Below are 72089 nucleotides of genomic sequence, written 5' to 3'. Positions count from 1 at the left end.
AGTGAAAGGAGTGAAACATACATTATATTTGCTACTGGCACAACTGGTGCAGAAAGAAATTGCAGAAATCTTGCAGATCTTAGACTACAGCTGCACTAGACATGTACAGTTTTAAAGCACCTGACATAGATCAAAACTTGTGGGCACTGAACCCAAAGCATTGAAGCCTTAAAAACCCATTAGAAGAGAAAGTTTGGGGATGTAGCTGTCATTGCTAAATCAGTTCTTGTTTTCAGTTTTGTTTCAGATATCATTTGTTATTCTCCTGTATAAAGGCACATTAAAACAAACAAAATACAGCAACAAAACCTATATGGACTGGTCTACACTTAACAGAATCCTAGGACCATCTCGGTTGGAAAAGACCTTCAAGATCATCAAGTCCAGCCATGAACCTGGTGTACCGAGTCCCTTCACTAAACCATGTCCCTTTGTGCCATGTCCACATGTCTCTTAAATACCTCTAGGGATGGGAACTCCGCCACTTCCCAGCACAGCCACGCATTTATGCCGCACAGCCATGGCATGAGGCATGTGAGCCCATTCGGCATTTCAAGCAGGACCACCATGCCCTGTGGAAAGGGGTGGAAAGTAAAGATTGGCAAAGCTGGAAAGTAAATTGTGTCCGTGTCTGCATGCAGAAACATAAACCAAGTGCAATACTGAGCACTGATTACAAAAATCCTTACAACTGGCCTGGGTATGGCCAACCTTCTTGACCTTCTCAGACACTATACTAAAATCTTGAATTACTGCTGGGTTGGGTGGATTAAAACCGATAAAACATGTGTAGTGGGTTTACGTGGCAAGGTTTTGGTAGCAGGGAGCCATAGGGGTGGTTTCTGTGAGAAAGATCTAGAAGCTGCCCCATGTTTCGGAAGGGCCCCATTGTTTTCCAGATCTGAGCCGATAAGCGATGTTGTTTTGCGCCTCTGTGAGAGCATATTTAAGACAGGGAAAAAACGCTGCGCCACACGGCAGCCGGGAGAGTCAAGGGAGTGAGAGAACAGCCTTGCACCAAGGTCAGTGTAGAAGGAGGGGGAGAGGTGCTCCAGGCGCCGGAGCAGAAGTCCCCTGTGGCCTGTGGTGAGGACCATGGTGAAGCAGGATGTCCCCCTGCAACCCATGGAGTACCACGGTGGAGCAGGGTTCCACGCTGCAGCCCGTGGAGGAGACCACGGTGGAGCAGGTGGCCCTGCACTGACGGAGGCTGCCGCCTGTGGAAGACCCCTGCCGGAGCAGATTCCGGGCCGGACCTGTAGCCCGTGGAGAGGAGCCCACACAGGAGCAGGTGATCTGGCAGGAGCTGCTGCCCGTAGGGGAGCCAGGTTGGAGCAGTTTTCTCCTGAGGGATGGACCCCGTGGTACGGACCCATATCTGGAGCAGTTCTGAAAGAGCTGCTGCCTGTGGGAAGCCCACGCCGGATCAGTTCATCAAGGACTGCATCCCGTGGGTGGGACCCCACAGCACAGGGGACGAGAGTGATCGAGAAGGAGCGGCAGAGAAGAAGTGCTGTAGACTGACCGTAACCCTCATTCCCCTGTTCCCCTGCGCCGCTCGGGGGGAGGAGATGGAAGAGGGTGGATGGGGGGAAGGTGCTTTTGTTTTTTTTTCCCTTTGTTTTCTCACTTCTCTCGCTTGTTAGTTGTAGGCAATAAATCTTACTATCTCCTTATGCCGAGTCTGTTTTGCCCGTTACAATAATTATTGCGTGATTTTCTCGTCCTTATCTCAATCCTTGAGCCCTTTTCACATATTTTCTCCCCATTCCTCTTTGAGGAGGGGGAATGAGAGAGCGGCTGTGGTGGAGCTCGGCTGCCCACTCGAGCGGAACCACGACAACATGTTACCAAAGACATTTTCCTCTGTTGCTTTTTTTTTTTTTTCTTTCAGGGCAAAGTTTCTGCCTCTCATTTTCCACCTTTCCCAAAGATCATACACCCCAAGTGTTCTGGTAGAGCCATACTCTTAAAGAGGAGCTGCCAGTTTTAACATCATATGTCACCTTTGTGAGCCCTTTGAGACCTTCAGAAAACCCACGGAGATTCAGATGTCCTCCAGGAAAATATCAGTCATTTAAATTGTTCAGAGGTTAAAACAGTATTTTAGCACACTGTGATGCTGACTTTTTTTTAGTACTGAAAACACTTGCTTGAATAAACAAATAGTGAAAGCAGTGAACTGTGCAGATGAGTGAAAACTTAAGAAAAGAGAAATTATTAATATTCTAAAATACAGCAACAGAGCACATCAAGTAGTTTAAATGTCTGTCAATGTTAACAGATGATAAACAAGATGCAAATACATGGATTTATATTTATTTCTTTAGAAACAGAAGCAATAAATCTAGACCTGTGTGACAACACAAAGGGGAAAACAGAACAAGCTACTGCCTGCAAATCTGCCTTCTCTTCTCTTCCTAGTGCTAAAAGGATTTACCCATGCAGACACATACACACAGACGTGTATGGTGGCATGTTTACAGTGCCTGTGTGTTTAAGAAGTTAAGACCTTATTAGCTGAGTCATGATACCTGTGCATGCCTCTAAGCCATTGCAATAAAACGGAATGGGACTGAAGTATCACGGGATATAGCAGGATCCCCTCATTAACAGCTTAAAAGAGTCCTGTGATATTTGTGAATAGATTGCATTAACCTCTGCTGGGGGGTTGGACTGAGCAAGTCTTGTTGCAATGTATTTTGCCTACAGCGTGTGTAACAGAGAATATTGGAAGCAATGACTTCTACACAAGCATGTTCACCCCAAAAAAATATGACCCACAGCTACCTCTCCGCTGGACTCAGCTGTGTCCTCCGCCACCCCCTGGGTGTGACTCAGGAGGACTCACCTCCAAGTCCCTTAGCACGGCCCGGGCAGATTGTGCCAGAGCCATGGGTAGAGCAGGGAGGCTCCTGGTTGCTAGTCTGATCTTGCTTATGCCCAGACCCAGTCTGCCCTGCCAAAGTGCCCTGCGATACACAACAGGGAAGCTCAGAAGGTTCCAGCATCATCTTGCTGTGACACAGGTAAGGGCCTGGAGCACCACGAGCACTTCTTAATTCCTTTGTTAAGAGACCGGTATTTGCTCTGCACAACATTCCACAAGGGCCAACGTCAGTGTGCATTATAAACCTCGAGTGTTTCCCCTCCAGCAATTACAGCAATCCTCCTGTGGGCAAACAGAAGCCAGCAGGCCAAAGGTTCCTCACTCTGGCTACCCGGAGCTGAAGTGTCACGGTGTAAGCAATGCAGCCTCATTTCTGAGCTCACTTGGCTGTGCTTTCTAAATGCCAATCCAATTTTGTCAAACACCCAACTTTGACAAAAACCAGTTGTCTTTTATAAACTTTAAGCCTTCTCCAAAAGCAAGTCATTAGCTCATCAGCAGAGTGGATATTTTTCTTTGAGCTGGGGACAAGATCGTCAGCAGACAACAGTGGTGAACACAAATGGCACGCTGGTTTAAACTCACTGCTGTACTTTGTTTAACTCAGAAAATAAATTATAAAATTGAGGCTGAAGTTTAGAAGGAGTTTGTGGTGGAAATGACGACACTAGTCCTTTTTCAGTAAGTATACATAGGAAGCTCCAGTAAGTCAGTCGACTTTAATGTGTGTGCTTAACACATGCATAAATACCAGGAATATGGAGCCCTTCATCCTAATGTGGTGACAACCAGAGCCCTTTGCCGCTGCTGATACATCTTTATATCTATGTGATTGGGAAGAGAGAACAACATCATTTCAGAGACCAATATTTAAGACTATATTGCTATTTATAGTGCTATAACTAAACCTAAAAGTGCCCTGTTAGCTTTCAAACTCCTTTGCTCCAATAAAGAAAGCATTGTTAAATGTTGAGAGAGACCCTTTTTTTTTTTTTTTTTTTTTTTTTTTTTAACAAGCACTTGGCAGGTCATAAATAAAGTATGAGAACAACAAAGGAAGTAAAATTGTGCCAGCCCCCAACACACCTTAAGGTTCATTTAATTGTCGGAAGGATTTTCCCAGTGAAGGGATCTTGCTTGCATAAAGCAGGAGGCAGAGCAATTGATATTGGCAACATTTGATTTTCCAATGTATCTTATTCATTTTGTTTTATTCTGCTGTTTCACTTTTTTTTTTTTTTTTTTTTTTTTTTTTATATATATAATGCTAGCAGCTGCATACTGGTTAAATTCATATTAGGTTAGTAATGAACACATCCTCAGATATCCTACATTTTTTCCAGATGGAGGGACAAAAATGCATTATGACTGTAGATGTATTGGATAACTAAGCACTTCTAATAAAAAAATACTAAAAAAATAGATGTTGCATAACATCCTTGGAGTTTGAAGTTAGGGAAACATACTTTTTTTTTGTGAGAGGGACTTACTGCTGCAATAAGAACTATTAAGAAACAGTGCTTCCCCAAGAGGAAAAAAATAGAATAAAACAAAACAAAACAAAGTTAAATTAAAATAAAACAAAATAAAACAAAAACAACTCTGAGAAACATTTCATAACAGACAATTAAGCCATTTCTGCATCTGTTAAATGTCTGGGTTTTTTATTCATTTTAATTTTACATAAATTCATCTGTTTAGTTTATTCAACCTTAAAGGGAAATAATAAAAAAGATGCTTGTAATAGCCCATCTGTTATATATCACAGAATAATCCAGACTGGAAAAGACCTTCAGGATCATGAGGTCCAACCACCAACCTGATCTACTGAGTCCAACCACTAAACCATGTCCCTTAGTGCCACGTCCACACGTCTCATAAATACCTCCAGGGATGGGGACTCCAGCACTTCCCTGGGCAGCCTGTTCCAATGCCTGACCACCCTCTTCATGAAGAAATTCTTCCAAACATCCAGTCTAAACCTCCCCTGGTTAAGACTTTTCCCACATCCTGCCACATCCTGTTCAGCCTCCTCTTCTCCAGGCTAAGCAACCCCAATGCCCCCAGTTGCCCCCCATAAGTCTTGTTTTCTAGTGCTTTCATCAGGTTTGTTGCCCTTCTCTGCACATCCTTCAGCACCTTGATGTCCTTCTTGTAGTGAGGGGCCCAAAACTGAGCACAGTTCTTGAGGTGCAGCCTTCACCCAGTGAACCATGAACCATGATCAGCCAGTTTTTCTGGGAGAATGCTGTAGGAAATAGGAGTAGTGTCAAACACCTCACTAAAAAACAGGTAAACAACATCCACAGCCTTTCCTACATCTAGTAAGCAGGTCAGCCTGTTGTAGGAGATAACATTAGTCAGGCAGACCTGCATTTCAAAATGATCTGCTTCACAGCCTTCCCTGGTACCAAGGTTATAACAGGCCTGTAACTGCCTGGAGCCTCCCTTACTGAAGGCTGAAATCACATTCACTTACCTCCAGCCAACTGAGGCCTTCCCAGTTAGCTGGGACCGCTGGTAAACTATGCCTTGTAAAGCCCAGTTTGGCAAAAATACCAACCTATTGAAAGCAGGCAAAGAACCCTCCATCATTAGTCCCTGAAACAATGCAAAATGCTTTTGGAGAGTTAGTTTGCACATTTATTAATTTTACAGATTTATGACCCTGGATCCTCTGGACAAAGAATTGGAAATTCAGTTATATAGAACTAAAATCTATCCTCAGGCTACAGATACAAAATTTAGTGGATTTCAAGTGCAATTGAGAGTCAAACTAAAGACCCTAGCTTTAAGTCTGTTCTGTAGACTTGTCTTCTGGACATCTTTCTTACTGTGATGTTGGTGTGCCTTCATTCACCATCGGCTGCTCCACGTCTGCTGTGAGGTATCTGTGTGCTGTGTGCCATATCTACTTGTGCAAGATCCAAACCAAAAAACGTGGTGGGACTTGATACCTGCTAATATATATTTTCCCTGTGAAGCCCTGAGATTTGTTTTTCCGACAGTGGAACAGAAATTAAATTAGAAAGAAATCTGAATCCCCGTAACCAACAGTTTTAGTTTCCAGTCTAGATCTCCTGCACACAAAACCTGACATTTTTGCACAGTCTTGGCAAAATCAGTGGGATTAGCTTAATAGGCCTTAAGTGCCTTCCTGCCTTTGAAAGACTGAAAGCGTAATAACAATTTCATTTTGAAAAGGAATGAAGAAAAAAAATCGTATGTATTTTTACAGTTGTAATTTGTTTTTATGACTGCACTGTTACAGACTGCAGTTTCTAGAAGAAATGTATGAGACTGTACATGTATAAGCTTCTTCATTAAGTGTTTTATGAGCAGGTATGACAGACTTGACAAGAAATTAATGGCTAAATATAATTTTATAGCTACATGTATTTTTATAGTTTCCTGAAAGTTAAGGTTTGTACGGACTTGCTTTAATTACATGATTATAAGACAATTCATAATGCCAGCCAGCTATCAGTTGACATTATCTGTGTATGTCAGCATCAGTTTGTTTTGCTGAGCTTTTGCTTAACTCATGACTCCCTTTAATTATTATACTCTGCGAATCTATCAAAGGTGAGTACAGCTTCTCACACTTGATAGATATTCTGATACTTTCTGCACATTATGATGTTAAGAATATAATTATAAGAAGCAGCCACTTCTAAAGAAATTCTTATCTAAAGAATTGGATTCCAATCTTAGGATTTCCTTGGCAGATTTAAGATCGCCCGGCTTTCCGTGGCTCTGTTTGCCATGGCTGACTCATACACTTGATACCTGAAAGTTGCCATACCACTTTGCTTTGTGAAATGGAGAATAAAGGACAGCGAGTCTTACCCTCTGACCCAATTAACGAACAAAAACCTGGAGTCCTTTGGATTGCTGAGATGACCGTCAACTGTCTTCTCTATGCATCCCTGTGCACTTGACAAATCCCATTTCCCTCAACAGAGAACCAGAGGAAGCATCGCAGTACATGCCAACGTTTAGCTGACAAAACACTATTTCCAGGCCATTTTCATGTTCACACACCCAGTGTTGCTCTAGGTTTTGACCAGGTTTCTCTTTTAGCTTTCAGCCTCTCTGCTGTTCCGCCTCATGAATTTTCAGAAAGGAATAGACATGTCAAATGGAAGTGTTGCCTGTTCGAATAAAAGGTAGGCATTTGCTCCAGATCAAGACACATAAATACATGCATCTACCCATCTAAATGGGGTCAGTAAGCCTATAGAGTGATTCTGTTTACCCTAAAAGAGACTCAATAATGTGTCAGCTAGATGGTTTCTAGCCTACATCTCAGCCTGAGCTTCCAATGCAGTGGGGGTAGTGACTAGCTCTGTACTGAGTCTAATGGACAGATACCTCACATATAGATACCTGCATTTTGTTCCTTGATGTCAAACCAAACTACAGCCTATGGTATCAATTCAGTATTTAGGGTCTCCAAAACATCCATGTAGGACTGGCAAATACAATGCAGGATCTTTGAGTCACACATGCTTCTTGACCAGAATTTGAAGGTCAGGTCAGATACCCTAAAACATCTGAAATACCCGTTTGGACAGCTGAACTGAGCAGTAACTCCACTTGAAAGGGTTTTCTTTTGTAGTCATTAAACAAAGTCCAAGTGCTTCCTGAGCTAAGTTCATCTTGTTCTACAGTAGGTGTATGGAACAGAAGAGATGAACGTAGACAACCAAGGTGAGGTGAGTCTCTGATGCTACCATAAATCCTGCACGTGCCTTTGTTTAGGTGGGAAAGCATGCCTGTGTTAAGGCTCGAGATTATTTATGAATGTTTCATATACGTCATCATAAATTAAGACTAGGAGCTGCATTCCCCAGTTCTGATTAAACTTCACTGTTTTAGTGAAGAGCATACGACAGCATGCAATTAGGTTTCTCTTCTTTTAATTAAACATGTTGCCTGCCTGCATACTTTTGCTTTGTTCAATTCACTTAAGCTGTTAAGAAGCTTGGTGTCCTCCCAGAAGTAAGTTTTGATGCCTCTTCTGACTGCACAAGTCAGAGAAAAACACAGCATTTTTATTCCTCTTTTTTATTTTATTTTATTTTTTTTAGCAGCAGGCAGAAATAAATAACATCCAGCTGAAACTTGGAAAGGGTGACAGCCATGCTAAGGTTTTAGGTACAGAAAATCAAACTGTCAAGTATTTAAATATAATCCTGCAGATAGCACCTACCTTTGACTGTCACAAAGGCATTTTAAAGGCATTTTTTAAGGATAAGTTTTGTTGTTAAGCTGTGAATATTAAGATCATTAAGTACAGAGAGGTGAAACTGTTTGAAAATAGCCTATCACAAGACAAAATATCAGAAGGCACTCAAAATTCTCTGGGTACTGTAAGACTAAGGCATGCCCTACTGGCTCAGATTGAAGCTGTATTCCTTAGTGTCGTGCTCCCCAATGGTGACCAAAGGCAGTTGCATAGATAGGAGTGCTAGAGCAGTACAGCGTGCACCATAAAACCCTGAAATCAAATAGCATCTTGGGGACTGGAGAATCAGAGACGACACTGAACATGAGGACCACAACAGCGTGATTCAACAATACAGTTTGTTTAAAATCAATACTGGCACTTGGTGATTAAAGGTAAATGCAATCTTGCCAAGGTTTTTTATTTAGGAAAAAAAAAAAAAAAAAAAGTGAAGGACAAAGTATTGGGTCTTGCTGCTACTTGACTTTGGTCAAGATTCCAGGCAAATCAAATCAAATGTGCTTACATCACCTCTTGACAAGGATAAAAAAAAATCTGAGGCAACACTTGAAAGGAAATGGTGGGCCTACAGGGAGATATTTCCTCTCTAAGAAAGAACTAATTGTTCAGTGAAAACTCACTCTTAAGAGTGACTTAAAAAGAAGGCTAACATTCTTTGACACATTCTAATTTAACTACAAACTCCATTGTGTTTTTACTCCTCTCCCTCTGATTTTCCAAAATGTTACTCAATATATAAATTAAAAAAGAGAATACTTCGTGCCAACCTAAAGAAAGCAGATTAAAATCTATGCAGCAGCTATCTGGATGATTGACTATTTTACACAATTGCAAATGGTAGGAAAGTTGTTGTTAATGGAAGATGTTACAAGGGTGGTGGTGGCTGATATTTCCATCCAAGACATTTCACAAAGAAAACAAATACCAGAGGCCCTGCAAGGACTACACAAAATCACTGACATCTTTTGGAAAAAGAAGCTAAGTGATATAAGCTCTGTACCAGAATGTAATTCCTAACTTTGACTTTCATAGCGTTTTATGAGTTGGAAATAGGATGCTCAGTTTGAGGTTTACCAGCCAACCTAATTAGAAAGCACATGGAGAGCAATGGCTTTCACTGCTGTGCTAGGTCTGGCTGGGATGGAGTCACCTTTCCCTGCAGCAGCCCACACAGTGCTGTGCTCTGCACGTGTAGCTAGAGCAGCGCTGGTATCACTCCAGGGTTGTGTCTGCTGCTGAGCAGTGCTGGCACCGCATCAGGGCTCCCTCTAAGACCCCCAGAGCCAGCAGGCTGGGGGTGGGAAGAGGTGGGGAGGGGACATCATCAGGGCAGCTGACCTAAAACAACCGAAGGGATATTCCTTAACACCTGATGTCACACTCAGCAATAAAAGTTGGAAAAGGGGAAGGCCAAGGGGTGCTCTTGTTATGAAGACATCTGTCCTTCCAAACAAACGTTACACGCACTGAGGCCCTGCTTCCCAGGATGTGGCTGAACACTGCTTGTTGATGGGAAGTAGAGATTTTTTTTTTTCTCTCTGTGCTTCCACATAGTCTTTTCTTTTTTTCCTTCTCCTTTTAATCAAATTATCCTTATCTCAACCCATGAACCATTTTTTTGTCTCTCCAGCATGTTTTCTTCTTCTCCTCTTCTCTTGAGGAGGGGGAGTGAGAGCAGTGGTGGAGCTCAGCTACCCAACAAGGTAAAACCACCACAACTGCCCCCTTTGACTGATTTCTTTAGCTACTTTTTTCCCCCACTAGATTTGTTGTTGTTGTGCATTTGCTTTGTATTATGGCCATTGCAAACTCTTAAGACTGTCAAGAAACACCCAAAGCTCCAGATGACTTGAAGTAATAAGTGTTTAATTAGGAGTTCAGTATTTAAGTTTATACAGTCAATTTCTTTTGAATTAGCCAGTATTTTAGCATATTTAGAGTGATGAGTAGGAATGCATCAGACCCCAAATATTTACATAAATTAAGACCTAGATTTGTGAAAGAGCTCAAGATAAACATTCTGAAATAGTTAGGGCCTAAATGAATTGGGGTCTATAAACTGAACTCAAAATTCAGAAAGCAGTTGATTATGCTTCTTCAAATGAAAGAAGTAGCATTTTAAGAGGTTAAAATGAATGAACCAGAATTAAATATTTGTTTTGGACAGTTTGTTTTGAAATTTCCAACTGTGAAGTGTAATTGCTAAGAGCAGTAGGTCTGTGTAAGAGTGTACATGGCCAAACAAAACAACAATGGCACGTAATGAAGGGCTACCTGGTCAGAGGCCAAGCCATATCTAATTACATTAATTTGGAGTGAACTGTTGCAAAATCTTACAGGTCTATTAAAAAGCACTTAGACTTAAGTGTTAGAAAGCCACTACTAAGTGAAAGAGCTCAAGATCAGGGTTGCTTTTTCAGAACATCTCTTTGTAGGCCCTGTGCCTGGCCCTCACTACTTTAAGGTGATAGCTGCCTTTCACAGGCTTACAAGGGAATCACAAATTAAATTCTGTATGTTAAAAAAAAAAAAAAAGTTAATGGCACAAGCTGAAGCTGGGACTGAAATTCATCTCCTGCATTCATAGCAGGGGCCATTGCCAAGAAACAAAAGTACTGGTTGCCCCATTCAAGCAGAGCTCAGTCTCAGCCCCGTGTCTTTGGGAGGGCAGAGGCTGGTGAAGAGCTGTGAGGGGCACTCCCACAGTTACTTTCTGCTTGCACTTTCAGTCAAACCTGACAGATGGTGCACATCAGCTGGGGGGAAGACACCTCACAAATACACCAACCGAAGTGTTTTGTGTCATGTCACGCATGGCTATTAAAGTCTTGACCTACAGCTCTTGGTTTTTCTTTAAATTACACCAGCTGATGCTGTGCAGGTAGGAATAAACTCCGAACTTGGTCTGTTTTGAATGTTATGCCCCTAAAAATTGCCTCTTCCCCCCTCCTTCTCCCACCCTGACTAAAGGTGGCAGCCTGGCCAAAGGCACTGACTCGCTTCCTGCAGCTGGAGGCCTTCTGCCCTTGGTGAGAGGGGTGCGATCGCTCCCTGCTTTGCATTGTCACAGCACAATCAGCATCAGCCCCGGAAGGTGGCTGGGTTGTTGCCACACATTTAGAATATGTTTATAAAACTTGGTTGCACGCTTTGCATGATCACGCTTTGATTTATGAATATGGGAGTCATTATGACTGGTTTCCAAGCTAACCCTAGCCACGAGCACGTACAATTGTATTGTAAGACATTGTGTGCAAGAAAAACCAAGTATAGCTAGGTTTTTCATATTTGTTTTCCACTCTGAATAGGCTTCATAAATTTTGTCAGGCTCTCATTAATGTTTAACTTTTACAAACTTGATGAAGATTTGATCAGACTGAAGTAAGATTGCATTCAATGTTACTATGAACGCAACGTGATAGAAAGATGGACAGGAGAATGTTTCTGAACAAGCTTTACCGTATATAAACATACTTTTTATGCCAGGTGACAATTTATCAGAATAGCTACCATTGTTTATTTGTTCTAGGGCACCACCTTGCACCTCCCAGAACAGTAAGGAAAGCGTCCTCACTAGAGCAATGGTACTTTTCCCAGGGGAAAGAATATAAAAGCCAATGGCAACCTTGACTTTCTTCAAAAGAAAATAAATAAAATTGATTCTGTGCAGGTTCAAATTCAGGGGCCTGAAAAGCTGCTGAGTTTCGGCACAGAGCTAAAGCAATGAGATTTACCATGCCAATGTTTCTGCCCACCTGCCCCAAACTGGTCTGTGACAAAGTAGGCACTTGAGTCACGTCTGACAGCTCACGTGTGTGCAAATCTCACCTGGGCGTTTCTTGCACAGCCAACAGAAGGAAAAAACAAAGCTGTGGTTTGCACCAAAATTAGGATAGCAGAGTGTAAGGAATTTGGTCCAATGTTCAGTCAGCACAATTTCAAGAAGTATTTAACACACAGTAGCAGACAATGGCTAAATAAGTATTTCCAGCATGGTGATAGCTGTTTCCTACTTGTCAGCCTTCTTCAGCAAGATGCTCAAACTGAACATTCATCAGTAGACAGGTTTGTGCCTCAAGATTTTCAGAGGAATATTGGGAGTCCCTAAGAGAGCAGAAGCATCACAATACCCTATGCATAGGAATGAATCTGGAAAGCTCTAAGGCAGTGGCTGTCAGTTTTCCTCCTCTGTGATGTTAGAAAGAAGTCACATTAATCACATCCACAATTTCAGAGAGATAACGCTGAGATAACCATTGCCACTTGCTTCCCCCCCCCCCCCCCCCCCCCCCCCCCCCAATCCTCTCCTTTCCTCCATTGTCTGTCTCCACTCCTGGAATAACTAAAAAAAAAATCTTAAAAAAAGAATCTTAAAAAAAAATCTTAAAAAAAAAAAAGCAACATCAGGATATTGAAGCAAAACAAAGAAAATAGGTGAGAATGCAGGAGACTGCAGGGAGGAGAAATACCCTGCTCATTCACAGCCTGGGCAACGTCTCTTTGCTCATCTTTTACAGCCTTAAGCACTGCCAGCCAGGAGGAAGCTCAGAGTTCTCTTTTAAAGCACGTTCATTCAGACAAAGCTGAGAAAAAAAAAAAAAAGGACTAAAAAAAAAAAAATGGGTTAGGATTGTTTTATGGTTTGCTGAGTCACAGCTATGTGAGAAAATGGGCATGGGTAGATTTTCAGAAAATTGTTGTTATTCTGAAAATAATGTCTGAGTACAGTAAGTTATAAACAAGCTAGAGCTGGGAGTAAAAGCAGACTTGTCCTTTTCACAGCATACATGCTGATTCTCTCATTATTTCTTTTAAACCATGATGACCTAAGAAGGTTGATTTGTACTTCACTTAGATTTAACAACAGTAGTAGCAAACTGATAAAGCTTAAGAGTAAAGTAGCTTATTAGCACTGGGAGCTTAGCAGGCAAACATCATAAAAAGGATTTAAATCAGAAATTTAATCCCCGACCCTTGCTCTTTAGCTGATAACAGCAGAAGATATGGGGTGTCAATAAATCTATCATATCAGTCACCAACTCCTCTAATAGCGATGAGAAGCAATGGTAGTACAGGCTTGACATAAAATCTGTAAAGTTGTAATCTGTCATCCGTATCACCTACATGACGTGATCTCTATTAAAGAGAAAGCTTGGTATCAAGCATAGAGAGCTGAGCATGCAGCACCTCTCATGACGCAGAGCTTACTGAGTGACTGAAGTCTCAACACTGTCGTGCTCTTCCCAACTTTATTTCAGGAAGGGAGCGAATTAAGGAACACAAAGCTCCAAGGAACAACTCTCCCTGAGAGGAAGCAAGAGACCTGATGTACATGAGGGTTTGCTCCTCAGAGGGAATACTACAGCTCTACAGGAGGGGTGCGTTGCTGCCTCCTGGCAAAGAGCAGGCACCACCAGGCTGTTGGAAGAGCCCTTCATGCCACAAGGCCATTTGACAGTGCTTCCCATCTCGGTACCTCGATTTCCTCCACTTCACCTGCCCAAAAGATCTGCTGCACTTCTGTCAGACGAGTACACTGTGTCGTGTTTTATTCATAATTGCAGTTGTGCCTAAAGGCACGCATTTTGGCACAGAACCACCGGAGATTGCTTTCAGGCAGGGCTGATATTACATTAATATTAAACGCATTAATAAGCTATTGCTGGGGCCATCCTGAACACTGAGAGGTCAAATGTCCAGCAACAACCTTTTAGCACCTGAAAACCAGCGTGGCTTTCTTTTTTTCCCTAAGAAATTATTTACAGCATAAAATTCACCAAATGCAGTATGAGGAGACTGATGGTTGATTTGGGACAGAAAAGTCAGCTGAGAGGTGGAAAGCAGCTGCATTTCAAAGAGAGTTTCTGAGCTAGCCTCTGGACAGGAACAAAGGACAGCAACTTGAGGTTAAGCTTGCTTATCTGAAGAAACAACTGCGGGATGAAAGCCCCTGTTGCATGTGAAAAGGTACCGCGTATTTTATCTTTTTAATACCAATTGCATTAAACATAGGCTTCACCCAGGGTGTCTTCCATTTGAGTGGACTCTCAAAAGCAGAGTGGAAGCAGGTTTTTGTTTGGCTGTCTTTTCGTTCATTTGCTTTTAAAGTTTCAGATCTGGAATTTAAGTCGGGCGGTTTAAAAACAAAATCTGCCCCTCATTGCAACACCAGGTTGCAGGCAGAGCTACAGCGCAGCAACAAAGCTCTCGTGTACTGTTCGAAGAGAAGTGGGGTAAGCTCAGACTTGAAATATCTAAGCGCCCTAGCACAAAAGTTCAAATTCCAGCAGGGCTGACTCAGTCCTTCCGCCTTCCAAAATACATAAATCTAATTCCATGCAGTTTTACTCTGAAAGGAATTCTTAAAAGCAGGGGTTCTCCTCCCTGCTGTGTAGAAGCGAAGGATTCCCTCTCCTCTGATATTTGCAGTTGCTTCCTGCCGTTCTCAGGCGAGCTGACTGGCAGGCTCTGGGTCAGGTCTGGCAATCACGTGCTTACTTGCTGTCATTAAACACGTTGCTCCGAGAGCTCAGTATCAAGTTATAGAAACACAAACGGCTTGCAGAAATTCACAATTAGTGCAATATGGTTCCAAATGCTGGCTACGTAAAACCCCCAAACTATATTTTAAGATACTTCCCCTAAAATGTTTTAAGAGTTGCTCAAGAAACCCAGCATCAAACCTAAAATGAAAAGGGATCATTTCCTCCCGAGTTATTTATTAAGAACTGCAGCACGTTAGCCATCTTCAGCATTCAAAAGATCTGCGGATGATTTTCAGTGAGAGTTGTTTGGCCAGTGTTCAAGACCACTATAAATATTTACTCTAACTTGTACTTCTGGTAGATATGGGGAAAGCAAATCATATTCATTAATGTGAGCAAAAGTGAGGCAGCATCACACACACACAAAAAAAAACACCCCAAAACAAAACCAAGAAAAACACCCATCTAGCCCAGTGGGAGATAACATATGTTACAGAATATTATAATTCTATTCTTTAATTCTTCCTTGATGCAATCATATTATTTAAAGCAATGAAGTTTTGCAGCTATCAGCTCACATCAAGCATTACAGACCCAGTTCTCCCTAATTCCACTTCAGGTTCATCCTACAGAACTGCTTTCCAGAGCATTTGTCTCCATCTCCAGAGAGAAAGGAAGTACGTGGATCTAAATGGGCAATCGTTTTAGAGATAGCTAACAGAACGAGATAAAAAGAGATGGCTAGGAGCAAAACGGAAGAATTCCAACCTGTTAGCAGAAATAAAAGTCTTCAGTGCAAGATAAACACGTAGAAGTGTTTCTTAGAGAACAGTTGGTTGAGATTTTAGCCTGCGATGATAAAGAAATGAGTCATCATCCATCACAATGATGAGACTCTACAGTTAAACCATTTGATGTGGTAACATAAAACCACATTTAGTTTTAGATTCTTTTCAAAGTGTACATCAAAGAGAAGGAGCCACCAATAATTCTCATTAGACGCCACAGATTTGCACTGGTGCTCCAATATTTAGGTTGTTAAGCAGTGTTATTCTCAGTACTCGAGAGCTTTATGAACAGAGACGACTGAGACACCGACAGCGCTGCAGAAAGACGTACGCAGGAGTGAAATAACTTCCCCAGGACTACCCAGCAGGCTACAGCACAAATGGACAATAAATGGGCTTTTAAGAAGCCCTGTCAAATACTGTAATCAGATCATACCATTTAGACAGCTAATATTATTAAGGCAGTGCAAACAATGATAACTGCAGTTAAGTCCTGCATAGCGCTGCAATGAGATCCTATTTTTACTTACTGAAGTGGCGTACAAGCACCAAAACCAGCGTATCAGCTCGGACTAGTGGTTTCTTTATACTACTATTTAGGGTCCAAAACTAAAATGCTTCAGAGGAATGTACAAAACCAATTCCAGGGGGAAAGTCTGTTTCTAGTCTGAACACATGCCTTTCCTACAAGCTAACAATTTTTTCCCCATGCACGCATACAACATGTACCATATCCTTTCCACGTCTTCCAGAAAGGGAAAAACAGCATTCCAGGAAGAACCCGGGGCAGAACAACAACACCTTCCAATGGAAAAAAAAAAAAAGTTATTCCCAGCTGCTTTGTGAACTTTATATATTTGTACCATGCTGTTTCTAAAATGTGAGTAGATGCTACGAAGTTGCAAATTATGTTAGAGGAATGAAGGTAAAAATGACCTGGGGGTTAAAACTCCAGTAGATTTGGAAGAAATAAGAGTTAAATATGGCAATGGTAACTTTTGCAAGCTTCTTCATTAATGTTACATATTCCATGCAGTTTATAAATATCTTGGCATAACGAATCTAATTAAGTTTTAAAAGCAAGTGTCTCCCTAAATTACAGTTACTCAGAAATTAAAGATAAACCTTCCACCCCCTTTTCCAATTACCTGCATTTCTGGGCAAAGAGATGACATCTGCTGTCTGCACAGACATATTAATATTAGATCCTACGACCTCAATAGTCTCATTTTTCAGGTGGATGCAGAGAATAACTTACAGAGCAGAGTTATGGCAACACTCAAAGAGCACATGCAGATCACTCATCAAATTAGCATTTCATAACAAAATAGATACTTAAAGTAAAAAAATCTTTCAATTCAAGTAGTACTTCAGAAACATTCTTCCTAAATTTCAGCAATCAGAAACAAGAAAAAACATCCCCAGGTAGGATTCCTTTCATGACACATTTCTTCACTGATAATATTTTCCGATCTATTCCCAGAAGGAGGAACTCGAGGCTTGTTCAAATGCTCTGGCATCTCAGGAGACAGTATCTTGGGAGGATGCAGCGCACACTGCCTGGTGACAAGCAAGCCTTCTAAGCTGCAGGCATTTTAAGGATAAGAAACGTTAATCACATCTCGCTCCTCTTACGAGGTTTTCTGGTTCTAACAAATCACTGAAATGACAAAGTGCTTCTTGCATCTGAACATGAAAATTACACATTTTCCATTTCATTCTGTGCATATAAAGACGAAGTTGTCTGAAATAAGTTTTCTCTGTACAAATAGTACCTTGAAGCAAATGCAGCTCCAATATTTATGTTACAACCTCTCTTTGAAAAACATGAGATTTAGAAGTTGACAGTTTTGGCATTCTTTATCGATAAAAACCTTGGAGTGAATCTTTGGATGAACAGTACTGTGCCTCTGCTGTATGAACTTGGAAAATAAAGACTTTACGATGACATAATCACTCACATTCTCAAAGAAACCTCTTAGTTTGATTTGAAAATAAGTTGGGCTGTTTCTCAGCACAAGTTTTAGTACCACCTAACAGCCTGTCCTTTAGGTGTTTCCAAGGCAGAGGGCTAAAACAAGGTTGACTGCTTAAAAATTTCATGTAAAAATCTATCCTTTTCAGAAGGTCAGCATTTAACAAGTGAAGAGTTTTACAGCAACATTAATCCAACCGTGCTGCAGATCTTTTCCTGTCCTTGATGAATGCAGCTAGAGTTTATGTCCATTAAGAAAGCTGCTAGAGACCATTTCACTTAGCACCAGCTCTTTCCATGATCTTATTGCAAACTTTGCAGTTCGTCTTCTACTGATGCTTGCTATCCTGATATTAATTCCTATAAAATGTGAGTGAATTTGCTGCATTTTCAATTTATTTTTTTTCCTTTTACTCCTTTCTAGCTAGAACTACAAAGTTAATGCTATTGTGTTGAACCTGAAGCTCTTTTCACACAATCACAGGATGCCTGGGGTTGGAAGGAACCTCTGGAGATCATCTGGTCCAAGCCCCCTGCCAGGCAGGGTCACCTAGTACACAAGGGTCACCCAGTATATTTTCCTAACATACTTATGCAAAACAACAGTTTACATAAATTTAACAAGAAAACTTCACATTATTACACAGCACTTAATTCAGAAGTTGAAAACATATTAAAAGCTTAAAGCAAATCCCTGAAAATAACCATTAAGACTTTAAAAGTAATGCAGAAGTTTGTTTAATGGCCTGCAAGCTACTTTCCCAAAAGTAACCCAAACCAAACCCCAAACCAGAGCTATTCATTCCCATAATTTCCTTAGACATATTATTTGCATATCAGATAGAAAGCTGTACGGAGCTAGCTAATAGGAAACGCTCATCAGAGAGCCCTCATAAAACCCCAGCATCCAAGTCAAGAGGTGCAAGCAGACTTACCTATCCAGGACACAGAACTTAACATTTTCTCTAGAGGGCAAACAAAACACTGAAATTCTCAAGTCTTAACCTCTCAAGTACTTAAGCTTATTTTATTTTCTCTCTCTTTTTTTTTTTTTTTGTCATATTATCCTTCTGACAATATATAAACATGAAGCATTTAAAAAAGCATACTGAATTATATATATGATCTTCAACACCTCAAAGTCTTTGGTTCACCAACGCTCCTGCCCCTGTATTTCAAGCCCGTCTCTTCTTTGTTACAGAAAGGCTTATTTTATTACAGGTTTGTTGAAAGTTTCATGGAAATCAACTTATTTCTTTTTACCTATTGTGTCAGTATTTAACCTTTACCATACTATTCAGTGCAACTCAGTAATGTGCTATTAAATCGCAAATAAGGCAAATCTCAGTTCTAAGGAGTGCATTTATCAAATTAAAAAAATGATAACAGATTACATCTATAGTGAGGAAGGATACTAGGACTAGAGTATATGGTAAGTACCTCCAGAAAAACTACTCAATGGTACTACTGCTGCAGAGCCTAAACCATGTCCTGGAGATGACAAAATCAGAATTGGGTTTCTTGCATAGCTTCTTCATCAGAAGGCTGTCACCAAATTGTGCATTTTAAATATTCCTGAAAATAACTGAATGGTACTACTCAAATAACTCAAATCCAAGAGCCTTTTTCTTATCACATCGCATTCAACATTTCTCTCCTTTTTCACTTTCTTCTGGCATGGCAAGTTTTCCAAAGGGGGATGGGGAGGCAGGTGTCAATTATCTTCTTTTCATTTCTCACATTAGTTTCCACAGCCATTTAAATACAAAAAAGCAAAAAGGACCACCCAATAACGTACAGTCTTGTGAAGACAACTCTGCATCTGCACAGAGTCAGCACACTACATGAATATTATAGAATAGATGGGAACCGTGTGCTACCAAGCTGCAAAAACAGGAAAAGTGGGAAAAAAAAAAAACAACTTCAAGAAAGCAAACCACAGAGATTGTCCACATTAAAGGATTAAATTAAAAGCCTTATCAACTTAAAGCTAGGCAAAGAAAGCACCTTCTGCTAATTACAGAATTACTGTGATGAACTACACAACTAGAAGCCATTCAGATTCCAGTGTCCTGGCCCCAAAGTTTTTTTTTTTAATCTGATAAAACTCATTCTTTTCAGAAGGAATGGGGACAATAAGGAACTCAAAACTGTGTGTTGGCAGAAGTACATGCATCTGCAAAATAACAATGTACTTAGTAGGACCAATAATTTTAACCCCTGTTTCTTAGGGTGCATCATAGTACAGGCAACAAAGCATCATCTTCAGCTTTGAAAACAGTTTTCACTTCAGATTTTTTTTTTTTTTACTAGATCTGTTTGTTAGTTTAAATACATAAATGTTACATGCAATTGAAAAAAAAAATGCATTTTGCCTGCAAGCTGCGTCTGACATTGCAACTGGAAAATGCTTGTAGTAACTAATTCCACATAGGCGTAAGACACATTCTTAAGTTGTTTGCCTTCCTTCAATTATACCTACTTTGACAGGGATTTCTAATCACAGTGAATTTACTTCATGATTTCATTCAGTCTTGCATCATAGCTTCCTCCCAGAAAGTGCTCTGTGCATTTCTTTCTAGAAGACAGTCACCAGAACACAACGGAGAAGACCCACCACCTTCTCCACAGCGTTCCTTTACAACAGAACAGCCACAGAAAGGGGGGAATCCCAACACCAGGGTTCTGCATTTGTCTGTCTTTAACATGCGGGATTCTGTTCAGAAACCTGTTCTTCTATGGCATTGGCCCAAACAAGCAACTCTCATGTTTGGTTTGAGAAGTATTTCATCAGAAGACAAACAGCAAAACTAGGTATCTTTCTAGATGGTTTAATATGAGACAGGAGACAGTATCAGGGTACTACCCTTTTTGCATCTAATTTTAAAATTGTCATATTTACTACAGCATAGCTCCAGCATTTCTTAAGAGGAAGATGATTTCCAGTGCAAACAAAATTCTTCCTACTTTTTACACCAGTAAAAAAATTTGAGCTACCCCCTTTAAGGTAACTATTAGGAAATTCCTTAATTTAGAGCTCCCCAATCAAAGTAATATATTTAAAATAGCATCTGAACAAACAGATCAGGAAATCAAGACAGCAGATAGCAACTTTTTTTTTTCTCCAGCATGAGAAGAGCGGATCTCCATTAAACTCTTTCACACCATTTCCTAAAGAGCTAGCATCACATTTCAGTAGCCATCCCTCTCCCTCCAACCCTATGAAGAGCCATTACATGCAGCTTCTAAAGGCAAGCAGTTAAATACTACCAAGGAAACAATGATTGTCACAATGCAACAGTGTATTAAGGCCAGTGAATAAAATATTTATAAATAACACTGATTTCTAATAAACCCTGCTTTTGCAAAGGTAACCAGAATAAAAGCACAACAATTCTGTAGTGTACCAAGTGTATATTTCAATTTACTGTATGCAGTCTAACAACAAATTTGGTCATAATTTACCAGATATACATAAATGATTTAAGTAGTAAAAGAAGATTCAGTTCCAAGAGAAAAAGTTCATACCTCAAGGGAAAAAAAAAAAAAAAAAAAAAACAAATGAAAACAAACAAAATAAACAAAAACAAAAGGAAGATACATTAAGAGTGTAGAGCCAGGTCCAGTTTCTAAGCATTAAGTGAGCAGTATTCTAATAAAGCAGATTTAGGTGAATTTCATATATATATATATATATTTATATATATAGACAGATCTACCAATTGTAAACTATGGTTTTAAAGGGGATAAATGGGATGGAAAAATCTTTATGCTATACTTACATATTCACAAAGCAGAACATTACTTTAATGTTTAAAATACTTTTTCATTCATATCATCTTTGCCCAACTAATTTCTACTTTGGACCCCACCAGAATTACACATTACTCATTTCAGTCTAGAACAATGAGAATAAGATGTATTCTTCAGTGTAAAAAATAAAATAAAAGGCATCCCACCCACCCACCCCACCCCCAAAAAACTAATCATTTGTCAGGTTTACAATAATGTGGAAACTAACAATGAAACAAATTGAGGATAAAAAAGTATTTTAATTCCCATATAACTGTAGTTCAAACTTATCTCAGCTTCAATCAGCAAAAACAACGTCTTAACATTATGTTACTGTTCTACTGATGTAAAGGACAACAGTAAAGCTTGTCTCTTTAAATACATACCAACTTTGATCAGATGGAGCACCATTAAGATTCTGTCCGTCAAAGCATAGTTCAAAGTTATCCACACAACTAGCATAATTTAGTTACCTGATATAAAATAGGAAAAAAATATACTCATTTTAAAATTAAACAAAGCTGAAGAATATGGTGACCCTCGATTGGTTTTTATACAGTACTGTCACACTGGCCTAGCTATGTGTTATGATAAATGCTCTGCATATTTACTCATTGTGACATAATAGCACATCAGATGTATTGTTCCAATGATTGCCTGAATTCATTTGCCTTACTCTAGAGAACACCAAAGAGTTTAAGATAAAGATGTAATGCCCTCCCCTCCCTGTGAAAGAGGCCTGAAATCATTGGTACAATATTACAAACTTAAGAAAAAAAAAAAAATCCACGTGGCTACAAAAATTCAAGTTTAAATGCCTCATAGAAAATTTGAAACAAAGAGTATAGGGAGCATATCATCCTGAAAAAGACAACTCAAAGAGCATTATTTTGCTTTGGACTTTGTTTTGTTTTCTTTAAAAAAAATCCAGCAAATTAAGTCAACAAGTTAAATGTAATTGATTTATATTAAACGCTAGCAATATCCCATTAAATACAAAAGAATAAAAAATAGTTTGTGTTCATTTTAATGACAGACGATGGGCACAATAGCCTAGTGTCCAATTCATATCACATAAACTAGCCAAAAAGCGGACAAGAAATTATATACCAAAAAGTCGTTTAATATGACACTTTCTCCATTTCTTGTATTTTCATTTTGTGGGACTGAGGTATACAGCAGGGGAGTCAAAAAGTGTGGGGAGTGAGGGGAACCTTAGAGGGAAAAGGAAGCTTTATTACATCAGATACTTTTTAGCATGACTATCTCTTTTGACTAAGGGGCAGAAGAGTTATCCATGCTCTGATCAGTCTATTAAATTAATAATTGGTCGTTTCTTCTGCCAGATTATTTTGGAACTGATAAGTCAATAGCAACTTTCTTGAAAATTCACAATTGTGAAGAAACAGACTCTAAATTAATGCCATCATTAACATCTCCAGTGCTTATCACCTGTACCACCTGCTGGCTTAGAGCCAAAAGTTTTAAAACCAAATTTCAATAAGGTGTTGGCATTATCTGTGATGCATATTTAAGGAATTGGCTTTCACCTATCGGAGTACGGGAGAGGTAAGGTTTGTATGGCAAAGACATGCTTGTAGGAACAAAGCCACTATCCCAAATTAGCTTCACTGGTTCATTAATAAAGTATGAGTGGAGTTGGGGAAGCTGTCTTTGTATTTCCATACCAAGTTGCAATTTTCTTCATTCATGTTAACGGATACATGAATGTGTAACATAAGTACAGTTACTACTATGTCTGAATAGGACCCAAGTAGCTATATCCTATAAATAATAAAAAATACATTTTTCTTTTGATAACTGACTGTAGATGTGAGGACTCTGTATAATTCAACCAAATGGTTGTATGCTGTACAGTCCTGTGCAAATATCATAAAAAAATTAATAATCCTTTTTTGCTATAAGGCTTTGACCCTACATTTTTCACAGCAACATAACTACCATCCAGCCTGTACCATATTTCGCAAGCCTTCAGTCCAGAAATTCAAATAGTCAATCCGTAGAGCGTCCATTTCCGGCACCCCGAAGCCATATGCTCTTGTCAGTCATCTAAAGGCATACAAACTTCCCCAGATTCATCCCATCGAGACTGGTCATTCTGTTCTTCTACATCATCACCAAGCTCCTCGTCACCTTCTCCCACTTCATTTTCCTCGTATTCTTCATCCCTAGGGAAATCTGTGTCCTGCACCTGGTCTGCTCCCTCTTGCCCTCCAGGCTGAGATTTATCTGCACAGTCTACACAAACTCCATAGCGTCGAGATCCATGTCTTATTCCAACGCTGGCCGCTAGCATAAAGATCTTCTTACACACCATACATTTATACTTTTTATCCTTTTTATGCACCTATGAAAGAGAAAGATTACAGGGTGAAAACACGTACATCAAATTGTGCTTGTATATGTTAATAGTAGTATTCTAGTACTAATTACTAACAAAAAACATTTTTATTATCTCAACACTGTTCAGAGGAAGAGCAGTGCTAGAGATCCATTCTCACTACATCAGCTACTTCCCTAACTAAGCCACCTCCTTACTGCTCAGTGGGTAGCTGAATAGCTGCCCACTCTGTAAGGAGGTGAGTGTTCATTTTTACAGCTGCTCACTGTTCAGACCAAGACACCAAATGGCACCAAGAACAAGTATAAGCACTTATGTTGCACTCAGTATCCTACCAGATATGCTCTTTTAGAAAACTGCCATTACAATTTTAAGCCCAAAAAATTATAAACAAGCAGGAGTTTAAATTCAGTTTGAATTGAAAGATCAGGATCCCTCTTTTATACCCCCAACCCGACGCCAGCCAAGCAAAACCAATGCTGACAACACCTTTTCACTCCCGTTTGAATTTTGTCCTTGAGGTTGAGTGAGCCTGCATGCAGAGTTAGAAGACCACTGTTGACTAACTTGACTGAACATAAATTTTAATATTTAGCCAACAGTGCAATTCTAACAGAGTAGTTGCTGTTATACATTTTAAGAACAGGGAAAAATTAATTCAAGAGTACGTTACTCTTACAAGTAGCTCAACTGGGCAACAATAAACAATAGTTACTGTCTTGGAAAAAAAATGAAGTTGAAGGCTTTTTTCTCGTATCTGTTGTCCACACAGCAGGTTACAATTATGCGCTTAAATAACCCATTTGAGGTCACATTGAAAAAGTTGCTCTTTCAGATAAAAGAGAAAGTACCACCCAGATGAGGAAAAAAAGCAAGGTCAAGAAACAAATAGTTACTTCAGTCCCTCTTAATCTGTACAGTTGATACAACTTAGCTCCTGGGACACATGGTATCACCACCAATAAGGCAATAACCACCTTACTTCCTCTGCCCAGCCAAAAAAACCACCACGTATCTTCACCACATCCATCACTGCAGTCACCTACACATACGACAGAACACAGTGTCCTTCAGACTCAGTAACATCATAGGTACTCCTGTCCCTTCAAGCATCTAAGCCTTCACCCAGTGGCTCATACCAGCAGGATGAGAGGGAGCAGATTCAGACTAGAAAGGTATATTTGAACTGAGAGAAGTCAAGCAGGATGGAAGATTTTTAAAATTTTTAGAAGAAATTTACTTGCCTTGCCTACCTGTACAACAGTTTCAGGAAAACTGAAAATTACTACAGTGGTCTTAGGCATCATCTAGAATTACATTCTTATATATTCCCATAATCATTTACTTTTAAAAATATTACTGGCTAACAGAAAGTCTATTTTATGACAGCACAGGACAGAAAGGAAAGTTAAGACGACTTGCACCAACAGCTCTTTACTGCATCCATATGAAAACCTGGAAGCTCACAACTAGACTTTCTACTCATTCAGGAACCACAGGACAAAAGCCAGGAGGCTACACAGACTTTGTGGAAAACCTTTATAAGCTGACCCACTGGTTCTCAAAGGCCTGAGGAAAGCCATCAAAATGGAGAAAAAGCCCAAATTACCCTATTCCACGTAGTAGCCTATTTTGAGTATGTGCAAAATGAGTTTGTTGTTGTTCTCTTTTGTTTTATTTTTGAGATCACAGCTTGAAGAAATGCTACCACCTTCTCTCTACCAATATGATCTTACTTCTGTTACCTCCCTAAAACACACCTTAGATTTTATACAGTAAATACTATCACGAAATCTCACCTGTTTCCTTACAGACTAGAAACTACCTGCAATGTACCCAAGACAGATAATAGGCTCTCTGACCCTTCAGATAAGTAGCACTCAAATCAGTTCCCATTTATGCAACATACAAAGGACAGGGTAAGCTCAACTGCTGAGTAGATGGTACTTGCAGAATGTCAGTTCAGAAGGATATTTACTGTCTGTATCTCACGTACTTCTCATTTTAACCAAAATCTTAAAGCACGTAATACACTACAGCACTGCCTAGTTGTGAAGTATTTCAGAACTACCCCAAGGTGTACAATTCTTGTTTAACAGGGTGTCCTCACAGAAAATGGTGGTGCGACATTATAGAATATGCAGACGTGCTACTCTACTGCTGTAACACTACAGCAACATTTCCTTTCATTATCTACAGGATACTTACAAATCCTGCAACTCTCATGATCCTTTCAAAGTAATCATCAAATTAGCTATCAGAGCTCCAGAGACTGTCTTAATTGGTACTGCATTCTACTGAATGCACTTACTGCATGGAGTACGAATGTAAGAGGCAGTTATGACAGACATTTATGTTCATCCATTTTAGATTAATATAAAACAGTTTTACATTTGTCACAATGTAGTAACAACCCCACTTGTACATGTGCATCACACACACAAACAGATGTTACCTACCAAGGAATGTCTCTTTACGTGCTCTCTTCGAGTAAACAGCTTCCCACAGATGTCACAACTGAATGATCTCACGCCTGTGTGAATGAGCAAGTGTCTCTTTAGTGTTCTTCTGTATTTGGCTACATAATTACAGTGTGGACACTTCAACTTGTTCATGATTAAAGCAGAGGAATCGCCTACAAGAAAATAAGCCATCAGGAGAAAAAGACGATGAAACACAAGATAATTTCAATATGTTCTGCCTGGTGCACAAAAATAAGCAGGTGCCAAAACAATAAAGCACCCACGTGACTTTTCATCAGCCAAATCAGAACAATGCCTGCCTGCCTGCAGAAAACCACAACTACCGGTGGGTCCAGCACGTATGATCTCGCTAGAAAAATACCTAGCTGTAAACAAGGAATTTTAAGAACAGGAGTACAGATCAATTCTGTGAAAAAGTAGTATTATTTCATGAGTCAGAGCGAGTTAACTGCAAGTTAACAATAATTCCATTTCCCAGAAGTCATCTATACCAGAAAACACTTTAAGATTAGAAACACTGTAGCTGCGACATTTAGAAAGTTATGATCTTCTCTCCCAATAATTTATTTAGAACTAAGTGCAGGAAGTGCCTGCCCTAAGATCTAAATCTATATCAAAGGAAAAAAAGGTATAACCAAGCAAGAATGAATATTGAAAAAAAAGAAAGAGGATAGTAAAAAGGTAGCATAATTCTGGAATAGCTACAAGGGTAAGATATTGGTTTAGATAACTACTCTATTAGAACTCACTTAGCCTCTCCCCAAAATGTAATTCAGTCTAATGGCAGAAGAAATAGAGCATAAAAAAACTTCTGGAATTAGCAATATCCCAGTTTTGTCTTCTGAAAAAGGGACCTATTAACATCACTTGGCCAGGGACAACACAGTTTGCTCAAAGGTTATCTGCAAAACCCAGGTTTACTGCAGCTGCCTATTGCTATATAACATAGAAGGGCACAGGATGCTGTGACAGTTATGAAAACAGCCACACAGGAATACAAAGATTTTGAGAAAGATGAGGTAAGAATTTATGAACATGATTGTAACCATCTACAAAGGAAGCATCCGAAAAGCTCTACTGCCACGTGACTATGTGCGAGTTTCTAACTTGCAAGCTGGCAGGAAGAAAGCAATAACTAGTCTGTTATGTGCACACCTCTAAGATAATGTCTCCCAGTTAAAAAACTTCAAAAATTAACTTCCATCATAATGTGGAAGTTAAATTTTGCTAGCATTCAAAAATTGCCTTGGTGTATCTGAGCACCCACGCAAACTGCATGTCACCATAATGTCATGTAAGGGGCTACACGGAAAAAAAAAAGTTCAAAAAGGGGTTTGAATTGTAGGTTTATATACTTCAGCAGAGGTACAACAGACAGACACACAGACATCAGGGCTGTAAGATGTATGGGAACTTAACAGACTAATAACAGGCAGACCTCAAAAGACCTCAGTTTGAATCCCTTACCCACTAGTGAGTTTCACCTTCTGATGACCCAATTTCTTCCATTTGTAAAACCAAAAATATCTGAAGTAAACCATAAACCACATACCAGTAATATCTCAAAGTCGTACAGAGGCAGGAATTACCATTACCCAGTCTTATGCATCCTCAAGGTCCTCTTTTTTTAAACTAAAGACTGCATATTTTGATGATCTAGCAATAACAGTTTAAGATGTGGTGTTTTTTTGGTACATTCCAAATGTTTTCAGACAGAAAATAATTACAGGTAATTGCTCACTTGAATAAATAAGACACAGAAGCTGCAAAAGGGTAGGCTACACACCACAAAGTTGACTGAAGATGGCTTTAGTTTTTACTGTATTGTATGCAAAGCCGATATTGTATTTTTTTTATATTAGGAAGTATGCTGAGATCTACTTTTAAAATTATAAACAAAGATACAAAGTTAAATAAGTGTTCAATTTTAAAGCCTAATTAATCTGTAGCTAGCTTACAAAAAAGCTATCAGACAACTGAAGACTTCAGGTACCTTCATATTCATGCACAATACAAGAGTCAATATAGGTCATGTTCTGTTTTAACTTTCCCGTATGTTTGAATTCCTCTCTCTCTCTCACTCCAAAGAAGTAGTCTTATTTACATTATGCAAAAGGGCAAATGAAGTGGGAGAAGATTATGTAAACACACAATCTAATAAATCTCTATGGAAGTTAATCAAATATTACCTGCAGCGACACACAAGAACTGCTATCAGCGACAAAAAACAACCTGTTCTGTATCAGATATACTTGCCATTTTCCCAAGCTTCTTTTGGCCAAGATTCTGGCAGCAGTCCATACTTGAAGTCACTTGAAGTACCCGGCAGCAATCCATACTTGAAGTCACTTGAAGTACCCGGCAGCAATCCGTACTTGAAGTCACTTGAAGTACCCGGCAGCAGTCCATACTTGAAGTCACTTGAAGTACCTATTACAGACACAGTATTACTTCAGCTTCCCTCCACCTAATCAGTCAGTTTGTATCTTAAAATATGCATCTTTCTTTGACTGCGACAAAAAAGTTCAAAACCTTAGAAGCGTAATGGTTATCAACCTCTTTCACATCATCTTCAACACTGAAATGAAGGAAGCTGTGTTTGTGTTTTAAATGAAATTAGATCTTTGCCTGCTCTCCACGGCATCATTTTTTCAACCCCAACCTGGTAAAAATTCAAAGCCTTTTTCAGACCATGAGAACTTTTATGGTAAGGATACTTATCCCTTTGCTATCATCACACCAGTGCTAAAAAGTTTTCTAGTGCTTTCTCTTTAGAACTACTCAGCGCAGTGACTCCATCTGGCCTACCACAGGCAGCCTACCAGCTGGTACAAATATACCCATTTTCTACTACAGGTGTGATTTGCTTTATTGCTTTAAATGATCTCAGTGGTATTCAAAGTGTTTTACATACCTCTATTTATACTAAGTATCCTACAGCTATGTCTAAATCCTTTTTTGAATAATCACCCCCATTGCTCTATAACCGCATCAATTCAAGAGACCGTAATTACTAGAAATACACCAGCTTGAAACACCAGTTTGTGTTTACATTTGGTCTTTAGACGAGCTCTTCCTGCAGTTTGCATGGCCTTTGTAGTTTTTTTACCCTCCTTTAAAAGAACAAAATTAGTCAGAAGCAAACAATGCCTTGAAAAGAAAAAGATACTTGCTTGTTATACATCTACAATTTTGTAACAAGTAATATTTGCATGAGTGAATACAGAATCACCGTTATATATCACACAGAAAAAGGACTATAAATAGCACACCAGAAACTGCACCAGGCATTTGACAGAACTGTATTTGTAGGTCAAAGACTCTCCTGGCAAGAAAGCGAATCAATCTTCCCCCCCCAATCCCCAAGACAGGAGTTTGCTGGAAAACATGAACTCATAAATCCATTACTTTCTTCACAGGCACATAATTGTTAAATAAACAAACTGCAATGGAAACTGGCAGATTTCCTTTTATTTGTCTGGATGGTGCTGAGATCCTCGCCACACTGGATTCCAAACATCACTGCTGTCAGAAACCTTGAGAAGGACTTCACAGCAAATGGATCTATTTTTACTTTCCACCCTGAGACTGTAGGTTTTAATGGTCCAAAGCCTTTTCGACTTGTCCCCATGCTGCTCATTCCAAGGATTTTTCTAAGAAAGGAACTTCTTTCTCTCAGTGTAAACTACAGTTTCGTACAGCTAGTAGTGTAAGCAGCACACTGAAACACCCATAACTTACCGTTTTATTGGAGAAAAGTACCGATTATCTATTCTTGCAGCATTAGGCATAGATATGAGTTTTATTTCTCACTCACACAGTATTACAGTTGGCAGCAGCAGTTGCAGCTGCAACACGAGAAGACGACAGTTCAAAAGGACATCAATTAACAAATAGGAAACCCAGAATTCTGCCATATCCTTTACACAATGGCAAATGATAAGCAAAGCTGTATTGCGACTGCCAAACCACAGAGTAAGCACAAAGCTATTCCACCTATCTGAGCTTTTAAAAATCACAGCTTGAATGGATGAAGTAAGAGAAACGTCAGTATTTTAACTTACCCACCTAGCTATTTCAGCAGAGAGAGAGAAGGGGGGCGAAGGGGCAGGGAAGACTAAACCTCCCTCCACCTTAGAAAAAACAAAGTAATGAGGACAACATTTTACCAAAAACCTTTTAAACCACAAACTCCAATAGCCGTCATTATGTCCAAAAGAGGCAAGAAGTCCTCCCGCTAGCTGGAAGCTGTATTACTCCTGCAAAGCCATCTCAGCAGCTCAAGCAATAGAACAGATACCCTACAGGCATGCCAACTACACATTCCTTTGAGGTGAGCACTAAACCTTCCTTCAGTAATATGCGAGAAAGGATTAGTGAGGAAGCAGAGCTGTACAGCTCCGGGCAAAAGCTAAGATGATGACTTCAAGGCTAAAAGCCTCCAAATTAAGGCAGACTTCAGGAGCTAATAGAAGAGCAAAACACCTTTTATAATTTAAAACATTAGACCTTTTCTTCGTGGTTTTATCCCCCCCCCAACAGAACTGCCCTGTCTCTAGCTGTACAGTGGAAGAGCAACAATTAAAGCAGTTTACTCAGTCCTCGTCCCCTCCCTTTTTAGGAGAAGGACCTGCAAGATAACAGACCAAGGCCTTGACTGTGTAACGCACGTGCTGTGTACAGGCAATAGCACACAAGATTTCAAAATAAGCATACAAAGACTGACCAGAAGTAAAAAGTCCAGCATGCACACATATAACACCATCACTTCGATGGTTCTTACACATCTAGGAGAATTCTTCTGGATCTAGGAGAGCACACAGGGAATTTCACGAGGAACATCTACGCTCGCAGCTGGTATCAAACTTTGAGGGAAGCCAGGAGCTCAAATCCCTCGGGAGACCTAGATCGTAGCATAAGGCCCGGCACAGAGCCAAAGAGACTTCAGAGCAGTAGTCTAGCACAGATAAAAAGCTACTAGGTCTGTCTACCTCCAATGTGAAGAGAAGACCTGCTACAACATGAAAGAACACTGGTCTAGATACCACAAGAGATAAGAGGTTGCTACAGACATCTCGGTCTCTGCAGAACACAGGATTAAGCAGATCATAATTAAACCTAATGCTTATTCCTTCTCATAATAATGTGTTGACCTAGAAAACCTTCTTTCTAGACTGTGCACACACCTCACAGGCTTAAAACACCAAAAATGAGTTCGTAACATCTCATGGCTCATCCGCACACAGAGGACATGAATTACACGTAACCGAAGTGCAGCCCAGGCTCCAGCACTTGCCCCAAGGTGGACGCGCAGCCGACAGCCACATCAGCTCCCGACTGCTGCTGAGCCACGTGTAGGATGCCCCAAACCCCAGGGGCTCGCAGAGCTCTCTCCCAGTCCTCCCACCCAGGCTACGGCTCCTCTCACACCTGCAGCTGTAGTCACCACCTAAGTTGTTCCTGGCAAGTTAACACAACCCCAGATTTTGACAGGAGACTGAAAGCAGCTCCATACACAGCTGTGGGGGCAGAGCAGGCAGAAGGAGTGTGGGGAGGGGAGACAACAGAATCCACACAGTAATGAGAAAGACCAAAAAACAGGGTAATCTTCTGTATCTTCAGACCGGTTCATCTGACCACAGCTTTCCCCTCATCTAAGGATAGCTTTTTACAGCTTTGTTCATTCCTAAAATAAGCGTAGGTTAATCATTCAAATGTCAGCTGGCCTCCAACATCCACCCATGCTTCCACCCTGCGTGGAGAAGAGGCTTCTATTAGCAACCTGATCTTTTTTTTTTTTTTTTTAAAAAAAAAAAAAAAAGCAAACCAAGAACCAAAATAATACCACTAATAAAACAGAACACAAACTGATTAACTATCAGCATTAAAACTCTCACCATGTCAGTCTGAGAGGAGATTAAGGCTGTTCCAAATACCATGAAGGGGTCGTGTGGGCTTTTACATGACAGAAGAACTTAATGGAAGGCTTTTACATTTTAACTTGTGCTCCTTCTCAGGCAAAAGGATAACCACAAGCCAGACGCTGAATTTCAGTTTTCAGAGCAACAGGTAGGGGAATATCACCACGAAGAACCCATGAGCAGGCACATCCTTAGTTGGACAGAGTTTTGTTTTTTCTGTGACCAGAAATAAGCTGAACTTTTGGGAAGGAAAGGAGAGGGGAAAGACTGAGAAGCTCAGTGACAGAAGATGTTGAACAGGTCGCTATAGAAAGGGGTATGGCAGCAGGGTGCAGGAAGGGAAGGGATACAAACTGCACAGCAGACACAGTTCCCTGTAATGAATCCAGCTTCTGTTTTCTTCATACATATATTACCACCAAAAACAGTGCCAAAGGAAGAAGAAAAGGAATAGGACTGCTTTTCTCCCCAACTTTTCTGACACTGACTGCTTACTCAGATCAATTCAGAAAAAGCCAGGAAGTAGATCAGATAAGCGATTAGGCCAGAGCTTTCAAGGATCGTAAAGAGAGCACTGGTAATCTACTGATACAATCTGGTTTGCTCTTAGAGAGCTGGATTTGTTGCTTATGTTAAGTAATGTGACAGGAAAAAAAACAGTGCTGCCAAGAGTTACATACTGGCAAGGTAGAAGAAAGAAAATATATTGTACTGCTTGTTCCCAGAGCATTACTCACTCCTTTAACCTTGCTTCTGAAAAGGGGTAAAGGCAGATTACTTCTCAACTGCCTCTTGCAACACAAGTCTCAGACAAACTTAAGATATTTTGCCAGTGCAATCTTACAAATACTCCCCATACCACTCCCAAGTGCTCTTAATTTTTGCTAGCTCCCATTCATGAGAACTTGTTTACTGCCTTGATTATGGAGGCAGAACCATCATCAACTCACCCTGACAGATAACCGGCAATTGTTGCCAAATATATGATCTGTTTGTACAACTCACTTATCATCACCCCCTCCAAAAATCCCCCCCAAGAAGGGGGTGCCACTCAGTCTGTCACTGCTTACAAAGCCAGTTTGCTGGTGTCTCCATAAAGGCAACAACAGTGAAACACGAGAGGGTGAGAGCTATCCCCATCCACATCAGTTATGGGGGGGAGCTACTGGTCTCAGGGAACAGACTCGAGGAAGAGCTGAGATCAGAAGGAACCTCTGAAGGTCACCCAGTTCAACCTAGCTCACAGCAGGGCTAGCTTCAAGGCTGGATTATATGTTGCTTTGAACCCTACCAAGTGTTAAATATCCACAAGGATGGAGATTCAATAAACCCTCCGATCAATCTGCTCCAACCCAACTGCTTTCATGGTCAACAGCGTGTATCTGGGGAATTTCTCTTGCTGCAACTTGTGACGAGACTCTCGCCCTTTCACTGTGCACCTCTGAAAAGCAGCTGGACTCATTGTCTCCAGAATCCCCTTAAGGCAGTTACAGACTGCAGGTAGATCCCCCTCGGGCTTCTTCGTGCTGAACAAATTCAGTTTCCCAGCCCCCTAACCACCTTAACTGCCCCTACACTGGGCTCCCTCCAGTTTGCTGACTGACCTGGGCTGCCCAAAACTGGGCACGATATTTCAAGCATTGCATTGCCAGTCCTGAGTACAGGGGACTTGCCAGTCCTGCCGGTTTCTGCTAGTTCTGCCAGCACGAGGCCAGCCTTCGCTGCTGCTAGGCTGCGCCACTGATCACAGCGTTACTTGTAGTCATGACAAATACACCAAGAACCAGTATGTATTCAATTGCATTTATTCTTATGGAAGGACATAAGCACAGGTACCACTGCTATGTAAAGTGTTTTGAACAGAACAACTTTTTATGCTAAATAGTTGAAAGGAAATGTTAAGGAAGGAGTGTTTCAATTTGTGCTAGCTTCTCTAATTGCAGGCAATCTAAGAAGCAGCAGCACCACAAACGGCCAAACTGTTGTGCTAAACAGGTATCTCAGTATCATTTATTCCAGACAAACTGTGCCAAAGTCTGACTTTGTCCAGGAATACCGAGAGATTTTGTCTTTACACAGAGCTTTGAAGAAACACAAGGTGCAAGATCAAGGCACAGATCTGTAAAAACACCGATCTATTTAAAAAAAATCAAACAGGAAAACCCTCCCAAACAAGCATGATATAAACTTGCTACGCCATAGTATTCTACTCATAGTATAAAGTTTCTACAACATGAACACATTTCTGGTTGGATATATTTACAGATACCTGACAGGAACCAGCACAAAGAAGAAATGCTGCCTACTCCTCTACCCCACAAAACTACTCCAAGTCCTCTACAGCTCCAGAATTCACCCAGCACACAGAGCATGAGCAGCTGGGCAGCCAGAACTTAGCAGCAAAGAGAAACTGAAAACAGAGCTGAAAGGAGTGATTTTCGTTCAACTACATGCCACTTGGAACTTGCAACCTATTACACTACAGCTACCAACACTGAGGGTGACCTACCCCTTCCCTCAAACAACTAAAAAACAGCAAACAACAACAAGAAACAAGCTATACTGGAGGAATTGAACAGCAATTGGTCAATTCATACTTCTACAAACTCTGATGTGACACGGCCACACTAGCACAAAAACTCTCACAGCGCATTATGGTATTTTAACTGAATCGAACAGCCCCATTGAGGCAGAAAACCTGCAGGTAAAATAAGGAACTTGTTGCTTTTCTGTACCATGTCAGCAAAGACAGGCATTACTGAGAGTCCTTTGCTTCATAAATGTCATCTGGGAGCAGGCAGACATGTGAAGACAAGAATGCAGGAAATAAAGTCTTGTTTTTATCCACAATCCCCCCCCCCCTTTTTTTTTTTTTTAGGGTAATGGTTATCTGGAGGAAAAGAAAGTGCTTTTTAAGGGAAGTTGTACTCTTTATCTTCATGATAGTTCAGAAAAAAGCACCACAATGAAGCCATCTACAATCAAAGAGGATCTGAAACTTCTGGATCAAAAACACTTTCACTGCTCAGCATATGATTAAGTTAATTTGGTGTGACTTCCTGAGCTACATCTCTGAGGTGCAGGAGGGAATACAGTTGAAGGAATAGCAGGGCTCACTTCTACAGCTGGAGCTGTCCCCCAAACAAATCAAGAAGATATGCAGCCCCTGTTTTTATTTATGTAGCTGTTCCCAGCATCATCACTATTTCATAAATAGTAGAGGTAGTGAAAAGATCAAGTCAACACTTCAGATCAATAACTTCTTAGAAGTGAATGTATTGCCTATGCTTCACTTACACTGAGAGAAAAAGAAGCTCTCCAGGCAGATGGTAAAGGCAAAAAGCAGAACTTGAACAGTCTGTGCAATTAGATGACAGTGCAAATCTTGATCTGGATCCAAGTGCCTGTGGACACCACGTAACCTTCTTCCCCAACCCACCTGCCCTGACTTTTTTTTAATTTAAAAAAAAACAATATATGAATACACAAAATATTCCTTAAAGTTATGAGGTCAGCGGTTGTCCATTCCACGAGAATCTACTCATCTTCAGGATCATCCCGAGGAGAGGTAAATTTACTGGGTAGGGAAGCAGTTGACTCCCAGGTGTTGTATTCTCTTTAAATGCCTTTCAAAACCCCTGGGGCCTTCATTTCCAGCTTACACGAGAAATGAAGCAAACAGAGAGGTTAAGTGTCCATTAAACGACTTAAATCTTTCAATCAGGGCATCAGCCGGACGTCTGAGGAAGATCTGACTGAGAGTCACAGAATCAGAAAAGAGGGGGAGAAAAATAAGCTTAGTTTCCTGTTAGTATACTTGTTTTCTTCCTAAATCAGACAGTCAAATGGGACTTACCTCTACAAGAAGTGTGTGTCCAGATAAGTCCCTCAGTCTCTGTTTCTTTAAATACAAAGTTACCCATTCTTACTGCAAAGTCCTGATCGAGTTATGACTTGAGGGAGCAGCATATGACAAGAACTGTGACTAGCACCACATTTTTGTAAGCAGCTTGAAACACTGCTTGTAACATACTGGAAAAATAGTTGCTTTTATAGCAAACTGAATTCAAATCCTTAAGACCTACAAAATTATCCAGAAAACTCCTGTTCCACAGAGGGCTGTTTTTATCCTGTCCTTGTTATCTTTTGCCTTGAGCCCTGTCCAATCCAATGCATAACACAGCATTATATGGCCTGAAAATCATGCTAACAAGCGACCCAGTGTTAGCGTCATAACGCTACTGGAATACTCCATTAAAGTGTCTGTTAGAATCAACACGGTCAGCTCTGGAAAGCATAAGCAATACTTCTGTTGTGTTCTGAAGCCTAAGAATAGGACACACACTCCAAAAACCAAGCCCAAATGAAAAACAGATTCAAGAAGTGGTAATAAACTCACAAACAGACACTAAAAATACCAGTCAGAATCACTGAGCTTTTAAGAACTGCAAACTGACCCAGAGGTACTGACTGATTGCACGGTTATTTCCACCATGGTAAATGGTTAATTGTAGGATGCACCGTGGCTGTAAACAGTGCAGGCGTTTTTAAGATTATCAGCTAGAACAGAAAATAGCAAGATGGATGGTACCTTCAGCAGGGAGAGGCTCAGCTATTTTAATTAACGTAGCTAAAACTGGAGAGTGCTTGAAGGCTTCAGTAAAAGCAGATCAATGAAGAAAAATGTCACAATGAATTTAAAACCCATCTCAGCTTTATAGAGTTATTTGAAGCCCAAAGTGCTACTTCTTGCAGGAAAGGTGTTAAATATAAACTCACTGGCAACGCAGGGTGAGAGGAGGGAGAAGCTGACATACCCTTATGGATGGATGTCTGCAAGAAAACTCACCTTCAGCAGGCAGCAGTTTAGCACGTTTGCTTTACTGGGACACAAGGTGACAGCTCAGAAAACTTTTATTGTTGTTTATCTAATACTTACCTAGCAGTACCCAACTGGAAAGTCCATCTACTACAGGATTCAAGGTAGTGGCTTTTGTTTTTTATCCTGTTCTAGTTTTTGTTTTTAAGTTTTTGTAATGAGAGGAATGTTCTTATATTGGCTTCCCTTCCAGTAAGCCTATGGTATTTCTCTCCCCTCACAAAAAAGCCAAACAACCTAAAACCACAGTCAAGGACACAGCAACTCACTTTGCATGTGATCAGACATCTAATAACCACAGCTGGTGTTAGTTATCCCAGAAGCACACTACAAAGCGTAACAGAAGCAGCTCATTTTCTCTTTTAGCAGCCAAAGGGAAAGTGAGAGTGTATTCCTTAGCTTGCATCACAAGAATTCACCATTCATTCTTTTTCTTCTAACTGCGTTGTTTTAAATCTGTTCCAGAAAACATTTTTTTGTGGATTTTTAACTTCCAGTGTCTTTTTTTTTTTTGGTAGATTTTCATCTCCACAGGAAATTTAATCCACAACTGAGAAGTTATCATATAACCTGCAGGTTATTCTACAACCCATTCTTGACATTCTTCCAATTCTCCGTTCTTTATCCCTCTTCCTCCTCCCTCCTGCACCTTTTCTTGGGGCTGGAAGGAGCCATTAAAGACGAGAGCATTTTACAGAACAAATGCACTTAGCACCCAAGTAGCACACAGGAAAAGCTAACAAGCAGCAGAGGAGGAAGAACGCTGATTGCTGAAGTACTGAGAACAGCTGAAAGTAAGCTGTACCAAGCCCTACTTCCAGCATCTCCTCATTTCAAACAACACACATAACACAAAAGAACTTCATTAAAGTAAAGGTCTTAATAGAAAAATATTAGATATGGCTTCCAAAATAGAATTAACATAAAAAAAATATAATTACATACTTGGGATCACTTACCAAGTGGGAAGTCACAGTACCAAGGAGATCATTAATTGACACTGTTTCTTAGTTTAATAAATAAATTTACTTGTCCCCTACAATCACAGAGCTTTCAACGTCTGTCCAAAATTTTGGACAGACACCTCAGCACAAATTCACCATGATCCATGCCTCCACCACAGTTCTTTCCATCAAGATGTTGTGTGGAACATATTTTGTAGTTTAATTCTTCAGCACAATGAACGACTGGAAACCTTGGTATTTCTGTCCAAAAAAACCTGAGCAAGTTCAGAATTCATTTGATTGTTATTGCACTGCCCCCATCACCCCTTACTCCTCCTACATGAAAGGTCCAGAGCAGCTACTCAAGTTCTGTAGAATGTGTACAAGCATTTCAGTTTGTTGCAGGAGACACCACTTGTTAGATGTATACTTATTCTCTGTGATATTTCCAACAGTTAAAAAAAAGTTGACTGTCTACCCCAAATAAATCAGAAGTAGAAAAAACACATGCTAAATTGTGTCAGGAACTTGGTATTTGTGTAATTTATGGCACCTCAGGTCCCCCACTCCTGCTCCAGACTTTCTACTGCCCTTTCTCATGCCACTCCAGCTAAACGTGTTTCAGCAAGCAGCGTGGCCCGGCACAGGCAGATGTGTTATGTGGGTGCTGAAGACCCAGTATCCCCACTACGCACAGCTCTAGCTGCTTTACTTAAGGCTGTATCTAACCTGGTGCTGCAGACCCAGCAGCTGTTTGTGGTTGACACACAACAGGCATATTTCTCAAACACAGCTTTCATTTTCATTTCACGCAGAAGAAACCCTGTGCAGCCCAAGAATGCTTCACAATATGAATCAAAGTACATTAAGATCGGGAAATTCTCCTCACAAGTGTGTTCCCAAGCTGAACTGAACAGCTAGTGAGGACCTACCCTGAGTTCAGAGATGAAGGCTGCAGATAAGCAACCACCTTTTACACTCACAGAGCCAGTGTTAGCTCCCCAGCACAGCTGCTCCTCCAGATCTGCTCCCGTAGTGCCACTTGCTGACAACAGACATCTCCTGGACTGCCCGCTGCTGCTCCCACCAGACAGAGCTCCCCATAGGTCCTGTCCACACCACTCCACTGTCACATGCCATCGCGGTGCTCACGCATACATGACACACGGATCCGTTCTGGTACAACGCAGCACAGGCACCACGTGCCCTCTGCTGGACTGCTACCCACCCACTGCCTCTTCACACCTCAGCAGCTGCCAGCACCAGAGAAAGGCTCCACAGCACCGTGGGCAGAAGGGCTTCAGGGCCCCAGAAGAACTGATCTGGATTTCTCCAACCTTGTTTTTCAACAAGACTGGGGGTACAGCAAGAAGCTAAGGCCATCCCTCCTTCCGCCAAACTGAATGTAGGTTTCTAGGCCTTCCTGAGAACTCAGGTTGCTTTCAACTGTGTTTTGTCACTGGCTTACAAAAATACTCTACGCCCACAGGTCTGAGTGACTTTCTTTTTCCTTAAGTTATTCTCCTCTTAATTCTACCTTGTGAGCCTGGGAGGCAGAGGACACCTACAGTCTCTTGACATGCTTGAAGGGGCCATTCATTTTTAAAAGGCTTTAGAAACAGATGTGTCTAAAGAACTTTGTTCCAGCTATTTCTTACAACTACCTTTAATTTAACTCTATTTGGGAGTCAACTCTGAAATTCAAGGTTCAGAGTCACACTTTCAAAAGTTGCCAATCCGCCTGGAAGTGACACAGGTAAACAGCAGTATTTTAAGTATGTGTTTCAGCTACTCATATGATGTAAAAGTAATTAAAAACTACACTACCCTGAATTTTAAATACACTGTGAACTGTCTGCTTAGAACTCTGTGACTGTGTTTATCTTTACATACATTTAATTTTATTCTAGCACTTACATTAACCAATATTCTTAAAAGAAAAAACAACGCTGGGAATCAAGTCACATTTCAAGATTTGCTTGAAAAACAGTTCAACAGTAAGATATTCTCTCTCCTGTAAGTCGTCGTGGCATCTCTTTCCCATCTGCTTCTCAAATCTATCTGCTGTAAGAGTTAATATTATACTAGCCAGGATTACTCCTTGTGCATTTTCCCAGATATCCTTACAACAAGCAGTAGTGGAAGGTTTATTTCTGTTTCTTGTTGAGACTGAGGGACACGACCTCAAAAATCTTTTGCCAGTGAAAGAAAATTATAAAGATAATCTCCATGCAGCCAGCTAGCATTATGACCCATCAGTTATTGCTCCTTGATTTTGTGCCTAACTGTAGCTACAGATCAAATATAGATGTGAAGATTTCAGCTCCTACTAGTTGGTAGGGATCTGCAACCCAACAGTCAGTTGTAAAAAGTATGTTATATACCACATGGCATGAGCTAAGGCAATTCTTTTCTCTAGCTGAAGACACATTGCTGCAACCCAAGAGAGAGAATCAGATTGCTGAATTATCCTAATTGTGTGCTAATTTTTAGTAAAAGACCCTACCACAGCCTTATAAAAATTACATAGTAGCGTACTTTATTCAAAAAATCAGTTTTCAAATAATGACTGATGTTACACGATATTTACCTGCTTCTTCTTTAATAAATGACAAATCTTCTTCTGGATACGGGACTGATGGTTGCAACACTGAGCAATCTTCCGAGTTCTCTTCAGTATTAGGTGGTATATTATAAATAAATCTCTTTGCAGTTTGGTTTTTTCTTCTTGCTTTTCCGGGTTCTTGAACTGATTGTCCCTGTGAGCCCATGTCATTCCACACGAAAACTTTTCCCTCTCCTTGAGATTCACTTTCAGCCATTTCAGGTGAGCTGTCCTGGACCCAACTGCAGTCATTCATTTGGTAGCTTTCAATTTGGGCCTCATCAATAGAGTAACCATCGTTCTCAGTTTTTATGCTGCTTGCCAAGTTGGTAAGGTTTCGTGTTGCCCAGAAACTGGCAACTTTCTGATCCCTTGGAGACATACCATCCCTGCTAACAGATCTTCTGTTATAATCCACCACAACGGTCTCTGGAGCTTCTGATTTTATACTTATGTTTAAGGCATCTTTAATGAAATTGCGGCAAGACTGGACAACCTCCGTCATCTGAAGGTAGCTGGCCACTGACATCACTTCAATGGCATTTTGGCTCGTAAGCACGAGGTTCCCGGAATACAAGAAGTCCAAGATGACAGAAAAACCTTGAACAGCAACAACATCTAAATAGGTAACAGTGGTTTGGTTACGGCTTTCTTTGTTTGTAAAGCAATACAGAGTCTTAAAGAAGCGGCTGCCTGCAACCAGGATGTTCTTGTGAGCTCTGAAGACCCTCCCACTCACCACAATATTGACATCACAAAGAATGCCTTTCTTCCTCTGTTCGTTTAGTTCTTGCAGGAGCTGATAGCAGTAAGAGTTCTCATTTGGCCTGCTGTTAAAATCACAGTATCCTTCATTATTCAGTTCCGACGGTAACTCTGACTCCTGGAATCAGAAAAAAAACATAATTAGCTCTTAATGAATGTTCTTAATCATACAATGCTATTATAAGGATACAAAACTAAACTTAGAAATATATACATATATATATATATATATATTAATAATCTTGGTCATAAAGACAGGCTGGAATATATAATTAAAAAAATACTTCTGTAAACTGAGAGTCATGTTTTCATTCCACCCCCCACTCTCCCATTTGGAACAAAAACAGAACTAGCAGAATTGCCCTAAGGACAAAGGAAGTAAAATTGGGGCCAAAAGTAAGGTAAGATTTAGTTGAGCACTAAGTACTTGTCTTTGTTAAGCCATATACATTAACGATGTGGAGTTCCTTTCCTAAGATTTAACTACGTGGTTCTCACATATCCAGTTCTTTGTTTTTCCTTAGAACTCTCCACTTTAACAGGTCAAAAGACAACCCTGATAATGGATTCAACATTTGCTTAGGCTGAGAGATGAATATATAACGTCTTATCTCCCAACCTATACCTGTTTTATATGTTCTAAGGAAAACACATTGTCAGAGTAGTTATAACAACAGCTAGATTTCTTCTACGGTTCTACAAATTAGGGTGCTTTTAAAAATTATTTTCTCATTGTGCAGGTTTAGTATTAAATAGCTGTATTAGAAGACAAGTAGACAGAAAACTGCAGGTGACCAAACAAAAGTTAAGCAACATTATCTAAGACTTTCTTGAATCAAACTTCACTGAAACTTCCTAGTAGCAACTTCTTTAACTGCTAAATATTTAATCATACAGACAATACATATGTGTCTCTCTACAACCTTTCCAAGAAGAGATCTCAGAAGTGACTTCAAAAATCTCCTAACAGTAGCATCAAACAATCCAACACCAAGAAATGAGTTATTAAAGATTAGTTCAGGCAGAGGCTGATGAGTAACAAGAAGTCTTTACAGCACTTGGGCAATTTGTAACTGATGTTTAGACAGTGATGATTCAGATGTGGTACAAAGCAGCAGCTAGAAGCAAGCAGAAAGTAACAGACTGGCATGTTTGAGACCATACTTATAGTGATTGATCAGTGCTGCCATCAAGAGCACTGATGATGACAGGGTTGTTTTTGTGCTGGATCTCTAAGACTCTCTCCTCTTTTCTAGCAAAAAAAGAACAGTTCAGAACTGTCTGGTTCCAAAATGATTTTGAATGAGAGAAAAGTATATTTTGCCAGTGATGTCTTTTGTTTGTTTCCTCTGTTTAAAAACAAAACCAAAAAAGAGACTCACAGGTATTAAAAAAGGTAGGGGTATTAAAAGCTCCACTGCCTCGGTATTACAGGTCTGATACAGGTAATGGGCTTTCAAGAACCCGTAACGTATACTGGGGCTGAAATATATTGTAAAGCAAAGTACTCCCCTTATTTTGGGGCTACAGCAGCTACATGTATATCAAAAAGCTGCTTTCCATTACAGAGGAATTAATGCATTAAATAAGTACTCACATCAAGACACAGCCCCAGTGCTGATCACCGGGATGCCAACCGAGCAGCTGAGGTTGAACTACCCCCTCCCAAAAGGGATTTTACATCTACAAGCAGCAAATAATGCCCAGAGTAATCAAGAGAGAAAGTTTTCAGCATCTCGTGCAGACAAAGTTCAGTTTGCTGTCGCATTCAAGTTGTTTCTAAATCTCTTCTTAGAAAGTACCCAGCAGCAATTAGGTTTTTACATGAAAACAATCAACAGATCTTTGTCCAGCCTCAGCTTTTTTTTTTTAATATATACATTTTTACACTTTTTTTTTTTAAATGTGTTTCTTTAAATTGCTCTCTGACAAAAACAAATACTCTCCCAGATCAGGGCGCAGAAACAGGAATGACATCCCAGATGTGCAACAACTAAGTGTGACATTAAGTTCTGGGGATTTCAGATCTGGACCAAGTTGCTGTCGCCAGGCAGCACTGTGTAGGTTCAAAGTGCTGATCACCCTGACTTTGGATCAGATTAAAACAAAAAAGATGATACCAAAGCGTTGTCACTCTTGTCCAAACCAAGCACCAGTGACTTGCGTCGTACACAGCACACGTCGGGTACAGGCTACAATAGCTGATAGAATTTCGTTATTTGGGAGCATGTTAAACACCACGCAAAGCTTAAAAATAATCTGCAGGAGGCAGATTACAGTGTCTTTTTTACAATGTCTGATTACAGAGGAGTGATAGAGTATGTTTTAACTGAGGATGTGTATGCAGCCAATGCAGCTGAAAAGTGAGATTTACTATGCAGCTTTTCTTTAAGAAAATGACAAGCCAGCATGGTAAAAAGGACTTGCAGATTTATGTGCTACGGAAAGAGGGCTGAAGTCTTCATTATGAAAACAGAAGGCTGAGTGGAAGTAAGAGACATCGTGTAACTAACATCTGAAATACAGATGGGGGTGTTCGGGCAAAGAGATGTGCTTACCGCAGGCACCCAGAGCTTTACAGAACGGGGTGCATAAAGATTTTTTTCAAGCTGACTGTAACATTGATCACAACTGCCTAACTGCTGCTATGGGAGCAGCTAATCTTAATGCTGCACCGCAAAAAAAAAGCAAAAGCCCTAACATCCCAACAGTTGACAAGTCTATGGAAACCAAGCATTAGCATTTACTATGAGAAAGATGGAAGAAATGTAATAACCCCCTTGGAGAGTTTCAAGCATCTCCTCTCTGAGCAGAACAAGTACAACACACTCTAATATTAGAGTTACAAAAATAATTACAGAACAAAAATCAAAGAAAAGTTATCTTCAAGATTCTACTACCCCTGTTATGTTCATAGCAATCATCATAAGGGTAATGTTTTTCTGGTGAGAAACACAAGCTAATATTTCCTTAGATGCCAAGTTATATTTTCAGAATACAGACAAAAGTATTCCCTGGCTGAAGTTATCTCAACCACTTTACCTTTAAAAACTCGTAAGAAAACTAGAAAATGAAGAATCGTGTTCTCATGTGTGGAATTTACAGAGTAAGTTTGAAAAGCTTCACTCTGCGTGCAACACAAAGTGGTCTAACAGAACCCAAACTGCTCAGAGAAACTAATATTGAGCTCATTTCCAATTCACATGTCTCTGAATATACGCATAGATAAATGACTCTTTCATATGTACAACTCACTAATTAAACCTGCCTACAAGCTAATAGCTGAAAGAGACGATCAAAAACTGCTACTAGAAACTGGCTTTTCTTTCCCTTCTGTGCCATCAGCATGCTCTGCCTCCTGGGAGAAAGAGCGGGGGGAGGTTAGCAAAAACAACCCCAGCAGATTCCACCCCAGCTGTATCCATCCAAAAAGTAGTTTTGCCACATTTTTGTAATCCCTTTCCCATTACCACACCTTGCTCTATGCTATCTTTTCTATACCCCCAAATCAATTCGCAACCTGAAAAATGGACCTTGTAACAGAAGCGAGCTGTCAGGAATTTCTCCAGCACATGCAGCTACAGAGGAAAATTATCTCGTAAAACGGTCTTATCAGCTCCACTGCTGTCTGACGTGCTGCAGCATCACCCAAAACGCAGCGATTCGGAGTTGCGACGCCCCTGCCCGACACCCGGTTGAGCAGCTCCATGTCGGGTGGGAGCACTGCACAAAGCTAGGGCAGGCGGGAGTCCCTGCCCCGAGGTCCTGACTCCCTCCTCGCTGCTCTGCTGTGAGTAACTCAAGAAGTTAACTTAGACCACTACAATGCCACTTTTGCATCTGAAGCACGATGACTTCTATTCATCACCGCTCACACAAAGCAAACAATTACAGTTCACATGGAAAAAATAACACATCAAAGGCCTTCCTCCTCTTGGAGAACTTCTGCTTTAAACCAACATGCCTGTTAGGCTGGAGAAAGCTTTTCTGGCAGTACTGCCAAAGCTCAGCTTCAAATTATGTCCAGAGAAAAAAAAAAAATGGTTTAAGAAACAGCTTTAAAGAGAGGAGCCGACAACTGCTGATAAATCTGCAACTCATGGATCTAAATTCATCACAGAATTAAAATATTTTGCTGTCATTTCCCAGTGTCTTTTTTTTAAAAAAAAATAAAAATGGAACTAAGTCCATTTTCTAAAAAAACTGAAAGTAGTTCCTTGCTGAATTTTATCTCTCTCTAAACTTTAACACGGAGAGAGATTATTTTAAAAACTAGATGAGAAAGAAAGGAGTTAAGATTTTGGTCTTAGGACGAAGCACCAACCCCTGACAGTTCCATACCCTTGAATTACAGCAGCTGCAACCACTTGTGATGTATTTTGGCATTCCAAATTAAACGTATCCCAAAAATAAACTGAAATCATCACTCACTTCTTCATGTGTAATATCCAGCAGACCTATAGAAATTTCCACTGCTTTACTGTCTCAACACCTACAATTTCCTTCCCGCTCTCCAAGAGTGGCACTACGCCATATGTTTATTAGCAGCTGCTAAACATGCCCTGCAGTTGAAGCTTGTCAAGTCAAGAATACATATGTGTTGTCTCTAAGACAAAGACCAAAAGATCTCTCCCAAATTTCATTAAATTTCAAAGGCTTTGCTGCCTCATTATGCGCGTTGGAAATATGGTCAGGGTACACATTACCTACTTTTGTTCCGAGTATCTGGCAGCGAGGCATTAAGATAAAAATTATGGCGATTGTTTTGGTATTAAATTAAACATATGGATCAAGATAAGTGGACGTGCTATTAAAAACGTGAAAGGATATGAAAACTAAACAAACCGTGCAAAGAAAACAGTTATTCTTAATCATATTTGCAATAAGGCAAGTGTAACCCAGAAGTGCACCACAAAAAAAAAAAAAACTACAGTAACTCTTGAAAAACTGCAATTCCTCCCTTGTAGCAAGTTTTTCACTGCAGTGGGATTGCACAGGGATGCATCCAGCACTGTTTTCTACTCAGAATCACCACTCTCTAGAGCTACTGAAAGCTTACTTTGTCCAAACCTTATTATTAGTAAGTACAAAAGAACCACTGACGCATCTTACCTATCCGTTTTCATTCATTATTACAGTTACTACCATTATTTTTTCTCAAGTTATCAGTGGCAGAAAGGCAGAGGCTCATTTTTATGAGGATTCCCATGACAGTGAAAGGTTAATCTTCAAATATAAGCAACACATTAACTTTTAGGCTACTGTGACGTGCAAGATAAGATTCTTCCCTCCTCTCCAATATTAAGTGTTGTGATACAACAGGGATGGAAGGTCAGAAGGAAAGAGCATTAAGTCTAGTAGGAAAAAAAAAACAACACCTGGAATATGTTTTATTTACACATAGCTAAGGGCTGTAAGAGAAACCTCCAACTGTGCCACCAAGTAGCATTATCTAGTGAGATGGAGGCTGCGCAGCGACAGGACATACCTTTGCAGGGTAATCATTCACAACAGGATGGCACAGAACATACCACACTAACGCTGAACAAAAAGAATGTTTTTGAAACGTTAAGAGATAAAAGAAATCACAAACGAGAGCTTCAAAATAGAAGCTGAAGGTATTTCAGGCAAGTCAGGCCAAAATACTGCAGAGAATAGCAAAACTCAGATTGCAGGAAACTGATAAAGCGACCTCCTGCCATGGGACGTGCGTAACAACAGGGGCCCTAGAATTTCAGTCCGTGAATGCAGTAACTGTAGAGGCAGCATTACTCATCTTAAACGCAAACGCTGCACTTCTAGACCCAAAATACTGTCTTGGATAACTGGTATTACTTCGTAACTTTTTTTTTTTTTTTTGAAGTGCTGCGGGAGTTTTAAATTAGATCTGTATCCCTTTTCTGACTGGCTCTAAGAAAAGCTATGCTCACCTAATGTTTCATCCGTTGTTCTGATGCCCTACCCAACCCATTAGAATAGCAGCTCTTGTCCAAGGTACCCTGAGCTCCTTAAAGTGCTCGAGCGACACGCTCAATTTAAGTGCTGCGCTGTGAGTCGGAGCCCAGATGCATCAGTGCAGCCACGGTGGGCATTTTAATGAAAACTCAGCTCTGAACAGCGAGAGCAGAGCAGTCAGGGATTAATTCCGGCTAACAGCTCGGCTTCGATCTGACAGGTCAAGCAGTAACCTAACCTGGAGCGCAGCAGCTTGTGCCTGCTGGCAACTTTACTGCCAGTTAGCCAATCTGAGCGAACTTCTGCAGTGCAGACATCCTTCGGGAGAAAGGCTGCAGGCGGCTAGTGATTCGGCAAGGCTATTCTTTAGAGCATACGCGGGTGAAAAGCTCTCAGTTAGCCCTGCATTACACAGAAGAGAAGCCCAGAAATGCAGTAATTTTGAGTTCGGCAGGGAGCGCGAAGAGTTTCACCAGTCCGAAAGCACCGGAGGCGAGCTGGCATATTACGGTGGCTTTCGGGAAACCACATGTTTATCTCAAACAAACACCAAGTTGCGACTGCAGATTTCTGGCAAAGTAACTCCAATCTAGAGGACCGCGTTCGGCGGAGAGATTTACAACGGGGAGGCACAGCCCGGAGTCACCCGAGCAAGGCACCGAGCGCAGGGCGTCCGAAGGGCCCCGAAAGAGCGGGATTTCGTGCTGCCGAGCTCCGGCCGCTGCCCTCCTCCCCCGGGACCGCAGGAGGAAGCGGTGCCCGGCGCCTTCAATCAGTGCAGCGCCGCGGGCTGCCCTGGCTTACCTCGGCGGCACGAAGGACGGACAGACGGACGGGCAGACGGGCTCGGCAAGGGGCACCCACTGCCCCCATGCGCCGAGGCCGGCCGCAGCCGCGACAAACACAGGAAGCCGCGTCAAGGAGCCCGTACACGTGGGCAAGCGGGGATTAAAAAAAAAAAAAAAAAAAAAGGAAAGGAAAGAAAGAAAACAACAAAAGCCACAAAACTGGGCGAAAGGGGAGGCCGTCCCTCCCCCCTCACCCCCCCCCCGCGTCCCCTACCTGCTCGGCGCTGCCCGGCTCGTTGAGGCGATGCTCGGCGGAGAGGTGGTGCCGCAGCAGCAGGGCCCGCTTGTAGTTGCGGGTGCCCTTGCAGAGCTCGTCGTGGCCCCCGGGGACGGGGCCGCCGGCCAGGATCAGCTCGGGGGGGGCGGCGGCGGCCGCGGCGGCGGTGCACCAGGCGCAGGACATGAGGCCGGTCTCCTGGCAGTAGTAGAGCCATGGGAACTCCTTGAGCCAGGAGCCCTGGAAGGAGATGTGCAGCTTCTGCAGCAGGGACTTGGGCCGGGCCAGCGGGAAGTGCTTGATGCTCTCCCCCTCCCCCGCGCCCACGCTGCTGCCCTCCGCCTCGTCCCCTCCGTCGCCCCCGGACCGCCTGCTGCTGCTGCAGCTGCCGCCCTCGGCGCCGCTGCCGTCGCCCAGGCTGCCCCCTTCGCCGTCCTCCTCGTCGTCGCTGCTGTCGCTCAGCGAGCCGCCGTCCTGCACCAGCTCCTTGCCCTCCAGCAGCCCCTCCGGCTCCAGGCCCTCGGCGCCCTCCAGCTCCAGCTCCTCGTCCGCCCCCCGCCCGTTGAAGTGCTTCCGCGGCCAGGCCGAGGCCTCGCAGCCATTGTTAGCGGCGGGGGGGCCGCCGAGCAGCCCCCCGCCGCCCCGAAAGGCCAGCGTCCGGCGGTTCCGCTCGGCGAACATGGGGCCGGCGGCAGCGGCGGCGGCGGGGGGCGGCGAGGCGGCGGCGGCGGGGGGCGGCGGCAGCAGCAGCAGCTCCTTCTCGTCGCCGGCCGCCTCCAGCTCCTCGGCCTCCAGCCCCTCCAGCTCCACTTCCTCGTCCGCCCCGCGCCCGTTCAGCGCCTCGGGGGCTTGCGGCTCCCAGGCCTCGCCCGCTCCGGCCCCTCCTCCTCCTCCTCCTCCTCCTCCTCCTCCCGTCGCTGCCGCCGCCGCCGCAGCCGCCGCCGCCGCCGCCGCGGTGAGCAGGCCGCCGCCCCGGAACGCCAGCGTCCGCCGGTTCATCTCCGCGAACATGGCGTGCGCCCCCCGCCCGTCGTCGTCGTCGTCGTCGTCGCCGCCGCCGCCGGGGAGGAGGCAGCGGAGGGAGGGAAGCGGAGGGAGGGGGGCGGCGGCCGAGGGAAACAAAGTCCGGCCCCCCCCCGGCTCCGGCCTAGCTGGGCGCCGCCGCGGGCTGCCCACAATGGATCCGGCTCGGCGGCGGCAGGCCCCGGATCAGGCCGAGCGGCAGGGCGAACAACGGACCGCTCCCACAATGCACCGGGGGGCCCGCCGCAGGGGAGGGGGAGCGCGAGCGGGGGGCGGCGGCGGCGGCGGGAGGGGAGGGGAGGGAGGAGAGGGAGGGGGAGGGCGGGCGCGCGACAGCTGGGGCGCGTCACGCGACCCCGCCCCGCCCCCCTGAGCCCCCCCCCTCCTCCTCCTCCTCCTCCCCGAGCCCCCCGCCCCGAGCCCCCCCCTCCTCCCACTGCGCACGCGCAGCGGGATCCCCCCTCTCCCCTCCCTCCCTCCCTCCCGTCCCGGTTTTCTTCTCCCGGTCCCGTCCCGGGATAACGGCAGCGAGCACCGAGCGCCCGCCCGCCCCGGCCACCCGCCTGACGGAGCGGCCGTTAGCGCCCGTTAGCGCCCGTTGGGGCCGTTGGGCGCGTGCGGGACCGTTAGGCGCCCGGCACGTGCCGCGCCTCGCCGCCGCCGCCGCCCCTGCCCACAGCCCCGCCCACGGCCCCGCCCCGCCCCGCCCGGCGGCGAAGGGGTTAAAGTCGATAATTAAAAGCCGTGAAGTGGAAATAAAGCTGAAATGAAATTAAAGCTAAAGTTAAAATAAAGCTGAGATCAGTAAAAAGGAAGCACCGGGCAGGGGGAGGGTGGGTGTGGGGGGCTCACATGACCGGCAGCTGGGTGCCCCACAGAGAAAGGGGAGCAAATATGTGAGGAAAGGCGTTTTGGGGCAAAACCAGACAGTTTTGTGAGGAGAACTGGGGCAAAACCAAGCGGTTCTGGGGCAAACACCAGTGAGAAGAGACAGCAACACCACAGCAGCAGAGGCACCAAGGCCATCACGGGGCGCCTGACCTTGTGTGGGGCATCCCACCCGTGGCAGGGCGTTGGTTCTAAGTGATATTTGGGGTCCTTCCCACCCAAACCATCCACGGGTTCATGGCACCACCCGTGGGCAGACCCATGGCCGGCCGAGCCCCCCACCCCCTGTCCCACTCGTGGCGTTTTGGGGCCTGCAGTGCCCCTTTGGCTGGCGCCGCAGGTTTTGTGGCTGCACGCGTTCAGCGACACAAAAGCTAATCCTCCGCCTCAAAGCACTCCGAGAGCTCGCTCCTTTCAGTACCGTGAAAGGCACGGGGAGAGAAATGACCTAAAGCTCTGAGGAGAGTTTGCCGTAAATGCTGTAAATGCTGTAGGTGGTGCCACAAAGCATGTCACGTTCCTTCCAAAGAATTGAGAAAAAGGAGACTTTGGGTGGAAAATTAGTTTCCACTGGTTAAGAAATTCGTCCTACAATTGCAGGGGTGAGGGGAGAGCCGCCCATGGATAAACACCGAAGCCGTCAAAGGCAGTGTCGGGTTTCCAGGAGGGATGCTCTAAATTTAGGCGAGGGGTGAGAGGAGGGACGGGAGATAAAGCATTATGAAATTTGCTGTGCCTCGGCGGGGCACAGGGTGGAGGTAGCGATTCAAACCTGGGTCCACCGAAGCGAAAGCTTCCCGTGGTGCAGTGTCCATACAGCACGGAGGGGACTGGTGGCTCGTCCACTTTAGGCTGTGCGTTGCGTCCTACAGCCCTACAGCTCACAGTCCTTGTCTGTACACATCCATCCACTTACGGCTGCCTCAGCACCTGCCTGTGTCTGAACTTCTTAGCCATTTGAAAATCATGTTGTGTTTAAAGAAATGTGTGGTGCTATGGAGTATTTCTTACTGAATGTAGGTTGTCGGCAACCAGTGCAGGTTGCTGTGAGTTTACACGAAGAATCCCTGCCTGAACTCATGCATAAGGTAGGGGGAATGTACCCTGCATCCGTCCTGAGTGCTTGAAATGGGCATCTCAGAGTGAGCTGGGATGCCCAGGCAGCACAGGAGGAGCTGGAGGATAACAATCTATAGGTCCCGACGTTGGAGTGCAAGGATAATCTGCATTTAAGTGCAGTGGGTAATCTAGAATGCTAATAAAATTGATAGAGAATCATAAAATAATTTAGATTGGAAGAAACCTCTGGAGTTCAAAGCGGGGCCGACCCCAGCGTTGCAAGAGGCTGCTCGGGGACAACATCTCAGAGTCTCCTGGACTGTTTGCACAGAAAACATTTAGTAGCACAGCTCCTCCCAAATCACCTCACCGCTGTCTTGCTTTGCCAGCTCCCTACGAGGGGTTCCTCCTCCATTCAGAGTGCTCAACATGGGCAACTTAAACCATTGTGGCTGATTTAATTGGTCATTAATGGCCTCATGACAACAGAATTTATATTATAGTGGTGAATTTGATACTTTTACTCTGTGTCTTCATGGACACAGGTCTCACCAGGTAATCTTAACTTTTGCATAGCAGTCTTGTCACTGAGTAAGTCACAAAAAAAAAAAAATCGCTTATCTTTGCTGCAGAAGTTTTTATTTTTAGACTGCTTGGATGCAAATGCAGTTTTATATTATATTCATGATGGGACTAAATATTTCAAAAAGCATCCCGAGATGCTGTAGCAAGAATGCATTTATTTTGTAGTAACATTAATTCACTGTTCCTTCATCAACAGTTTTTCAGTTCCCCTATCAAACCCATGTGCTACGAAGGTTCCTAGGTAGAAACGATCACTGATGTGCAGCTCGTGGTGATTTTTAGCACACCTTTTTCCCCTGTAGTCTCTTGAGAGTCAGTGGTGTTTAGTACCAAAGTTCATGTGTTTGGACAACAACTAGAATCTCTTTCCTGTTCCATTTTTTGATGGGACAGTATAGGAAAGAACTCTGCAGTGGTTAACTGCCCTAGTCCTGCAGACAGCAGAACTGGTTTGTTCAGTCTCAAATCTAATCCTACAGATAAAGCATGCAGCTTTCTTATTTCTCTGATAGCCCCTTGGTTCTTTCTGCTTCTTTCTCCTATACTGCAGACAGGCATGCAAGTCTCCCACGGTTCGTTGGTTTAAAAAAAAATAAAAAAATCATAAACTGATTCAGCTTCCTGTAAATGAAGAGCTCTCACGCCTCACATGAGAGAGCAGAATTAAAAATCGATGCATCGTGTTGCATATGCTGCTGCTGCAGCGTGCTGTCTTGCACGAAATCCAGAATAACCCAAATCCAAACTATGCCACTGCCAGTCACTGGCACTGCTTTGTTTAAAAATAATTCAGTGGGCATAATGCTATGGAAGGGAGTGAACAGCGCATACAATCCCACTTAGCATTCCAACTGGATGTAGATATATCTGGGGAGAAAGGTTTATAGAGCTACTTAGTGGATGAATGTCATGGCTGATAAATTCCATATGTAATAATACTTAAAGTCCATTCCATCAAAACATTTAAAAGCGTGTTTGTACGTTCTGCTGAATTAGGGTTTCACTGAACAAATGGCAAGCTCCTACACAAAGAAAAGGATCTTTCGCTCTTAGAGGATAAAATTCATTATATGAGACCCTGAGAATTAAATTCTCATACTTGTGTAACCCACGATGTAGAATATCCTGCTGATCGGGACAGTATGCAAGCCACGGGGGGAGTGAGCTTTATACACACAGCCAGTGTTTCCTTTGGTCGCAGCTGAGAATATTTAACTTCTGAGTCAACTCTTACAGGAATCAGTGAGAAGCAGATCGTGCCATGGGAGACATCATGCCAGTCCAGGGTATACTGATCGTGGCATTTGCAGCAAAATGCTGCTGATACCAACAGCATGTTATTTCTGGGCAGATTTGTGTCCCAAAGTTCTTGCCAAGACCTAACAACCGTTTTCATGATGAGGCAGGCTCCTCCAAGATATCTTCAAAGACCGATGGGATGTTATCCGATTCCTAGAGCACATTTCTGCAACAGATATCCATACAATAAAGTAAAGAAGATTCAAGACTTTTTTTTAGAGAGCTGAAACTCCACTAACATGTCCTTTGTATTATTGGAAATCTATGCTCCCAGGCACATGAAAGTTTCAATTCCAATACTTCTGCATGTTAAGGGATTTTTGAAGCTAGAAATTCAGTAATAGGAGAGGTGCTTTTGTCTCGCAAATAAAAGCATTACTCTAGAGAATGGGATTATTTGCTGTGGGGATCACACAACGCAGTGAGCCTGGCTGAATTGGAGCCTTATTACTGTGGCAGAAGCAAATGCACATTTGTCCTGATACGCCAAAAGGGGAAAAATAGATTATAGCTGAAAATAGATAGCATAAGCAGGCACCCTGTAGTATGAGCAGCACTACTCCACAGAACAAGGACCAGGAAGAGAAAATAATGCTCATAGATCATGGAGAAGAAAGGACTTGCAGACCTCGATGCCATCACCAGGGTGAGGCTCTGTCTGTGCTGCACGTCCAGGTGCAGCTGAAGGAGATGCACCCGAGTGGATTTGGGTGGCACGGGCTCAGCTGTCTTGGGAAGGCACAAACAGATGCACGTGACATGGGTGCATCTGTTTGTGCTGCAATCCTTGCTTCCAGATTACCATCAGGAAAGACCTTTGGAAGTGTAAGCCTCGTTCCCAATAACAGAACTTGTAAACTCCCTGAAGACTAGTTGGGTTACAGTCAGCAGCAGTTTCAGTGGTAAACTGAACTCAAATTGAGTTTGTGCAGGTATTCCTCTTGGAATACCTTATAAGTGATACTGGGAAAAGTAATTTACAACCTTAATCAGGACATGCAGTGAAGTACTTAATTCTGCACAATCACACCTTGTGACCACAGACAGGTCAGGAAGGTATCGTGAATTAAAACTTACCATCCACCACTTGATAACTGTTGCTTTGCACATTTATCACGGAGCAAGCAGGAGATAATGAGTCAACCTAATCCACAACACAGGAACTTTGAGTAAAATTGCATTGCTTTGTGTTGCATTTGCTGCAGAACAAAGCATACACATGGACAAGCATTATACATATGAGATGCTATCACTTGTGAATACCTGTAAACCCGTGGACAGACACTGAGCTCCAGATCTAACTGTGCCATTTTCCATCTCAGATGCCGCGGTTAGCACTGCCATAGCTCTGCTGGTAAAAGGGTTTGTTTAAGAGGTCTTTAATTTGCTCCAGGCCAAGTGAGCAGGTTCGTTTAAACCCTCTCACCAGCCAATCCATGTACTCGTTGGAAGCTGGTGAGGGAGCACTCACATCATTGCTTTTGCCAGCAGAGCCGTGGGGGTGGAAGCTCTCGGCAGAGGGCTGTTCAGGAACAACTGGAAGAATGATAATGTCACCGACTGGCACACCTGTCTGCGAACTCAGTGCCAGTGCATGACTTAGTCCTGCGTACGCTGCTGGATATTTTAACTCTTCCAAACATGTTCATGCCTTTTCTGTTACACATTCTTGGCTTAGTTCCCTCTTATACTAAGTGCTTTTGTATTGGCCTGGCACTATAAAACAATTTGAAAGTGTTCGGTGATGTAATTTATACACCCCTTCCCCTCCTTTTTTTTTTTTTTATGTTCAAAGATGGAATTTATAACCCTTTTAAAGCCTTCTTATTCTTCAAAACAGCATGAAAAGGGTCTGACGGGTGAATATCAATAACTGTAGTCTTGCAGAATTAAATCTGTAATGTTTTATCCAGAACCTCAGCCCCGAATGTAGGGCATCTGTCAGCCGAGTGACAGCCCATTTTGGGGTTTGGTGCCTCACAGTTTTTATACCACTGATGAAGCTCACGTTGCAGCACAGGGCCCAGTGTTTTTTTTCCCATTTTTTGCGTTTACTCCTGCTTGCTGTGTGCATGACTCCTCTTACTCTTAACCCCAGAGGGGCCCAGTGGCACACAGGCCTTCTCAAAGAGCTTTGTCTGGCTGGCTGTGAGCAGCTGTCCTCATCGCTGTCTTTCCAGGTTCGTCCATCCTGTCGCAGAGCCTTCCCCTCTGGCTGCACCCTCACCTTGACGGAGCCAGAGGACACGTGGCAGCTCCGCTCCTTCTGCAGATTCCCCTGCTGTCCTTGGCGAACGGTCGCTCTATGGATAATGAGATACATTGCAGAGTCTATTTTCCACTTTCTGTTTTCTTCTCCCTTTTGGTATTTTCCTAATCTCCACAGCTCTCACGAATACATTTTCCTTGCATTTGCAGGCTGGGTCTTTTAGACACCCTTACCAACAGCTTAGCCATAGCAAATGCAATGAACTTCCTCTTAGTTTCAGCCCCCTTTTAAAGTGATGTATCCTTTTTTTAATCTAACATTTATTGATGCTTTCTTCTTAAGATCTGATCCTTTTTGTCTGTCTTCGGGTCAGGCCTCTACTCTGGATGTAGGTCAGCTCCTACAGCCATAGGATCTCACGTTCTGCCTCACTGAAAAAATAGCCTGTTCTTGGTATTTCATGTCTTGTGTTTCTTTGACGGCTCTCCTTAGCAGTCCTGCATTTTTCAGTGTGCAGCTCGGACAGATGTGCTTTATCAGGGAGTGAATGAGCTGTGAAAGATGCACTCTGATCAAGAGCACCAAGCTCCTGTTCTGGGTGTTTAAACAACAGCACTTTCCCCATGGCTTTGATCAGTGCTTGTTCAATCAGGGTGCAGCCTCCTCCTAACTTTCTGACTGCAGACTGCAGGTAATCCAATTTAGTCATCTCTTTGTTACAATATCTGCTTTCCATCTCTTCTTTGTCTAGATAACCTTATTCATTTTCGCTGATTTCTAAATCTGCCAGCAGGCCAGTGGTACTCTGCCTTATGTTACCAAAGTTCCTAGAAAACATCTCTCCACCTCCATTAATTTGTCCTCGTATTAATTAGGGAGCAGTTATTACAGTTATCATGGGCTGCAGAACCTCATCTGGGTGTATTTAGTCCATGCAGTAATGGACGGGAATGAAATTTGGAAATTTTTCTTATTAAAATGTCCTTGTAGGATGATCCTTGTGAATCTATGTCTCGGGAGAAGATAAGAAAACAACACTAAGCAAACACATTTATTATGGCACACTTCGCTAATTTTGCAATTCAGCTGTAATTATATTTGCTGGTGGGAATTCCAGTGGTTTGTAAAAATGTTTTTATGGGATATTTTTTATCACTCAGAAAATCAAATGTATAGCAAAGTTCCTTATATTGAGTGAAATCTGTCAGCGAGGATGCTAATGCCAGGTCAGTAAGGAACAAGGACAACACTCCCAAACATGATTAACGACCTACTCATTATAGGGTGTCTCAGTTTCTACCATTGGAAGTTTATGGCCACTGCCAATGCCAGACATGGACACACAAACATTTTATTCTCTGAATCTCTTGCAGGCGATGCACAGGCTCAACCGCAGTGCAGCTGCAACACAACTCGGGCAGTGATCGAGGGAAGTCTCCACCTAAAAGCAGGTCCTAAGGAAGGAGTAAGGAAGGAGGGGAAGGAGGGACAAGTCCTTGCTGAGGCCTCCCGGCAGAGCTTTTGGGAAGAGTTTTTCCCAGGGTCACCATCTGCACTGTCCCTAAAGCTGGCCCCGAGCCCAGGCAGCCAAACCCCCAAGGAGGATGGGAGTGGGCTCAGGGCCCTGAGGCTCAGTTTTGCCTTTACTTAAGTCCCCATTCCACTTTGCAAGTCATTCGCTGACTCAGTGCTGCCTTTTCTCTTTTCCCAAAGCATGCTAGTGCAAGAGAAGCAGCCCACAGCAGAGCCTGGGCACTCTCCTCATGCCATCCCTCTCCCTCATCTCCATTTCCAACCCTGTCAAAGCTGTCAGCCATACCGCCATGCTGAAGTGCGTACCAACAGAGTGCTGCATGGGCTCCCACAAAGCAGTGTTGATCACCTTACACCCCCTGCACCTTTCTATTTAATTCATAATTATAGTAATAATACCCACGGCTTTCTTGAGTGTCCCCTTTAGTGCCTGGCAAGGCATTGCCCAAATATTTGTGCCTGTTCCCTTCACTATGGCATGGATCTGGAGCATGTCCCAGGAGCTCTGGGTGCTGATATCCTTTTCTCTATCACATCCTGCTGTCAGCAGACAGCTTCTGTGAGCTATTGCTGGTGCCTGCCTGAAGTATTCTTGTTTAACATCTTATTTCCCTCCTCCCTATGGAATGGACAGGCTATTTAATTAATAATCAATTAATCTGTGCACCTGAGATTGCAACTTCACGTTGCCACCAGGAACACAGTTGTTTCCAGAGGATGTTTCAGGCCTTTTCAGGAAGAAAATCTGTTTTTACAATACTGCTAAAATGTGAAATCTAATGGAAATTAGATTTCCATTAGATTTCTAAGTCAGGAAGGCTTCAGGCTTACCTCTGTGTAACTATTGAGGTATTTCTGGATATTGTAAGTAAACTAGAAAGCATTTTGTTGTTTTTGTGTGTGAGAGAGCAGATGAATTTACAGTACGACCTGCATTAAATCAGAGTGCCTACTTGGCTTTCGGTAAGTTTATTTGGTAAGTGTTCTTAGGGATAAGGCATATGGCATAACTGAACTAATTGTGTCAAAGCAGAGTAAATAAAAGAGCCCTGCAGGCACACACACACACAAGGATGTTAAGAATTACAACCGGCACCTCAGAAATATTTTGATTTAATTTAGGAAGGCAACACTTTCAAAAGCTAATGCTAGATCACTTCGCACTGGTCACCCAACTGCATTCACATGCTCATTTAGGCAATTCAGTTGGGTTTTTAAGGACACAATATGATGGCATCAACTCTCGGGTCACAAATCTCAGAGAAATGGAGGTGGTGCTCACAGAAAATTTCTCAGAGAATTTACACATCCCCTCTAGCTTAATTTGTGTGAATGCATAGTCTCTCAGTTAGTTAGTTCCGTTCACAGTTTGTGAGAATTTTATTCATTTTTTTTCCCCCTGATACCCAAATAGGAGCTCATAAAGCAATCCACGTTTAATTATCTCTATCTGAGTGGGAGACTCTTGTGCTGGCAGATCTGTATTGCCATCTTCTCATATTCCTACCACCTCTTGGACAGACAACAGTCCCACAATGTATCCTCACAAGACTTCTGGCACCAGGAAAATCTAGAAACTGTGATCTAGATAGAGGTATCCAAACCTCCAAACTTTTTTGATCGAACACCCCTATCAACAAAAGAGTTTGAGCACACATTCCCCATTATATGTGTATTTATTTATGAATTATATACATGTATTACTGTACTAATATACTATGTACATTATAAAACATAAGCAGAAATAGAAATTATAAAAGGATGCAATAAGGATGGAATAAACACAGTGTTTAAAACTTATTTATTTATGGCACAAAAGGTGTTCACAAACTCAAGCGGGCTGTCTTGCACACCCCATGGGGGGCCTTGGAGACCACTGATCCAAAAGATGGGCTAAAGTTCAAGACAGAAAAGCAAGGCAAATATCAACAAAAAAAAAAAAAAAAAGTTTACTCGTTGGCCTCAGTGTGCTCCACTCAGGAGGTTAAAGGCTTTGAAAGTCTGGTCCCAGAGTGTGGAATGAACTCCCTCAGGAGCTGAAGACTATCACAAAGATCATCATATAAATGCAAACAGGATTTCTTTAACCAGCCTCTATGATATAAAGGCATTGCAACATATACATTAAAGAAAAGCACCCAAATTATCAAAGCAAATCATTCTGCAAACCTCTCCCCTGGGGCGGAGGAAGGGAGAACAAACAATGCGTTGCTTAATGCACTGCTGAAAAGCAGTTGGGTATTGCTGCAACGAAGAACATGTAATAGAAAACTGTATTTCTTACTGTTTCTGCTCAAAATTAAATATCTACACCAATGTGAATGAAATAATGAAATGTTTATTTCAGGTCAGCAGCCATTATATATTCATTTTTTATTTGTTTACTACTTATTTAGGATCATTCTATTGTTTTATTTCTTCCGCAGCGGATGCGGGCTGCGGAATTGTGAGTGATTTACTATAAATCGTTGACTCTAGCTGTGCCTGGCTGTAAAATAGGCTAATTTACCAAGCTCATTTTAAGAGCCTTTTTTGGGTCATATTTCAGTACAGCTGGATTGCGTTGTTGGCACAACTCTAAATATAGATCAATCTGCAAATTGCTTGCTCCTGAAATTGGTTCAAAGAAGTATTCCCAGTCAGACATACAGCTAATACACAGGGCGGTGAATCCCAGCCCTCCTGGAGTAAGGTAAGGTAGACTACTCTTTTACTGGAAGGGTGATGTTTATTTCATCTTAGGTGCCAGGCTGACTCTCCTACTTGCTGCATGAGTCGGGATGAACCCGGAGTCAAGACTTTCCTTGCCCTTTCTTTGCAAGTCATTCACCCAAGGTCTAGTCTGAAGATGCAGGTAGGAATGGGAAGAGCCCAACTTGATGCTGCATGCACCACTTTCCTGATTATGACAAGAAAGCAGCCTAGGGCTGGCCAGAAATTTTGTTTTACATCAGAAAATGTACTTTCAAAAAAATATATATATATGAATTTTTATGTGATTATATTATTATTATTTTTATTTTTTATTTTTTTTTTTCCACAAATTCTCCATCAGGCTGAAGTTCACTCCTTAGCACGATGCTTTCCCTCTGACTGCTCTGTTATGTTATGTTACAGAAGATGTAGTGTGACCAGCTTGCCATGCCTGTGGGAAAGAACAAGGCATCTTTACTTGAACTGACAAGCTCTTTCAAGACACGGAGCAGTGGGAAATGAAAGTTTAATGTTGAGATGACTGGAAAAAAAAAGGCTGTTAGCATTGTTTCAACGTGATTCTCTACTGTGGAATTCTTTGATTAAAAGCTTTGGAATTTGTGTTCTGTGCTTTTCCAGGACGTACCTTTAAATAGTGAAATGCATCTTTTGGTATCCATGAGTGTGGGAGAGTAACCATTGGTGAAAAATACTAACGACTTGGTTGACTAGTGTAACAAGAAAGAAAACTGCAGCAGAATTTGCATCTAGTGCTGAAGTCTGATTCTTGGTGATGAATAAGTAGTGGTTAGTGCTGGTTTCATGCAGAAAATGTCGAAATGCCAGCTTTCCTTGGGATGATAAAACAGGATGAAAATGGAAACTGACACTTCTTAATTTCCCGGGGGAAGAGGGTTCTGCATTTAGCCTGATGTAAAACAAGATCTTCCTTGACAAGTTTTGCATAAACCTATCACTTAACTTTTTCCAGGTATTAAATGATCTTTCTGAAGCTGATCTGAGTTTGAGGTAGGGCATTTTAGTTAACATTTCTATGATATTTTGAGGAATAGCTCAGTAAGTATGCTAGCAACTTGCCCCTTGTCCAGTATTTCATAAATAATGCATGTTTTGTATCAAAGCCAATATTTTAAATCTACAACAGACATAGAAGTCACAAACAAATGTTCATGCGGGAAAACAAGATTAATTCTGTTAGTGTGAACTATTTGAATCTTGAATGTATTAATCCTCATTTCTGAGCAACTGTTAACTTTGAAAGTAAAAAGCTATCAAATTATGATGTGATGGAAAGTATACTGAAACACTTGCCATTAAAAGAAATATGACATTCTACTATTTCTAGAAGTATGTCTGAAGAAATTAGTAAATTTATTTCAATATTGCTCAAATGTCTGTTTCAGATTTATTTATTTCTTCTTTTCTGAAATTCTTGGCAAAAACATCACCACTACCCTTCTTTGGTTATATTTCTCAATTAACAAATGCACTTAACGAGTTTTTCTACTCTTCTGAGTGACATAATTAATTCTTGACTGTGCAGTGCTTTGAAAACAGAACTATCAAATGTGAACTAGAGTGAATCATGACTGTTCCTGAAAGTCTAATAAGAATTATATTGGGCATAACTAAGCTGTAAGTGGCACTCCAGTGTAATATGTTTTTACACAGTGGAAATTTTGCTTCAGACTTCTGGAAAAGAATCATTGCTGAATGTTTCTGCAAGTCTAGTGTAATTTTGGTTTTATCCTCAACACAAAAATAAATAAATAAATAAATAAATAAATGTATTGTCAAGTTATAAAGGAAATTAAAATCACCCAAGGTTCTCCTACTCTTGTTCCCCCACCTACCAGCAAAGGTGGTTTCACACTTATTACCAGATGGCTTTTGGGCCAGTGTGTGCAAACCAAAAAACACAGATGCGGACTCAGTCCTTTGAACAGAGGCTAAACGCAGCTGCTGTCTGTGCTGGAAGTGGAGTCACAAGAATGTTCTAGTATTACATGGCCTGGAGTGCACGCTAAACCAGATGATGCTAAGGGGAAGAAGAGAACTACAGGCCCCTTAGGTGCTCCCTGCTTCCCTTCCCCTCCAAATATATACATACATCCCTGGACTCTTCTACTGCTGCTACTACTACTACTACTCTACTAGTAGTAGAGTGGACCTACCAATATGTTCAGGAGAAATAAAAGTGCAAATTTGAGTGTCCTGTTCCAGTTAAGCAGTCAGTGGCACGAAGCACAGACAGATGCTCCTGTTATTGCAGACAAGCTGGGTTATAAGCTGGCAGTGCCCCAGCTACACTTCGATCCCCGTGTGTATATTCTTACTCCGAGGTGGATGTGAAGCACCTTCATCACTTAGCTTGTGGACTCACGTGGTAGGTTTGACATTCTTGCTCAACATTCCAGTCTGTATTATAGGTTAAACCATATTTACGTGGTTTGAATTTATTTTTTTCAGGTCTGTGTCTTTAAAAAGGGACTCTGTAGTACTCTTCCATAAACCCACAGCTGCCCTGTCAACACTGAGCTGGTGAGCCATGGAGCTGTGCCTGTTCAGCAAGCATCCAGGCAGCAGCAGCAACCTGCTTCTGAGTCATTGTGAGGGTGCTCCTCATGCCATGCCACGATGAGTGGGCCACACACTTCACCTGCAGTTTCTGGAGATGTCACTGACTCTTTCAAGGTTGCAGGAATGTGGAGTTGCACTTCTTTGAGGTTATGAACTTGCATCAAAGCTGGGAATTAGCATGGACAAAAATCCCACAACCTGCATCAGCTGTCTTCAGTCTGCCACATCACCAACGAGCCTACAGGACTGCATCATCAAAGCTTGCTTTCAGAGGTCATTTATCATTGACGACGTCTCCTCTTCAGCATCCTGTACATGTGATTCAACACGTTATGAGTCAACAGGGTAGCTAAAGGCAGGAACAGAGCAGCCCCTTGTTCCAGATCATGTGGGGCATCAGGGAGAACAGAGAGATGGGGTGAGTCTGCAAAGCACTTGTAGACTGGGATCAGCAGAGGTAGACAAGCTCTCTCAGAACATGAAACGTACACTGGTTTAGTGCTAGTGAGCATGGCTGTTTTGTCCAGAAATCCCAGCAGATGCTGTGACTTGGGGCAGACACTAGCTCCTATGCGGTTCAGTGAGGGTAGGTGCCTGTCAGCCTGCCCCTTCCACAAGGAGGAGGGTCCCTTGGTCACATCCTATTCAGAGAAGTCTGGAAAGGGATAATTCTGTGTGGGAAAAAGGCAGGAGCTCAGATGGAAAGCAAATCTCTTCCCCAACACTTTCTTTTTTTTTCACTGCAGGCTCTTGCAAAATGTTGGCAAAATACTTTTTATCTGTGGTATTCAGCTTATGGTCTGCACTGGGGTCATGTGGCCTGCAGCATCACAGACTGAATGCCAAATTTCTTCAGAAAGTTATAGCTTTGGCCACTGGATCAAACCACATTTGGTTCAGCTTCTTTTAGGTTACACCACAGGCTGGAAGAGCTTCTCTGTGAAACACTCTATCAATTTCATCGCCGTAGCATTTCCTGTGAATAAGACGGTGATCTGAGGTAGGGAGTGTTTCCTCTCAGCTGGCTGTGGACCTTGTGTCTCCTACCTCTGTAATTCTTTGTCTTCACTCTTCTTGTTTCACGTTCTGGCATCTGGGACACTCCTTTGCTTTGACTGGTTTCTGTTTTTCGTCTTGCTCACACCTTTGGCTGCTGAATGGAGCTGGAGAAAGTCCAGACTTCTCTCCAGTGCCTAATTCTTCAAATCAAACCCATCTTCACAGGTTTGGTTTTGGCTTTTATTTTTGGCTAATGACTACAGTGATACCAGCCTTGCTCAGTGGTGATACTTACCTTTGCAAGATTGTTTCTTTTTATTTTTTTTTTATCTCTTTTTCCAACGTCTTTCTCTTGTTTTCACCCTCCTGTTGTGCAGATGCATTTTGCTGCATTTTTAACTGTTACTCCACTGTATGATCCCTCACCCTGTTTATGGCCTATGCCATAGAATTGGTCCTTTGTACTTCACTGCATTGTCCTGGTCCCATGCCTGACATCACCGTGTCAATAAAGTAGTCAAGAAACAGCTACAGTTGCCTAAGAAATTCTTCTAATAAAGTCTTCAAGAGGTAGAGTCAGGATAGTGCTCTCTGTAACAGTCTATCCCTTGCAAGGGATCCTGGCACAAAGACTTTGGTCAGGAAGAGGATCCTGCCTCCCAGAGCAGTGGAGGGACTCCCCAGTTACCTCCTAGTTTTTGTGGCAAGCTCAGATCAAACACAAAGATGAGCTTGGCCATGTGTCCGGTGGCAGTTTTTCTTTGCCATGAATAACATATATTTTTGCGTCTTTCACTTTTTTCACTCTGGCACTTTACAAAATTTATATTTTATTATATACGTATATCTGAATCTTTTGTGCCCTGAATTGAGTTCCTAACATAGTTGGGTTATGAGTTCCTTCATTCTCCAAAAATCTATCAAAGACTGAACAATCATTGCTTAAACTCTCTCTCCACGCCCCCCAACCCTCATCCTTCCTTCCTCCCTCCCTTCCTTTTCAGGTTAGACACTTCAGAGTTTTCAATTTATTTTCTTTTTATTTATTTTTTTTTCATGCCATTTCCACTTGGAGATCACCCTGAGCAAAACTTTTTTTTACAAAACACTTCACTAAAGATGTGATCGCATCTCCTTTACACTTCCTCAAATAAATTACCTTCCTCATTTATTTATATCCTTCTCAATCCTTCAGCTGTCACCATTTGTTATGGGTTGTTCATGTCCACCTTTACCTTAGCTAGATAATATTCCCTTCTCTTTTAGATCCCATCTTACATTTCTAGCCAGTCCTGCATGGCCTGCACTGGCAAGGCTTTCTCCGTGTGGTTATATTCCCTCTCTTTTCCTCCCTTCACACACATTCCTTTGGTATAACTCAGTCCAGATTTTCCTTGGGCTATTTTATAGGCTGCTGGCATTTGAGTGTTCCTTTCTTTTCTATCATTAATATGAGCTTTTCTACATCTTCTTAGTTATTTTTCAAACAACATCTGGCTTCCCTAAAATCTGCATACTATAATGTCCATAGATGATTAGCTGTTTTAGCACCGCTACACACAATGCATTTAAACTGTGAATAACCTGCACTTGAAATAAGATGTTTGAACGATTTGCAAAGGCTTTGTTTTTTAAGCTTGTAAGAATCAAGCTGTGGTCCACTGTCTACCACTACCATTACTGGTGTACTATTTCTGGCAAATATCTTGACTATGATATCAATTATATGCTCATCTGCTGTGTAATGTAGTTTGGGAGAGGAGAAATACTAACTTAGAGACAGTATGAAGGTGTCACAGTCACACAGTCACAGAGCTGCTGAGGCTGGATGGCACCTCTGGAGACCATCTGGTCCAAGTCCCTGCTCAAAGCAGGGCCAGTGAGCAGGCCTGCTCAGTATGCATACTTTTTCTAGTACATCATTATACAAAATGTCATGAGAGCTCTGCTAATGACAGCCTGGGACCTGGATAATTTTGCTGGACACTGGTAGCTGGTACTCCAGCATGTCTTGATTGGCACTGTTGCACTGGGAGCGGTTTAGATTGGACATTAGGAGGAATTTCTTCATGAAGAGGGTGCTCAAGCACTGCAACAGGTGGCCCAGGGAAGTGGTGGAGTCCCCATCCCGGGGGGTATTTATGAGATGTGTGGATGTGGTGCTGAGGGACATGGGTTAGTGGTGGGACTTGTGAAGTCAGGTCAATGGTTGGACTTGATGGCCCTGAAGGTCTTTTCCAACCTAGATGGTTCTGTGATTCTCTGAGACATCCATGTACACTGCTGTGTAAAGCAGAGGGCCTACAAGAGACCCATGCCCTCCCTGATTAGCAAACGGGGTCAGACAGGACTCTCCAGGGCACCTCGAGGACAGGAAATGATTTCTTTAGGAAACTGAATCGAGCCACTATTACTAAGCCCATGTTTTTCTGCCCTCCCCAGTAGCTGAATTGACTGCAAACATTTTTTGCCCCCTGAAATGACTTCCCCCTGCTGTAAAAGGGGAATACCACCAGCCTCTACTCAGCTTAGATTTTCTTTGTGAAGTGCAGCCTGTAACTGCAGATACCACATCAACCTGACTGAAGTTTCTGCAGAAAACAATTTCAGTCTTGCAAACATAGCAGCTGTGTGGCGCTGGGTGCTTCTGGTCCCAGCTTCTTCCCAGGCTGGAGGCAAACCTTTATCCTGCTCCTGGCAAAATTCAGACCTGCCTCCTGAAGCCTCTCCCTCAGCTTTCACTCTTGCTGTAGCCACGCATGCTGTGCATCAATCTGTGGTCTGCTAATTTAAACCACTGTTTGTTTATTTTCTTTGTCCTTCAGAATTTGCTGCTGGTCTTTTGCCAGGCTGCAGAACACACATGGATGTTTTGTCGGGGGGGAAAGGGAGAAGGTTTAAAAAAAATAAATAAATAAAAATTAAGTTAAGATCTTTGTCTTGATTCCCTCCTAAGTATTCCCTAGATCTTCTGAGGCTACTTAAAAAGTATCAAGTCTACTATAAATACCCTGGAAGTGTTTCCTTCTTGTATATTTGTATATGTTACAGAAACATACATATTTTGGACCCTCCAGGCCCTTCTCCCGCTAGGGAATGGATAGGATATGATGGCCAACTTCCAGCCTTCCTAGGAATGGCACGAAAGCCCTCAGTGGCCAGAAAAGCAAAAAAGCAAAACAATAAAATGTGGTAAGTCTCTGGTCCCCTCCTTCTCTTATTGCAGGTATCGGCCATGGAGTACAGCCCTGTCTCAGATCATATGGGAAGTCACAGTGGCATTTTGCTGTGAAAAATCTTTACTTTCACAAGAACTGCTTTGATAGGAAGCGAGTTAACATAAGCCTGAAGCTGACACTTGGCTCTCAACAAAAATCAAGCGATCCAAAAGCTTTTTGCATATTTGTGTCAGAAGGACTCATGTAGCCAAAATGGAAAGAAAAGAAAAAAGAAAAAAAAAGCTTGCGTGACCAGCACCCCCTTCTGTAAATAGAAAAGGTAACTGCTTGTATAATTAGAACTGAATACAGGACATATGTTGGCATATGCAGTGCAATATGTCTGAGGGGAATAATGCACATTTAGTCTAAATCTCCATTAATGAGAGGGGATTGGGGCACTGGCTTTGCAAGGTCTGAAGTGGTTGCTAACAGATCAGAAGGGCGCAATCATTTTGTTACCACACATAGCCACGTTTTTGTGCCCCAAGGCAGGTGTCTCCCAGTGTTTCTGTCAGCAAAGTTTCCTGATCTCTCCCTGGGAAAGGTGCCGTGTACGGCCCTCCAGCCTGACTTTTCCTCCAAGGCCCTGTAACTCCACAGGGAGGGAGGAGAGGGGCAGGGAGCCAGGCCCACCCCGCTGAACAGGCCCAGTGGTGACACTGCTTTGTATAGCAATCGCACACGACTCATTCCTTTCATCATCAGCAGCCTTTCTGCTGCTTCAAGCTGTGCCTGCGAGGTCCAGGTTGTGGGCTGGTGTTTCAAACCCCCGTCTACGTTGCTTTCTCCTAGCATGAAACACATGCTGAGGATGAAAGGCCACTCCCCTGTGCCACCACAGGTTTTTGGGTAGAAAGACATGAGCTGAGCTGTCTGAAGCGCTGAGGTGACCTTCCTCTGCCCTTCCCTCCAGCAAGATGTCCTTGCTCTGAGGTAGTAGTCCTAGAGTAGGACTTCTAGTCCTACTGCCAGGCAGCTGACAAGGTGTGGGTCACTGAGACCTGGGCTGCATCAATGCTTCTCCAGAGAGGAAAAAATGACTTCAACATTTGGGCTCAATGGCTGAGGGGAAGATCCCCTGTGCCTTTTTCACTGCACCTTGGAGCAGGCCCTGCTCCTGTCCCACACAGCGCAGTACTTTGCCCTTGCTCCCATCGAAGGCAGGTGCTCAGAGAGAAGCCAAGCACCAGCGTCCAGCTCCATGGAGAGAAGGCACAGGGCTGTGTGCTATTGCTTTTCTCCCGAGGTGACAGCAGAGCCTGGAACATCTCAGTTTCTCCCTGTGTATACACCACACGGGTGCCAGCTGGAGACTAAATGCTCTTTATAAGGCAAGGATTTGCAGCTTGCTGTCCTCTGCCCTTAGCCTTTGCTGTGGCTACATAGCTAATGGGCAGTGCAGGGCATTAATGGGGCCATTTTTGTTCTGGGTGGAGCTGGACTGGTCCCAGCAGCAACAGGCTGCCGTCTTTTCTCAAGTGCCTTTGGTGCCAGTACCCCCAGAGTTTTGCCATCCCTGGTGCAGGGACACGTTTGCTCTCCATGCATCCATGCTCTGGATCAACATCCTCCACCACATCCTGAGGGCTGCTTTCTGAGTGCAGAGCTACAGACTGCGTGGTTCATTCCCAGAGAATAATACATGCCTCAAACCTTAATAAATAGAAAAAAAAAATAATGCATACTTTACACAAAGGTAGCAACATTGTCACTGAACTGGGCTGGAAACCTGTGGAACAGGTATAAAAATGTTATAGAAATCAAATTATATATATATTTTTTTATTTTGTGAGGTGACATATAATACACACACGCACACACTGATCTATAAGCACTGGAAATCATTGGAAATCATGCATAAAAGATTTACTTATATCATTGCTTCTCAGCTTTTTGAAATTGTGATTCAGCAATAGTTGACTAGATTAGATACTGTATAAACAAGTGGAGGGATTTAATCTGTGTGTGATCTTCACCCTTGTTACAGGTGGTGAAAGCCTCTTGTTGTGATGTATCTGTCCATGGGAATTGAAAAATGAGCACATCAAGACTGGTGACCTAACTGCTCTCCAAGTGAGAAAATCAAGTCGTTGACTTGGGAAACAGATTGGGTTTGGAAATGTTAGATCTGTGGGAGTCCCTGAAGGAAAATGAAGAGCAGAAGTGACTTTTGTCACAGGAGATTGTAATGGTGTTGAAAGTGGCTGGAGAAAGTTCAGCTCCTGTGAGAGTGGGTCTGGGGTGTTTCATTACTGGGAAGGTTTGATTCTGCATTTACTCAGCCTGGCTTTGTTATTAACTTCAGGAGCATTAATCCTCATCTACTCCTACATGTGTGGAGGCAGAAGCAAGCATTTTTGCAACTCCTGAGACTAACAGGGTACTTCCGAGCAGATTGATAGAAGTGAATTAACACTGAGGGGCTAAGACTTCTTTGGGTGATAGCAGTGCTTCCCATTTGTCATCCATATCTCATCACACAAGCAAGTAATTATCACTCCCATTTTGCAGGTAAGAAAGGGGAGACAAAGAGATTCAGTGACCTGCCAAAGGTGAAGTACACAACTGTTGAAAAAGCTTGAAATCAGACCTTATTTCTCATGACTTTTGAGTCATTTGCATGTACAAACACTATTCTGTATATCAGGGCATTGCTCTGCTCCCATCAAAGCTGGGTAACTACCCATTACAAACCCAACCCGGGTCTGAAGTGAACTCACCATTTTACTTCTGTTGTATAACGCAGAACAGTAATGTTAATGCCATCTGGAAGAGGGTGGGTTGCATGTGACCAGAAAATAAATATATAAATAAAGTCTTTGGGGACAAAATTGCCCCTTCAAACTTCTCCTGAACACATTTGAACTGGCAGAAAGATTTTGCAGCACTTCAACGCCCTTTGTCAGACGGCTGTGATGCATGTGGGCTGACAGCAGGAGCCCTCCCGCTGGAATTGCCACCCTGCAGTGTCACTGCTGTGTGTGACACACCTGCAATCAGGAGGATTCAGGAGCAATCAGATGTGAAGCCTCTTTGATGCTGTTTTCCTTCTGTTTCTCTGCCGGCATGCAACATACAACTCACCGTCATTGCTAGGGAAGCACAATTGTGTGCCCACCTCAATGTGAGTGTGTTCTTTGCATTAACATCTTTCAGTCCACAGGCAGCTTTGATAACAGTTAGTACAAGCGTCCATGTCTTGAAATAAATTTATGTACCTGAATGCCTTGTATACGTAATTTACCACGAAGAGCAAAGAGTTGAGTCTGACTGCACAAGATGTGTCCTAACAACTTCTGATCCTGTCAGCTGGACTGTACCTCTGAACCTGGCAGAGGGCAAGCATACAGCTGGCAAAATACTGTTCAGGAAAAGTGTACCATGGACCATGTTAAGTTTTATCTACACAAACCAGCCAGCCAAGAAACAACAATCCTTATGATAAGGGACTTCATTAATTACACTGCAAATGGAGCCCATTGGAAGGAAGGAAGGAAGGAAGGAAGGAAGGAAGGAAGGAAGGAAGGAAGGAAGGAAGGAAGGAAGGAAGGAAGGAAGGAAGGAAGGAAGGAAGGAAGGAAGACTGGCCTACTGTTATTAGGTTACAAAGGCTCCCCCATGCATGCTTAGAATGGTGTTGACATTAATGTCAGATCTGTAATTAAAGTCAGTAGCTCCCATGCACACTGACAGGACAGCCTGGGCAGTACAGCATGGATGAAAAGGGAACAAAGCTGCCATGTCTCAGAGCTAGTATTTCCTGGTTTATAAATGCCTGAATTTGCAATCCAAATACCATTATTTTTTAAATAGTTTGGGTTTTACTGAGTCAGTGCAAGATATAAAGCTCCTGGGATCAGAAAAAGACAGAGAAACGTCTGAAGTGCAGAGCCAGGAAGCTTCACAGCCAAAGAACTGGCAGCTGCAGGTAGGGATTTGAGGCTGCTCTCATTTTCTGAAAGATTGATGGGTCTGGAGAACAGGACATCATGTTGGCAGCAGAAGAGAAGCAAGCTTTTATCCCATGGCAGGTAGTCTGATGGTAAATGTAGGATCTGAACATCAGTTCTGCTTTGCCATAAACAAAACAAGCCAGCTGTCATGCTGCGAGGATTGTGAGGATTCCTCTCACCAGCTTTCTACCTGGTCCCATGGGTTTTAATTGCTGCCTGGCATCCAAAGGTCAGCCAAGAGCATATTCACCCAGAGTGCCTTTACTGGGTGATAGCTAAAGTGCTCTTCTGACACAGCATTCAGGCTGTGGACTACACGGATACTTCAAAACACAGCCTCTGGCTCCTAAACCTCGAGGGACAACTGTGAACGCTGCAGAAACTCCAGTGATGGGTTTTCCAGCCCCCATCCTGCAAGGAGGCTCTGTGGCCAAGGTGCCAAACGGAGGAAGGAGCACAACTTTTCTCCTACTTCCACATGTTGGTAGTGGAAGAGGTAAACACAAACTTGAGCAGACCAAATCGCTGCTGGGGTGCACATAGTCGCTGTGGTGTGTTGCCAGAGGGGAGGGAGAAGTGTTTGAACTTGATTACTCTCTAGCGGTTGTACAGAGCATCTGAGCCATATGTCATATGGATTGGATTGCTTCCCAGGGACAAAATTATGATGAAGTGGCATCTATATTCCACCTCTTGTTATTTTAGTTTATTTTATTTTTCCTTCCCACAGAACCTTTCTTATATTGCTTGCCAAAAGGAAGGTGTTTTTCTTTCCTGTATTTAAAAGACATATGGGCTTCTGTGTGAGTAGGAAAAGAAACCTAGTTCAAACAGCGTATTCATCACGTCGTTCCTGAGGCTTGATTTCACAATGTGTTTGTAAAGAACAGTACTGCTGCCCCATCAAGCAATAATGCATCCAAATACCTTAAGGGGAAGGGCATTCCTGTGGAACTCGAATCCTGGAGTTAGAGCCAGCATTTAGGAAGCCACCAAGGTCACGAAGAGAAAGCAAACAAATCTTGAGGACAGAAGGCTTTTGAACTGAGGGTGTCTTTTCAATGCAGAGAAGTATCTTACAGGAGGGTATAACAAACATATATTAACGAGATATAAGACAATAATGTTGAATAATCACATAACAACATGATGACCTGGGAGTTGGACTCCATGATCTTTGTGGGTCCCTTCCACCTGAACTATCCTAATTCCAAATCAAATCTGTCATCAGACATAATAAAAAGACAAATAAACAATATGTATACAAAATAAATATATAACAATTAAAGAAGAAAGAACCAGACTCTTCTCAGTGGTATCCAATGAAATGACAAGAGGAAATAGAGACAAATTAAAATGCAAGAAATTCTGCTTAATTTTAAGAGAAAAAAAAATGTTATGAGGGTGATCAAACCCTGACACAGGATGCAAAGAGAAGTTGTGGGATCTCTATCCTCAGAAATATTCAAAACCCAGGTGGGCATGAGCCTGAGCAATTTTCTCTGCTCTGAGCATGTGGCTGGGCTGGATGGTCTCCAGAGGTGCTGCCCAACCTCAGCCACTCTGTGATTCTGTGGTTCCAGGAAATCTGCTTGCATAATTGATTAAATGTGACAGCACTGACAGCACTATCTCCAGTATCAGTCCAGTCATCATACTCCGAGTCTGGAAACCACAGATTGAGTGCTGAAGGGCATCAGGGCACACTGGAAATCCTGTATTAATGATGTGATATAGTGTTTTAATTCAATAACTTATGAAGAACCAAGGCAAACAACAGGTCAAGGATGTCTTTTCTTACTATAATGTAGCATTTGGTCACCAGTAATAACAGAGAAATATAAGAGGTCTGTGTGCTGATCAAA

The 72089-nt window shown here is 42.4% G+C and overlaps 1 protein-coding gene across 1 annotated transcript; it reads right to left on the bottom strand.

Annotated features, from left to right (window-relative positions):
* Positions 1-21421: 21421 nt before the first annotated feature.
* Positions 21422-49162, bottom strand: ZBTB10 (zinc finger and BTB domain containing 10). Its single transcript, XM_032182364.1, has 5 exons — positions 48158-49162; positions 40361-41258; positions 28283-28456; positions 26003-26178; positions 21422-23549 (listed from the first exon to the last, which is right to left on the bottom strand). The coding sequence occupies exons 1-5, from the start codon at positions 49157-49159 to the stop codon at positions 23244-23246; spliced, it is 2556 nt and encodes an 851-aa protein (XP_032038255.1). The 5' UTR covers positions 49160-49162; the 3' UTR covers positions 21422-23243.
* Between the last annotated feature and the right edge of the window lie 22927 nt (positions 49163-72089).

The sequence above is a fragment of the Aythya fuligula genome, chromosome 2 (genome assembly GCF_009819795.1).
Source record: "Aythya fuligula isolate bAytFul2 chromosome 2, bAytFul2.pri, whole genome shotgun sequence".
NCBI classification, from domain to species: domain Eukaryota; kingdom Metazoa; phylum Chordata; class Aves; order Anseriformes; family Anatidae; genus Aythya; species Aythya fuligula.
This window is presented reverse-complemented; position numbering and strand designations above follow the sequence as displayed.

What these genes read in the sequence shown, in the direction of transcription:
- ZBTB10 (XM_032182364.1), bottom strand. Translation starts at nt 49,159, where the DNA reads ATGAACCGGCGGACGCTGGCGTTCCGGGGCGGCGGCCTGCTCACCGCG. An exon ending in AGCCGGGCAGCGCCGAGCAG is followed by an intron (nt 41,259 to 48,157) that starts GTAGGGGACGCG and finishes TTCTGATTCCAG; the next exon opens with GAGTCAGAGTTACCGTCGGA. An exon ending in AAAAGAAGCTTGGGAAAATG is followed by an intron (nt 26,179 to 28,282) that starts GCAAGTATATCT and finishes ATTTTCTTGTAG; the next exon opens with GCGATTCCTCTGCTTTAATC.